The sequence below is a fragment of the Neofelis nebulosa genome, chromosome 12 (assembly GCF_028018385.1).
Source record: "Neofelis nebulosa isolate mNeoNeb1 chromosome 12, mNeoNeb1.pri, whole genome shotgun sequence".
NCBI classification, from domain to species: Eukaryota; Metazoa; Chordata; class Mammalia; order Carnivora; family Felidae; genus Neofelis; species Neofelis nebulosa.
Window position 1 is genome coordinate 75,596,597 of NC_080793.1, and position 72,089 is coordinate 75,668,685.

A 72,089-nucleotide genomic window follows, 5' to 3' on the forward strand; every position below is an offset into this window, starting at 1 on the left:
CATAATGCTCCTCAGAAGAGTGTGGCATCATCTCTGATCTCCATGCTTCTTCAAACTGATGGTTCCATAATGAACATCCATGTTCTAACATGCAACCCTCAGTATGTCATTTCCATTTTTCAACCCTTTTAAGTGTTTAAAAAACATTTTATTCATTTTTGAGACAGAGAGAGTAAATGGGAGAGGGGCACAGACAGAGGAGGACAGAGGATCTGAAGTGGGCTCTGTGCTGAAAGCAGTGAGCCTGACGTAGGGCTCGAATTCATGAACTGTGAGATCATGACTTGAGCCAAAGTCAGATGCGTAACTGACTGAGCCACCCAGGCATCCCCATTCTTCAACCCTTTTACTATCTCACTATTTCCTGAGAAAAAAGAACCAGCTCCAAGCAACACGGCTTGCAAGGCTGCAGGCGATGTCCTTGCTGCCACTGCCTGATGACATTCCACCAACTCTGACTAACTCTGAAATCTGTATCTGGCGTCCCCCTAACATACCACTGTCACGCTCCTGGTTCCGCACTTCTGCTTATGCTGTTCCCTCCACCTTGAGCATCCTTTCCCTTCCTCACCTTATTCACCACTTTCCAGCCAATCCTTCAAGACTTAGCTTAGTTATCACCTCTTTAGATGACCCTTCCAGTTCTCTTCTTCCCCAAACATGGGCTACGTTCCCGTCACAGGTCCTCTTCTTATGTGTCTACGACCACTTTCATTCTCCTGTTAGTTAAGCGCCAAGACCACAACTCTTTATTGTTTTCTTCCAATAGCACTCACTCCATGATTCATGAACTCAGTAGGACTGTAGTAGTCCTCTGGGTATCAATCAGGCAGGACCTTCTAGAAGACACCCGAAACCCCAGCTTTTCTCTGATCTTACCTCTCAAGTCACAGTCTGGTTGAACTCAAGACTTACCTATGCATGTTCTACCAGGGAGGCAGAATTTAGTCCAGAGGCGTGTGCTTATTTACCCTTACATACTCTGCCTTTATTTCTTTATTAAAAAAAAATTCTTTTTTTGTCTTATTTATTTTTGAAAGCAAGAGAGACAGAGCATGCGTGGGGGAAGGGCACAGAGAGAGGGAGACACAGAATCCCAAGCGGGCTCCAGGCTCTGAGCTGTCAGTGCAGAGCCCGACGCGGGGCTCGAACTCACAGACTGCGAGATCATGACCTGAGCCCAAGTGGTACGCTTAACCTACTGAGCCACCCGGGTGCCCCGCATATTCTGCCTTTAAAATCCCAACCCAGATGGTGGAGGGGCGGCTATACTTTCTGACAGTCCCACTCTGCACTTCCGGTGCTTGCTGGCTTTTCTCTCCATGGCCTCTTCAAGCCCTTCCTCCCTTAACAAGGTGACAGGACAACAAAGAGATTAAGAGCACAGGTTCTGCTTCAAATCCCAGCTCAACCACTTACTTAAAGCTCTGTAAGTTTGGGCAACTCACCTTAATCCGACTCCTCACCCATAAAATGGTGCCCTACCTTCTATTTATATGGTTGCTGTAATCTATAAATACGGCTAAGAACCTTGGTCAATATTTGCCATTTTGGTTATTATGATTTAGGACACACCACTGACTTCTGGCCAAGGGATTGCTGGTATTTCCGCATTTAACCAAATGTTAAAACCATCTCACTTATTACCTCATCCCTTTCTAGCGCTTTGCCCTGCTTCATTTATTTTCTCCTCCCTCCGCAGAATATTAGTTCCATGAAGGTACAGGTTTTGTTTTGTTCACTGCTGAAAGCAACAGCGCCCAGGATGGTATAGCACATGTTAGGCCCTCAGGACACACCTGGTGAGTGAATGGTCACTCATTAGAATGTCAAAAACATACACCGAAAGTTTCATTACAATAAAAAGACCAGATGAATCTTTCTCCAATGGCTTCCAGTACTGTATTTTAAGACACCATATGCCACAATGAAAATATAAGAAATTTATTAAAATTAGGACGCAAAACATAATTTCAAAAGATTTAGACCTATGTCAGGTGTGATACAGTATGGATGCTTTCTTGAATTTCAAAATCAGATCCAAGAGTATCACTTTCAGAGTGTTCTAACAGATTGAGTTTACTTTTAGCTCTCTTCGATGAAAGAGTCACGATTTTACTTTCTTTCTTGACAGAAATGGGGTTTTTCAAAGACTCACTTTTAATTGGTTCGTTAACCAAAGAACCATTCTGCCCAATTCTGTGACTTTTCTGATTTGCAGGTGAGTCAGAGCAGGAATGCAGGTCGTTTCTGGACTGTTTTTTAGCAGAGTGTTTTTTGGTATATTCACCTGTTTTGGTCAATTTCTCTGAAGAAGATCTGCTATTTCTACATAATTCGTCGTCTTTTCTTTGGCTTCCAGTGCCAGATATCGCATCTGCTGATGGAGAACATGTTCTAGCAATGAATTCTTTGAAAGACTCCTGCCACTGCTCACTGACTGGGGCTCCCAGGTTGTCTCTCGAAGTTTCTAAGGGCTCCTGCGTGGAGACAGGGACATGGAAGGAGTCGAGAGGCAAAGGAATTCTGGCATCACTTGTAATTTTCTGAAACTGGAGGGAAAACAAAAGAAGACAAAACAAAAATTCAGTGATGAAAAAGCCAACCATTAAAAAGTAGAGTCCATGACTTTAATGTTACTCTGTGATCTTATTATTAAGACAGTCAATTGATTAATTAGAAGATTTTAGATCCGTTTTTTTTCTAATTGTATCTTGCCAGGTGATTCCTAACTTAACTTAGCTATATCCAAGGCAACATCTACTACATTTTCAGACTTTGTGGTTTGGGGTAATTATTGCCCACTTCCCTTTCCCTCATTAAAAATAATAGGGGAGCCTGGGTGGCTCAGCTGGTTAAGTGTCCGACTTCAGCTCAGGTCATGATCTCACGGTTCGTGGGTTCAAGCCTGGCGTCGGGCTCTGTGCTGACAGCTGAGCCTGGAGTCTGCTTCGGATTCTGTATCTCCCTCTCTCTCTGCTCCTCCCCGGCTCGTACTGTCTGTCTGTCTCTCTCTGTCTCAAAAATAAACAAACATTAAAAAAAATAATAAAGCCTTACTCCCTAAGAAAATTAATTTCTTCTCTATCCTCCAGGAACATGTAAGCAGTATCCAATCTGTGAGAAGACTATGTTCTCAAGTTATCAGGTCCCAAGACTGTCTGAGGTTGGCCGATATGGAAGATAAAGGGAAGGGAAGGCCAGAGGGAAAGCAGACGGGTTCCCCTCTCTCGTTCCCATAACTGGGAGGTTAACTCTAATACCTAGTCTATTAGTTATGTCTGGATTACTTATTTAAGAAAATTATCTGTATCAGTACTTGTACCTTCATTAGAGTTCCTTCATTGTAAGCTGACTGCATACAAATAGAAACCTAGATGAAATATGAATAGAATAGACATTTACACAATTTACAATTTGGAATATTTTCTCTAATGTTTCATTTCCTTCTTCACTGAGAATAGTTTGCTTTACATCATAAATTTTCAAAAGGCCTCCCAATTTTCTCATTTACAACTATATGATATTATGAAATGGGCACAAACTTACTAATTTCAGATTGGGAAAGGACCCCAAAGAGGCTCCCAAGCGTGTGAATTATTACAGACAGATTGTCATCATTTTCTCTCTGACTCTGTAATTCCCTTCTGCTCATCACTCTTAGGATCATTAAATTCTGTTCCGTCCACTCACTTGGATGTTCTGCATCTGTCCTATGGAGTTCTGCTTTGATTCTGGTTTTTCATCTTCAAGTGCCTTCTTTTCTTCTCTAGGCAGGCTACTAATAGTAGAATTCATCTGGGGACGACCCAGCAAATGAAAATCTGACTGATCTATACCAGCCATTGTGGCAAGCTGACCAAGCCTGGACAAAAGGAGGAAAGGAGAAAAAAACAAAGATTGTTATAACTGTGTATGAGCAGCTTAGATTTCCCCATACCTAGAATCATGAAATATTTCTTAAAAATTTTTTTTCAGGGTGCCTGGGTGGCTCAGTCAGTAGAGCATCCAACTTCAGCTCAGGTCATGATCTCCCAGTTTGTGACTTCGAGCCCCATGTCAAGGTCTGTGCTGACAGCTCAGAGCCTGGAGCCTGCTTTGGATTCTGTGTCTTCCACTCTCTCTCTGCCCCTCCCCTGCTCATGCTGTGTATCTCTCTCCTTCAATTTATTTTTGAAAGAGAGAGAGGTGCAAGCTGGGGAGGAGCAGTGAGAGAGAAGAGAGGTAGAGGATCTCAAGCAGGCTCTGATGGGAGGCTCGAGCTCATGAACTGTGAGATCATGACCTGAGCCAAAGGCGGATGCTTAACCAACTGAGCCACCCAGGCGCCCCACTCATGAAATACTTCTAAAATCTTAAAAGCCAATATCCTACTCCATCTACAAGCCCCTATTCTCTCCCAAATTCTCAGCCCTTCCGGACTCATGCTCTGGGACCACAATAGATCATGCAATCCTTGAAGCACTCCTTCTTCCCCCAACGTCTGGCCCACCACCTGATTTACTGCTCCACTGCAACGCTTCAGCTTCTAGCATGCACCTAGTGCATCGCCCCTCACCTCTCCCCCACTTCTTTGCCACCTCTCCTCCAAACACGTGTTTTTTTCCTTCCTTCCCAACACCAACCCCTTCACCTACAAAACATCACTCCATCAATTTCAATCTCCAATTCTCTCTTTTAACAACTTCTTTTAGCAAAATTGTTCCTGGTTGAAAACGACTGATCTATATCTGTCCTGCGGATTAATGATAATTATTATATGTAGGACAAAAATTGCTTTAATTCAAACGTATTTTACAAGGAAAATGAATAACATGGAGGGAAATTTCAATGCATTCTGGAATATTTTCAAGTTAAATTACCTTCAATTTAGTCTCTACGCAAGACAATACTTACAAATTATTTATAGGTTACTCCTTCATACTGGGCTTTCTCCTCTACCGAAGCAACTTTACTATTTTGCATTTCTTTTAACATGTAATTCCTCATTAAAACAACAACAACAACAACAACAACCCTCTATATTATAGTTACACCCTAAGTAAAACTATAGAAGCAATGAAAATGGCTCATGTTCTTCAGCAAACCACTGTTACAGCTGCAAAGAGAATGATGCGAAAGAAATGAACTAACCCAGCATCTTTAAGGAGATCCAAGAAAGCATGGAACTTCTGAAAAGAATTCTCAATGCTGCGCAAAACACCTTCGTCATCCAGGATCATGTTTGTCAATGACTGTGCATGAAGGGCTTCAGACAAAGAGCAATTTATATTTCTTAACTGGGCATTTTCATGTTCCAGCTATAAAAGAAGAATGAAAATGTCTGACATGATTTTCTCTCACTGTCATCAAAAGAAAAGAGTTAAACATTTCAAACATAATTAATTTGTAATTAACCTAACTTTCCACCAGTAAAGATAGAGACCACATCAGATAATAAAGTCCAGAGACATCCAACGAAGTTTCCTATATAACACTTAGATGGTATATAAATAAACCAAAGTTCTGTTTTATTAATGATCTTTGAAAAGATCACTTTTATAACTGGTTACATTCATAACAGACCCTCATTTTACATTAGAAAATTAGCTGCTTAGTGGTTCCCTTTAAATTAGAAAGTGAAATATAGTCTGACTTGAGCAAAGCATATTCCAACTTTGCTGGACGTTAAGGATTAACTTTACTGGGAAAGGTATTAAATGCCTAGGTTTAAAAGTCCTAAATCATACCCAACTTATTAACTGTACAATGACCAATATTCTCCTTGGCTTCTTGACGATGTTTCCTCCTTTGGACATCCCCACCCCCTCAATATCTATTCATCTAAAACCATGTATGAGCCTAACTCTAGTATTTCTCAGAAAGGCCCCTTTGTTCATGATTCACCTTTTACCTTAACAGGTGCTCAACACTTACTGAATGAGTAAATGTCTTTCAATCCAATGTATGCACTTGCAAAAATTCCTCCCTAAACTCACCTTATGATAATAAAATATATTTACATTCAACTTTTTAGCTTATGCCCTGCTTCCATAAACATTAGGCTAATGTAATGTAATTCTCAGAATATATATTTTTATCTTTCATTGCATTCTTAGCAGTTTTCCAATATGTTATACTTATTTAAATTATTCACTTTTCTAATTCACTGATAGTAAAGTCTCATCATGCCTTCTATGTTACTGTAAATACAATATAAGCATAAGTGCTTTAATTGAAGCATCAGGAGCAGAAAATAAGCTAAGGTCACATAAAAGTACACACACACCAAAAAAAAAAAGAAAAACAAACAAACCCTAAGATTTTTCCATTTTAAAAACATGTTTTCTGGAATAGAGATCATATAACCACTAAATATAATACAAAGATTCATACGGTACAACAGTTTGCAACATATTACAGTTTTAAAGTTTAAAAACTGCATGTGCATGGCTTAAAATCAAATCAAAATAAAACAAAAACACTCTCAAAAGTATGAGAAAAAACTTGTTTACCTCACTAACTCGTTTATCGGCCTTCAGTCTTATTACTCTTTCCTCCTTTAACTGCTTTAGGCACCCCTCCAGTTTTTCCTAGTGAGAAGAAATAGAGTAAATATTATAAACGATTCAGAGTATGAGATCCAAAAGCCTTTCCAGTTATACATTTCAACAAGGATTTAGGCACAGGGCCAGAAGTGAACTCAAGACTTTAGGATTATAGTCTATTACTTATGATATCATCCCATGCTAGTGAAATTAATTACCAAAATATATCAAATTAGCTATTAAAAATTTACTTGAGGGGCACCTGGGTGGCTCAGTCGGTTAAGTGTCCAACTCTTGATTTCGGCTCAGGTCATGATCTCACGGTTCATGAGATGGAGCCCCATGCTGGGCTGTGCTGACAGTGTGGTGCCTGCTTGGGATTCTCTCTCCCTCTCTCTCTCTCTGCCTCTACTCGACTCGCTCTCTCTCTCTCAAAATAATAATCATTAAAAAAGACTTTGAGTCCCACGCTTTCCAAAATAAATTTGTGGCAGTTCACCATAAAAGGCATATGTGTATACTATAGTAAGTCATATATAAAAAACTAAGGTGAAGAAAGGAAAATTCTACTTTTATTTATGGGTTCCTTTATAAGAGAAAATCTCAGTAACATGGCTAACCCACCTGAATTACATAATGGCAGATTCAAATGCATTTTTAAAAAAGTAAACACTGTGGGGACACCTGGGTGGCTCAGTCAGTTGAGCGTCTGACTTTAGCACAGGTCATGATCTCACGGTTTGTGAGTTCGAACCCCACGTTGGGCTCTCTGCTGACAGCATGGAGCCTGAAGCCTGCTTCAGATTCCTGTCTCCCTCTCACTCTGCTCCTCCCCCACTCGTCCTCTGTCTCCCTCTCAAAAATAAATAAACATTTAAAAAATTAAAAAAAAAAAGTAAACACTTTGAAAACACTGAGACAGAGACAAGTAGAGTAGGACACCTAAGATCACGTCACTAATTATGCTATAGAGCCACGTTATGAATTGAGGAGGCTGGGTGCCATGCCTGTTCAGAGAGGTGGTGGTGATCTTCCCATTCGCTAGTGTCAATAAGATAGAATGCACTTGGTAAACTCCCTTTTGGTTTCCAGGAACAAAACAGTGAGGTCCTTGCGTTGAGGGACACTACTTGTGTTTGGCAGAATTCTATGCTCCTCAGATTCCTACCTGCTGAACTACACAATCCTCTGTTAGTCAATCAAATGCTAACCTAGGTGCTGCAGCAAAGTGATTTTGCAAATGTAATTAAGGCTCCTCAAATCGGCTGATTTTTAATTGATATTAAGAGATTACTTTTGGTGGACGTGACCTAATCAGGTGGCTAATTAAAAGTGACTGGGGTCTATCTGATGTATGACTGACATCTTGATTTCAGCTTTATTTATTTAAAAAAATTTTTTTCAACGTTTTTAATTTATTTTTGGGACAGAGAGAGACAGAGCATGAACGGGGGAGGCTCAGAGAGAGAGGGAGACACAGAATCGGAAACAGGCTCCAGGCTCCGAGCCATCAGCCCAGAGCCTGACGCGGGGCTCGAACTCACGGACCGCGAGATCGTGACCTGGCTGAAGTCGGACGCTTAACCGACTGCGCCACCCAGGCGCCCCAGCTTTATTTATTTTAAATGTTTATTTATTTTTTGGGGGAGAGGGGCAGAGAGCGAGGGAGACAGAGGATCTGAAGTGGGCTTTGTGCTAACAGCACACAGCCCAATGCGGGGCTCCAACCGACGGACCGTGAGATCATGACCTGAGCCAAAATCAAGAGTTGGATGCTCAACCGGCTGAGCCACCCAGGCACCCCTACTTTTGATACCTTTTTAAGACAAAAGGGTAGATTAGATGGGTGTACTTGCAGAGATGGCTTTTATTTTCTTCAAAAAATTTTTCATCATTTAAAAAAATTTGCTCAATGAACATATATTTTTATATTCAGAACATAGGTTTAAAAAATAAAAAATAGCCGAACTTCAAATTCTTTAATAGGGATGAAGGAAAAACATTGCAGAATTCCGCCACTTACTTATATAATGGTTTTAATATTTAAAACTTATTTCACAGAAATTCTACACAAATAAGCAAACAAGAAACTAGCGCCACAGTTAGAGAAAGTAGACTGAAATACTCCCTTCTCAGCTAGCTCTAAATATAGAGTATATCATGTAATTACATGAAATAGTTTCTCCCCCTAGTGGAGGGAATTAGGACATAATGTTAAATTTTCATGAAAAAGTGTACCTTCCTCTCACAAAGGAATTCATGCTCCTTAAAAAAAATATGGAACCAAAAAATTAGAAAGTAAAATTGCTTGACATTCTGTTACTTAAATAAGACTAATAATCAGGTTTTGGAGAAATTTTCCTTCATCTGCTCTCCTTCCCCTTCTATTCATTGGCTCGTCTGATTTTTTCTGGAACAAAGCTCCCATCATACTGTATTAATAATTTTATGTTCAACTTTTTTTTCCATTTAACATTGAATCAATCATTTTTATATAATCAGGGGATTCATAACCTTGATTTTTTTAATGGTCTACAAAATATTCCACTGAGCAGGTTTCTCGGTTCATGTAATCATTCCTTTACATTTAAATTCTTTCCAACTTTTCAATATTATAAAACAAAATACCTATTTTTAGGCATGAAGCCTTTTCCTCACATGTAAGAATAATTTTCTTGCAATAAATCAATAAGAATGAGTTTGAGATCAAAGCAAATGAACATTTTTAAGGTTCTGCTATACTGATTTCCAAACTGCTTTCCAAAAGATTCCTAACATTTTAGACTACTTTCAGCAATGTGTCACCTGGTATACTAACTTCTACTGTAACTGGTGGCTTGCTTCTTCACTTTAAAGTGCAAGAAATTTAGGGGCAGTGGTGTTTTATCCCAGCACACGTGTCTAGCACAAAGCACACAATTAGTAATTGCTGAATAAGGAAAACCCGTGTCACTCCAAGATATATGTGTGCGAAAGGCAGAAGGTTTTTCTCTAATTGGATAGGTGAAAACTTGCCATCTCCCTCAGTATGTACTGCTTTGCTTATAATTAGTAATCAAATTTCTCTTTTAGATTGCTAGGTGGCTCAGCTGGTTAGGCGTCTGACTCTCGATTTTGGCTCAGGTCATGATCACACGGTCATGAGATTGAGCCCCAAATTGGGCTTCAATCTGGCATGGAGCCTGCTTGGGATTCTCTTTCTCTCTCTCTGTCCCTCCCCTGCTCAAGTCCACATGTGCTCTCTCTAAAAACAAAAACAAACAAAAAACAACAACAACAAACGAACAAACAAAAAAACCCAAAACCATTCAGAATCTCTGTGGCTAAAACCTGACCCTACCTTTGACAAGCTCTATAACCTTTGACAAGCTAGTAACTCTAAGTCTCAATTTCCTTATCTATAAAATGAAGACAGGTTGCCATGCCACAGAGTTCTTAATGAGGATTACATGAGTTAACACACACATAATGCTAATGAATATATGTGAATACAAACAGCAGTGGACTTAAAATCAAACAGTCTCCTCTCACTCACACATCCTGCCCCCTAGAGGCAAGCTTGCTTGCTTGCTTGCTTGCTTTTTTTTAAAGTTTATTTATTTATTTTGAGAGAGATAAACCAAGGACAGGAATGGGAGAGGGGCAGAGAGAGGGAGAAAGAGAATGCCAAGCAGGCTCTGTGCTGTCAGCACAGAACCCGGTGTGGAGCTTGGATTCATAAACCTTGAGATCATGACCTGAGCCAAAATCAAGTGTTGGATGCTTAACTGACTGAGCCACCTAGGCGCCCCGAGGCAACCCTTCTTTAAGCAGGTTTTAATTTTTTTTTTTTTAAGTAATCTCTACACCCAATGTGGGGCTCGAATTCACAACCCTGAAGTGAAGGGTCACATGCTCCACCGACTGAGCCAGTCAGGCGCCCCTTTAAGCAGGTTTTAATTGTAAAATGTGATATCATACTAAAAAGTGCAAAGAATAAAACTGTCAGTGTCACAAATAAAGAGAACACTTACTTACATAACTAGCACTCAAGCCTGTATATACAGCTTGTCAGCATCTCAAAAATCCCCATATCCTTTTGCCATAACAAGCTCCTTCCCTCCTCCCAGAGTTAAAGACCACCCGCATCCCTTACATGCACGCATCACTAAAAATACGCTCTGGTGGTGCCACCTCCTGAATTCACAATATATACGGTCCTCCAGTCAACACTGTTCTTAAAAATGCATCCACACTGTTGCCAGGGGCTCTGGCTCGTTAAATTTTATTGCTTTATAAATACACAGAATTTATTTTTTTAATGTTTATTTATTTATTTTGAGAGAGTGTGAACTGGTGTGTGAGCACGCAAATACAGGAGGGGCTGAGAAGAGGGAGAGAGAGAATCCCAAGCAGGCTCCACGCTGCCAGCAGAGCCTGCTGTGGGGCTCAATTTCCTGAACTGTGGGATCTCGACCTGAGTCGAAATCAATAGTTGGACAATTAACCGACCGAGCCACCCAGGCGCCCCACACATAATTTAACTTTTAACTCTTAAGGGAGAAGAAGGCTCCCTGGAAGCTCATGATGGACAGGCTTCTCTTAGGTGTGAAGAGGCAAAACTACATACTAGGAGCCCCAGTTCTCCCAGTTCTTTTTAAAGTAAAATTGTCTCATTTTAGGAGAATGAAGGTGGGATCGAGAGTTCACGGTGCCAATTATGAACTTTCCACATGCTCTCCTCGTTTCAGTCACATTTCTAACTAACGTCACCCTCTCTCCCACATGCACACCTGGGGCTTGGAGCTATCTCTGCCTGGGGGACAGGTTCCCCCTCAGCTGCAGCACATCTCTGTGCATATTCTAGGTTGTGGTTTTTCTCTAGTTTCTGGCTTCACACTCTTCTACTTGTCTTCTGTCTTTGCAAAAAATGTTGAAATCTCTTAATTGTTGCAGATACGGTCTAAAAAATTTTAATACCATCATTTTTTCTAACTTTTTAGTGTTTATTTATTTTTGAGACAGAGAGAGAGCATGAACGGGGGAGGGTCAGAGAGAGAGGGAGACACGCAATCCGAAGCAGGCTCCAGGCTCTGAGCTGTCAGCACACAGCCCGATGCGGGGCTCGAACCCACAAGCTGTGAGATTATGACCTGAGCCGAAGTCGGATGCTTAACGGACTGAGCCACCCAGGTGCCCCCATCATTTTTGTGTCTTGTCAAAATGGAGAAGAGCCAAAAGGATCCTCAACACATCTTGAATCAGCTGTTCCCTAGTTATAGTTCCTAACTCTCTTGGTCTTCCCCAATGCCTAGAGTCCCTTTTGCAAGTACAATCTCCCTAGTCTCTCCATGCAGGAAAGGAACCCCTATCTAACATGACCATGAATGCAAATTAGATAGTCCAGGGCCTTGTTGCCACTCTGCAACTTAGTAACAAAGTACTTAATCGCTACAAATTGCTCATTTATAAGATGAAAGGGGTAATTGTTTTAAGTTTATTTAGAGAGAGAATGTGTGCACGCATGTACGAGTGTGCAAGTGAGTGGAGCAGGGATGGGAAGGGAGGATCTCAAGCAGGCTCCGCCCTGTCAGCACAGATCCTGATGGGGAACCTGATCTCACAAACCACAAGAACATGACCTGAGCCAAAATCAAGAGTTGGACAGACGCTTAACCGACTGAGCCACCCAGGCACCCTGAAGTGGATAATTCTACATCAACTACACATTCCTCCCACTCTAACACTTCATCATTTTCCAAGTACTTATCTTAATTTCTCTCCACTATTGTCATTAATTTTAATTAAGAAAATAAAAATCTGGCTTTCTTTTTTAAAAAAATCAAATAGTAATTTCCACAGTCCTACAATAATGAGATAACTAGTTTTTTTTTTTTTTAATTTTTTTTTTAACGTTTATTTATTTTTGAGACAGAGAGAGACAGAGCATGAACAGGGGAGGGGCAGAGAGAGAGGGAGACACAGAATCCGAAACAGGCTCCAGGCTCTGAGTTGTCAGCACAGAGCCCGATGCGGGGCTTGAACTCACGGACCGTGAGATCATGACCTGAGCCGAAGTCGGACGCTTAACCGACCGAGCCACCCAGGCACCCCTGAGATAACTAGTTTTAAATCTGTCAAGTTTGACAGTAAAAGAAAACCATCCTAAATCATTTTTAAAAATTAAATGTGGACTCGATAGCACAAAAAAAGACAAGGTCCCTCCCAAACGGTGTTTCCCTTATTTATTACCAATGTCAGCTCTGCATTAAAGTTGAAATAAAATAACTATGGTATTTTGTTATAAAATTTGTTATAAAAATCAATTTTTCTTTTCTGTCCAAACAGAAATATCAAATGACGTTAGAGGTCAGGTTTATTAGGCAGTACAATATAGCTTCTTGAGTATTTTTAATTTGGGAAGGGAGACTGTCAACATCCAAATCGTTTTTTCAACTTTTTTTTTTTTATTAAAAACGAGGTCATATTTTCCTCTTAGAAAAAGAAGAGTTCAGTGAGGACCTCCAATTTCCTGATCTGTAAAATAAGAATAGCAAATCAGCTGACTACATTCATTCAGAAGTCTGTTTCCTTGAGTTTATCTGACGATCATTAAGGTTCTCTCTACATCTAATAGTCTATGGTTCTAAGGAAAGGAAAATGTATATTACTGATGACATGTTTTGATTTTCATTTCTTAGAATTCAAACGTCTACCTTTCGCCCTGGTCTAAGCTAAGGAACCACTGAGGGAAGACAGAATCCATGTGTGAGCTTAGCCAGTGCTGTAATCAGGCTTCTGCCAGATAACCACCACAGTTTAAACAATAATCTGTGTATCTCTAAAGTGATAACATTGTACCTGTAATGCTTCTTGTTTTAAACTGGTTTTCTCAGGCTCTTCTTGAACACTTTCAGAAGAATCTTCGACCTCTTCAATTTCTGAGGAAGAAGGACTCTCTACTGTCACAGTCACAGGAAAATTCGATTGCTTAGAGAAAGGAGACAGGGTTGTAGAAGAGATAACAAAAGCCAGAGAGTGATATTACAGCACATTTAACAAAAGTGATGTGAGGTATCATTATTTATAAATGTCTTCCACTGCTCCTTAGTCAAAAACAAGCAATGACAAAATAACAGTAACTTATTTTTGCTGTTACTGTACAGAATTCTATTGTTAAGATTAATATTTGAAATCACCCATATTATTTTATAAAATTTCTTTCACATAAGCCAAGTGAGGAGCCAGGGCAAATATTTTTCTCAGATCAACTTTATACTGCAGACAAGAAATTTATTTTCCACCATTAGGCACAAAAGGTCTAAAACAAAATGTAGTTTTGGAGGAAAATCCATCAGTAGGGGGACTGATAAAGAATTAGAAGAATAATTTGAAAGTCAACATATCTCGTGAATGCTAAACATGAGAATTTTAAAAAATAAATCACTTACACATACACAACTAAAACTGACCCATCAAAAACTTCATTTTATCATCCTTAAGCCACCTCAAGCCAAAACTAGGGTAAGAGTAATGTAGTTTTCCTGTAAAATTTCACTGCCACTGGAATGCAGTTGAATATGATGTTTCCAAACATTAGAAAAATGACCTGGTCACACCCCATAAAAAGTCTACAGATTAAAAAGAGGTGCACTGGGATTCCGTAACTGCACAGAAGACACAACACTAGGGTCCCATTACGACCACAGGTAGCAAAGCCCACAGGGCAGGAAAATCCCAACAGTAGGAAGAGGTGTGTGCCCCTTCTTCTGGGCATGCGGGGGGGGCAGGGCTCACACCCAGGGCGCTCTTCTCTCAGTCACAACAGTGTTACCTTATTCAGAGCAACTATGCAGTCTCCCAGGACAAGGGGAAGGAGAACCTGACACTCTGAGGGGATCGGCTGGTTTTAAGACCAGGAGACAGTAGGATAGGGGATGTGTGTGGTGTGGGTGGGAGAGGGAGAAGTGCTCTGAGAGAGTGGAAGCTTTGGGACTGGCCTCTTTATTTTGCCTTCAGGATCTGGAACTTCTACATACAGCCCCCAAACAACATTTCTTGAAAACAGAAGGACATTCCTGAAAATGATAACTCCACATGCGGGGTCAGGAATGTCAAATCTGTTTCACTGGGTAACAGGTGACTCGTGAACTGGAGAATGGCTTCCCTGTTTACAGATGAAACCACAAGGGCCCCAGCATGTGCCACGTCCACACAACTACACAGTGTCACTGGGAGAGCACCCTAACAAGTTTCAAATGGATTTACTTCAGGGAGGGAGATGTTCCCTGTAAAGTTGTGTTCAGTTTATTTTTTTATTTTTTGAGAGAGAGAGAGAGAGAGAGAGAGAGAGAGAGAGAGACAGGGGAGAGAGGCCGAGGGAGGGAGGGCGGGAGGGAGAGGGAGAGAGAGAGAGAATCTCAAGTAGGCTCCACGCTCAGCTCGGATCCCACGACCCCTGGGATCGTGACCTGACCCGAAATCAAGAGCTGGACCCTCAACCGACTGAGTCACCCAGGCGTTCCTGTTTAGTTTGAAAAGCAAAGAGAACGTCCTCCCACCTTTCCCACTTCAACCTTCTACCTACTGTAAATATGAGAACTACATACCTGCAAATGATTATACACGTCACGAGTTTTGATTAACGGAAAACCCCTGAAGAGATACCAACAAGTTCAGTTATACTTTGATGTGAATACATCACCAGTTAACCTCAGTTAACAAAACTTGTATTATGTACAATAATACTATTAAGAATACATACGAATTGTGTATAAACATGAGTAAGTTCAAAATAAGGACCTGGGAGGCTCTGCTATGGAGAAAATTGAACAGAATTTAGCAGACTGCCTTGTGGTAACTCTCTGAACCACTGAGAGGTGTCTCCACTTCCTATGTTCAGGATGGTTGAGATTTCCAATCTAACTTCTTTAACTGATAATCATTCTCCAGTTGACAACTCCTTGTGATCAGAATGGACTCGAGATGACTAAGTGTCATGAGAAGAAGATATGAAACCACAAAGCTATAAAACTAAAGTGCAAGACTGGGGACTCAGAACTATAGTTTACACGACAATAATTCACATCACCATTTGTGAAAAGGTACAGCAGTCACTTGCCCAGCGGAGATTATATTCATCAACTTAACATGAGCTACTGCACGGTTAATTTACACAGCACCTTCTTCAAGCCTTATTGAAAATCAACTCTTCGTTTTCTTAAGCAATTGCTCATCCTCAATTTCTTGACTACTACCAGGTTAAGTTACTTGAAAATAATCTATAGCAAGGCCTATAGATTTACTATTTACTCTATTTACTCAGCAAGCCTAAAATTATAGTTTAATCGTGTAAAGAGACTGTATAAAAAAATTTTTTTTAATGTTTATTTATTTTTGACAGAGAGAGAGAGACAGAGCATGAGCGGGGGAGGGGCAGAGAGAGAGGGAGACACAGAATCTGAAACAGGCTCCGAGCTGTCAGCACAGAGCCCGACGTGGGGCTCAAAGTCACAGACGGCGAGATCATGACTTGAGCCGAAGTCGGACACTCAACTGACTGAGCCACCCAGGTGCCCCCGTGTAAAGAGACTTTTACACTTCTAGGACAAAAAATTATTCTGCACAGTTATCCCCAGGTAAGTAATCAGCTAAAACTAGTTATATCTAGTTTGTTTTGCTAAATCTGATTCACTGAAGTGAGTTAAGCCGGTTGACCGAGTTAGATTAAGTCTAATTCATACTCCCCATCCATTCTGCACTAAACTATTCTCCATGCCTAAAATGTCTTTTTTCCCTATTCCTATAAATCCAAGCTCCTACTCTTGCACTGTAGGGACTGGCTCAGTCACAACTGCCTTTAATGAAACCTTTATCATCTGCCCAAGTGAAGATAATTTTATCTCCACTGGATTCCCACAGGGTTACCTTTGTTGTGACACTTAAGAAATAACTTGAAACTCCCAATTATAATTTTTTTGTTTTTGTTTTTCTTCCTTAAAGGACTCATTAGGCAGAAGTGTGATTTATCGTTCTTCCTCTACAGAAACCACCAGAGACCTCCCACGTAATAGAAGCTCCAAAATGAAGAATGGTGAATGACTACAGACAGGGACTAAAGATGCCCTACCTGCTCCTTTTTGCACGTTCTGCTGTGCGCCACGGCAGGAAACCAGACACACCAGGAGGCAGAGGTTCAGGAGCATAATAGTCTTTACCAAGGGAGTGTTTTCTTCCGTTACTTACAGGTTTCTTTGTACCCAATCCTATGTTTGCAAAAGCATTAAAAGAAAAAATCAAGATGCACTGAAGGGCAACAGAGCAATCATCATATGTTCACACTTTTAAAAGAATAAAACAGGCAACTGACAATGATGCAAAAGCCATTAAGAACAAGATTTTGTAAAAAGACTGGTAACGTTTAAAAATACAAGTCCTCTCCAGTAACAAGTTACCATTTTAACTAAAATATAAGTATGTGAAATGTACAAAACATGCAAAAGTAAATAAAAAATATATCCCAAAGAATGAAACATGCATGATACATTTCTTGTATCATGCAGAAACATTCAGTTTGCTGAATCTCAGAATAGCTTTGGTATATCTGAGTCTCCAAGGTAGAGAAACACTGATAGATCCATGACTCCTGCCAAACAGGATCTGAATTAGAACAAAATTTCAATTTAAGATTCATTTTTCTATGTGAAAATGATAAAAGTAACAGGACTGAAGCTTGTAATAGGCAGATGAGTCAATGTTACCCTCTTTAAGTCTGCTGACCCTCATTACTCATTTATTTTCAAATAGAAAACAAAAGAAACCACTGGATAGAAGAGCAAGATATGGAGACTTAGCCTATATTTCAATACTGAAGAGTCAAGTATCCTTATGAAATATCTGGTAACAAAACTAGACCTACATGCTAATATACTTTATTTAGAATAAACCATATATTACAATTGACCTACATTTAAAGATTTGTTTTTTTCTATGTTACTGAAAACAAGTAATATAGGTTGGTTCTATTCGTTCTTCAAGTCTGTTTCACTATACTACTTTAGCAGCATCAGGAAAGTATGTGAAATAAAGTGTAAGGGGTAATACAGAGCAAATATTTCATAGAGTATAGCTTATTTCTCAAGCAAATAGTGTTCATCATGTATATGGTTTATATGTATACAACTTTCCCCTTACTTTCAGAAACTAATGCAAATGTCATTTTTAAGTAAAACCAAAAGAATCTACGCTTATCTTGTTAGGAGATTAAAAAAAAAATCCCATAAAAGTTCCTATCTTCTTTCTGCACACACAATTATAATATGAATATGACACAACTCACACAATTATTTAACCCCTATACTCACCTGGATCTAACTATATAGCCAGACGCTGATTTGGCTTACCTCTATGTCTCCATATAACTGAGGCAAATACAGAAAAAAGCCCAAGAAATAAAATTACTCTTGAAACAGCTCAGTGAGCTTGTAAACTTCAGTCACATTTCCACTTTGTTTAATCATGCTAAGAAAAATTTTTAAAATTTTTACTCTCATTCCACAAAGTCCTGTTATATACCTCCAGGTACTAAAATTACAGGAATCTGAATATAACATATAGATATATTTCTTTTTCCTATAGATAGCTCTACTTCTAATATTATATCAAAATACCGACTTAGACGCTTTTTTCTTTTGAGAGAGAGAGAGAGAGAGAGAGTGAGTGAGAGACAGCGTGCACCAGCAGAGAAGGGGCAGATGGAGAGAAAGAAAAAGAATCTTAAGCAGGCTCCATGCTCAGCAGAGTGAGACGCAGGGTTGGATCCCACAACCATGAGATCATGACCTGAGCCAAAACCAAGAGTCGGACACTTAACCAAGTGAGCCACCCAGGCATCCCCCAACTTAGACACTTTTATAAATGTTTTACACACGACGTAAACTTTTCATAATAATACATAGTGTGATACCACAAATCTCAACTTTTTTGTATATATTAACTACTAAAATATCACTGTTTTAAAATAAAAATTGGTAGATAACTGTAAGCTTTCTTTTGATTTAATAAACACTCTTAACTCCTATTTAATATTTTGTTGATCAAATAAGCTGATTAATGGAGAATCAAAAACATGTATCTTTTAGTGGTAAAAAAAGCAGTTACACTTATGAAAATGTTTACAATATTTTTCACTAATTTATTTATTTTTTAAGTAGGTTCCATACCCAATGTGAAGCTTGAATTCATGACCCTGATATCAAGAGTCGTATGCTCTACTGACTGAGCCAGCTACGCACCCCAAATTTTTCAGTAATTAAAAAAATGGACAAATCAACTCAGTGAAACCTTGTGAATACATTAAAAAGTATAACTATGAACCATACAGAATTTAAATTTAGTTTAAAATGAAGTGAAAGCGGGTGCATAGGTGGCTCAGTGGATTACGTGTTCGACTTCGGCTCAGGTCATGGTCTCAGGGTTCGTGAATTTGAGCCCAGTGGCTCTGTGCTGACAGTGCAGAACCTACTTCAGATCCTCTGTCCCCCTCTCTCTGCCCCTCCCCAGATCACATGCATGCGCTCTCAAAAATAAATGAACACTTAAAATAAAATTAAAATGAAGTGAAAATAGAAAAGTGGCAAATTATACTTAAGCCACATGGAATTATGTTAATAGACAACAGAAGGAGAAAACGAAAATCTTAACAAAGAAATATATTCAAAATAATGAATTTTCTATGAAACATAAAGTTGCTTAACTAAAAAAATGGAAATATTAGTATCTCTTTTTAAAAATTATTTCTACATTCTATAAATTCGCATAATCTGTATAGAACATTTACAGTCTTTCTAATCTGCACGTCGTCAATATTGGTTGTTACCACTGATGTCGTATAATGAGAAGAGATTTCAGTTTTAGCACCCTGGAACACATAAGGGGTGTAAGCTCTAGTAGGTGCTAAAAAGCCAGGCTAGAAAGAGTTACCGATTCTAATAGTAGCTTTCCCTTTTCGACCACTTCCCAGAACTATAGTTCTCTTTTTCTGTCTAGCAGTTTTGAATGGTTCCTTCACTGATGGAGAAGTGATCCACTGGTACTGGAAGAGAAATAATACATACGCATTTCAGTTACAGGTAATTTATGAGGTTTGATCTCAACTGGAAATTCAGATATTTTAAGTTAATAAAAGGTTTGCTATCTGCATTTCTGAGACCATATATTAAAGAATCACACAATTTTTTCAAAAACAGAAGGCCATTTGATTTGATTTATTTGGTTTAAGATGGCAGAAAAATGCCTTGATAGTTTTATTAGGAAAAAAAAAAAGAAAAACATGCAATTAACGAAAAGTTCTTCCTAGAGGATTACGTGTTACCTCTGACTTGGCACTCCTCCCATTCTGGAGAACTTTTTTAATAACTGCTTTCATCACAGAATGATCTAAAGTGAAATAAAATTGAAATTATAGTACTGCCTCCCAATGAGTGGTTATGCCCATTTAAAAACAAAAGCCAACTAATTACTGCTCTTCACATAAAATTAAGTATAAGACCCACATTATGCAGTTACTTACCTATCTCCCCCTTTGAGTATTCTAATTTCTTCCTCAAAAACCTAAGATGAAAGTATGCCTCCTCCCATATGGTCTCCGATTACTTCTATTTTGGCAGCAGCCGAGATAAAATCTAGACACTTTGTGTCTAAAGTGGCTTTGATAGCTTTGGCTATAAAGCAAAGAGTCTGGGGGCACTGTCCAGATGCTTAGATACCTAACAGGTGCCTAATCCATCAAACCAAAGTCCTGAGTCTCTCAAAGCTGCCCCTCTCCTCAGCCCCCCTTTTCTCAGTGAGTGGTACCAACCAGTTGCACACATAATCATCTAGGACTTGCTTATTACTATCTCTTTCATACCCCATATCTGATCTATCCATAAGTCTTATTAGCTACACCCTCAAAACACAACCTGAATTCAACCACTCACCAGCTCCAACCTTCCACCCTAAGCTAAGCCAGAAACAGCCCTGATTTGGACTCCTGACTGGAGTGACAGTCTCCTGACTGGTCTCCCCATTTCCCTTCTTTATCCCCCACGCCCATTCCCAAGTCTATTCTCTACACCAGGGTCATCTTACTGAAACGCTATTCAGATCAAGCCTTTCCCACCTCAAAACCCTCTGCTCGCACAGAGTAATTCATGTCCTTACTGTGGCTTTCCAGACCTTACAAGATCATGCCCCTGGCCACCAACATGACCTCACTGCATACCATGCTCTCCTTCACTCAGTGTTCTGGCTATGGCGGCCTCTGCACTTTTCCTTAGTACTTTACCCACCCTGCCACCTATGTACCCGCACACATAGCCTCCTGGTTCTGGAACGTGCTTTCTCCAGGTCTCCCATGGCTTACCACTTTTCACTTGGGTGTCCCCTCAAATGTCATTTCTCCAGTGAAGCTGTCCCCTGACAAATCTAATACAGCCCTACTGCCCCATTCAATGTCTTCACCTTAAGGTGTTTTTGTACTTCCTGCTATCTAAGAGTACACTACTTATCTGTTTACTCATTTCTACCTGAACCCTTCCACTGGAAGGAGGACAAGACTTTTGAATATCTGATTCACTGCCACATTCCTAGTGCCTAAAACCTGTGTCTGGAACACAGAAAGGATTCAAAAATTACTCGGTAACTTAGAAATGAATGAAATGCTCTTTCCAAGAATGCAAAGGTTCCACAAGAAGGAAATAGCTCTCTTGGTGGAAGCAGGTTCATTATCTAGATTCAAGTCTATACAGAGTGGCGGCCAAGAGCAATTTACAAGTATCAATTCACTTTAATTAGTAAATTATCTGCTAAAAACACAAGGGAAGTACAAGATTCAAAAAAGTATAAGATTAGGAAAGTAAACACATTAAATTTTAAAAACTGTCAATACATGAACAAATTCTTTGTTTTGCCATTCGTTAATCGATTAAAGAAGATGCGACATACCAACAAGCGGATTTTTTCTTATATCCAGAATGACCAGAGTTCTATTGGTTTCCAGGGCCTTTAGTAAAGCCTTTGCTCCTTCATTGGTGAGGCCACATTGCTGCAGGTCAAGTGCTTTTGATGAAAGACAAAAGGTCACTTGCCAACTCTACACAGATTTAACACACAGTCAACTGTCATGTATTCCTGCGTGTAAGATTTTGGTACAAGCCTAATCATGGCAGGGTTTTAATCTTGGATGTGGAAAAAAGAAAAACAGAAAAGTATACACACACATAATACAAAATCCAATAAAAAATTCTTGGATGTGCCTCAATTACTCTGCCCATAGTACCAACATATCACCCAACATATTTTACGATTACATAGTTGAAGAATGACTGGATACAGTCTATGAGTGAAAAACATCACAAAAGGAATCCCAGTTCATAATCAGCAAGAATGCTGGTGGCAGTGGGAACCTCATATACAAAAAGTCGGTGGAGCTCAGAAACTGCACTGCATTCTTTTGATATGATCTTGAGCTCCAAATCACTCTTGAAATGAGTTGAAAGAAAAAAGCCAAATAGAAGATTTGTAATAAGTGTTAGTTTTAGAACAAAAAAGACAAAGATGTCTCAAGAGGATGTGAACAATAACAAATCCAAACAATGTGTGAATAGGGAACATACGCTAAGAACTTATCAACAAAGAATGATAGTCAAGAACTCCCTCTTTAAAAGGTCAAAGAACAGAACAAGTGATCAGAAACACTAGTAGTTCATTTAAACCAAAGGGATCATCACAAAAGCACAGGCATACAAAACATTACATAGGAGGAAACTATCAGCCCTTTTCTAAAAGTGTTGTGTAAACCATTACATTAAAGTAACTGGAGGCTTTTAAAACCCCAGGGTACAAAGAAGTGAGCCAGATCTATGGAAATGATATGCAGCAACCCTTACAAACTCTTACTATAGAATGGACAGAGGATACAATTAATCAACTAGCTAAATTACTAACAATAGTTAATTGTCACTACTATATACACTGAATACAAATTAAAACAATATAATATGATTGTTCGACCAGATTAGGTCAAGACCATATAAACAAAACCTTTAGGATGTGCATGCCCTTTTGACCCAACAACTCCCTAAGAATTTAACCAATAATAGATGTAGGCAAGGGTATGTATCAGAGTACTGTTTTTACGTGAAAAACTGCAAAGAGCTCCTATATCTAGCAAGAATGAGTAAGCTGAGTGTACTATGGCATATTCATGCAATGGAACTCTGAACAGTCACTAAAAATGATGTGGTAGATAGAAATTTAGTGACTCATTAAGTAGCTCATACTATATGAAATGAGAAAAGTTATAAAATCTGGAGTAACCCTACTTGCATAAAAGAGGGCGGGCTACTAACTTTTGTTTGTCTTATAGTTTTTAAAAGTGACACAAGCCAGTGCTTGTGAGGGTAGAGGCCTCACGGACACTGTTAAGGTGGATTATAAATCGGCACGGAATTTCTGAATGGTGATTTGGCAACATGCAGTAAATGTCTTAAAAATGTCATCTTATGAGGTCATTCCACTTTTAGTAACTTAATCTACGTAAGTAATACCAGTGGATGCAGAAATGTATGAACAAAGTGTTCACCACACATTGTTTCCTACAGGGAAAAGCACAACTGTCTACATCTATTTGCAACACTATTGCATGTCAATATAAATGGAGTACCACAGGATACATCATTAATTAAAAGAGCATGAATTAGTAAGTGTGCTATGAGTCCACTTTTTTAGTCTCTGAAGTATACGAGGATATTTGTAGAAAAATAAAACACTGAAAGTATACCAAAAATGAACAGTGATTGCGTCTAGGTATTAAGATTATGGGTAATTGTGTTTTCTTGTTACTCTGTATTTTCTGTGAAGAATAAATATACGTAATTCTTAGGAAAGCTGTAAAGCACAGTAAAAGGTATTGGAAAAATAAGGCTTTGAAAAAAATCCTATGACAATATCATGCCAAAAGCTAAGCATATTTAGCATTTAAAAATTCACTATTTTCCATTTTAGAATTTACCTCTAAGCCATAAATCATCACTGAGAGATTCTGCAAAAGCACCTGCGCCAAGGTCACCAATGAGCGTGTTGCAATTCAAAGTGATACGCCTCAAACCAGCCATACAGTCCAGGTCAGGTCTCCTATAACGAAGACTCTCAGCCCAGGTTTCTTCGTGCCTTCTCATGGTCTGATACTTCAAAGATTTAAGAGGATGAAATGAAGACGTTTGAATAAGGAAACAGGGGAGGCCTACTGAAGATGGCTTAGCATGTCACGGTCAACCCAAGAGATTTAACAGTCGATTCGAGTTTAGGAGTCCAGTGACCCAGATTCTAGTTTGCCAGCGACTGGTTAGATTCTAGCCACTGGATGACCGCTGATCAGTTATAGAAACTCTGGCAATCAATTACATTCTACAAATTTTATTTTCCTTATCTCCAACCCAGGGAATTAGTTCTAAATTCTGTTATTGCTGAGGCTGTATCATTCTGTCCTCCGGTGGTCTCCAACACCTGACTGGGCATCCTGCAAGTGCACTTTCTGCAACACGTATCTTATTGATTGAAAAATTATACACAGGAAGTTCTGTACATATATTCCGTGTACATTATAAACTCTCAAGGTATTTTTTAAATGATACAAAAACAAATATAGGGGGTCTAATATTTTCTTTCCCTAACCCAGGGGATCTTGCTTACTACTTTAAGGTATGTACACTAACTTCAGTGGCCTGCAACATGCAAAGGCAGTTTGACATGCTGTAGGAAATTGATGGTTTAAGTTTTAACCAGAGATATAGTCAGAAAGATATATTTATTTCTCTACATTCATAAGATAAATTTTGGTTACAGGGAACACTGACTTTCAAAGAAAGCAATCTTACTACATGCTCGAACAACAAAAGACTCAAAGTTCCTGTGACACTCTAAAATGGAAAATCGTTGGTGTTTTTCTGTTAACAATAACCTATAAAAGCAACAAGTGGGAATCACAGCAAAACACTTACATGGTGCTTATTATGTGCCAGGCACTATTTTATACAAATTAGTTCGTTTAATACAAAGCACAGAGGCTAAGTAATACGTCCATGGTCATAAGCTATGAAATTGGAGAGTTGGAATTTGAACCTAGGCTATTTGGTTTCAGAATCCATGCTCTTCACTGTTTTCTGTATCCTGGGTCAATGGACTTGCTCTGTATAGGCCCAAAGGTAAAATTTTCAGCTTTGGGGGCCATACAGTTTCTGTTGCAACTACTCAGCTCCACTGGGATAGGATGAAAACAGCCACAGTCACTATATAAGCAAATGGGTGTGGCTATATTCTAAAAAAACTATTTATCACAGGTGATGGGCTATTTTCAGTAACTCAAAATACATGACAGTATTTATGATGTATTATACATGAAATTTCTTATTTCTAGGAATAAGTGAACTACTTTCACTAAATGGCAAATCCCAAACTGAAAACTGGTCATATTCTTTCAATAAAACTAAAACTGCAAGCACATGTATCAAAGGACAAAAACAAAACAAAACAAAAACCCCTGCCATCTTGAATCAAAATAATAATGTTTCAATCACATAATGTTTTCATGAAAGTTTAAACATAAAGTCACCTTTAAGATCTTGGCCATGTGATCTGCTCCCTGCCACGTCAGATTACAGCCCGTGAAGTTTACTGTCTTAAGAGTGATAGAGTTCTTTATACCTTGACAAATAACTAAAAGGGAAAACAAAAAAAACAAAAAAACACACATACAATAAGATGAAGAGCCTATACAGTCTGGTCAATCCTGACATCTTTGCTTTTCCTGAGCCTATTGGAGGTTTACAGCTGTATTCTTAAATTCACTATCTACAGTCTTCCCAGACAACTGATGGATTGGTGCATTCTAAAATATGTCAGCAATAGAGGCTCCTGGGTGGCTCAGTCAGTTAAGCATCCGACTTCAGCTCAGGTCGTGATCTCACGGTTTGTGGATTTGAGTCCCATGTGGGCTCTGGGCCTAGAGCCCGGAGCCTGCTTTGGATTCTGTGTCTCCCTCTCTCTCTGCCCCTCCCCTGTTCATGATCTGTCTCTATCTCTCAAAAATAAACAAATGTTAAAAAAAAAAAAATTTAAATATGTCAGCAACAAAGTGTTATTCCAGTTTACAGCAATAGTTTAATTCTATTTAGATGCTAAAAATGAATACTCCAAACACTGAAAACTTTATTCCCAACTAGTCAGTAAAGTACTATATACCTTTTGGGACATAAGAAAGAGAAACCTAAAAAGCCTGAGACCCTTCCTAGTTTCATTTTCAGTGATACAACCCAAACTCGGTTATCAATCAGTTTAAATGTCAACTATAAACCCAGAGTTTTATTAGGTGCTATGAAATATACTAGAGCAATAGAAGATGGAAGATGTCAAACTCTTAGTTCCTTCAAATTAAAATGCAGCCTTCCGTACCACCCCAGACTCTACTGGACACAGTGAACACACACTAATTCTTCAGGACCGCAATCAACAATCACCTTCTCCGTGATTATTTCCATGATACGCTCCTACCAACACCACTGAGTTTGCTGATCTTTGCATATGTTCCCTATTTTAGTACATAACATATGCATTACATAATTATGATTGCATATGAATAGTTTTAACTATTTAAAGATAATGATTTTTTTTGTCTTTACATCTTACTATTTCCTTTCCCATAACATTTCTTGAAAAGAAAAAGGTGAACAAACACAAAAAAACAGAATAGTATATATGTGTGTGGCTTGTGGCTTAACACAATCTTAAGTCGAACTGGTTCAGAGTATACAGCATGACAGACTTTTGGCGTACAAGTGAGATGAGGCCAAGGTTTTAACAGGCACAAGAGACAATCCAGGTAGAGCAGCACCAAGAAAAGGTACAGACAGCAGTTAACATGCGTGCAGGGAAACATGAGATCAGTCTGACGGGAGGAGACTTAAACAAGATTGAAACTTACTCTCTAAACCTCCATCTCCAATTGGACAATTTGCAAGAGACAGGTGCACCAAAGTAGCCGATTTATTCAATCCCTTTAAGGGGGAGAAAAAGTTAAAAATTTTACAGGCTCAGTTTACCCTCTAAAGCAAATATCCAGTGTTTGCAGGACACACTGGAGAAGGCTTACCTTTGTCAAAACTGTTAAATCTCTCTCTCTCAGAACTAGTCCATTTAACTCTAGGTTCTTCAGAGCGTTTGATATATTTAAACAGCATTTGAGAGCTTTACATAACTGGAAGGTCACATCTTTGCTTCTTATTGCAGGAACACGACTTCTGCAAACTTTATTTCTGTCAGAACCTAAAACAAAAATTATTGTAAAGTATGTATTGTCATCATTAGAAAATATCTACTCAGCGCTAAGGTACAAAAATGAATCGTGCTCTTAAAGTCCTCCTTGAGGGACACATGTAAACTCAAAAAGTCAATCACATGACTTACAGAAACATAAATTACATGCAAAGAGGTTCCTGTGAAAACAAAAAGTTTTATCTAAGTGATGGCTTCAAGGCAACGCTGAAGGTGAATCTAGAAAGAGAATGACCACATAAAGTCTGCCTGGGAAGTGCAAAGACGTCCGAGACTGGCACCTGCCGGCCACAGAAAATATTGCAGGTGGGGACAACTAAAGGCCAGGGTGCAAGGGGGAGGAGAAAGAAATTAAAATGGAGAGGTTGGCCCAAATCAGCCTGGGATAAAAAGCCGATGGCTTTTATCTCATAGGTAAAGAGGACCAGGGCTACCAGGGGCACAGTAAGGGTGCCTCTACAGGTTAGAAAACCGTATCTAAATCAGATAGATTAGAAAAAGCATCCCTTCCCCAGGGTCAACCAGCCCCTTGGGCTTTAGCAGAGCACGGCTCAGATTCCATGCTTCTGTGTAGGACACAAGCTGTGCAGCCAACGCACGCTGATCCTGTGCCGGTGAGCCATTATGAGCATTATTTTAAGGACACGTTTTCATTTTAGAAGATCACGGAAGCCCAGTAGGCAGATGAATGGAGAGAGAAACTGAGCTCAGTGGCAGCAACAACTGGTTACAAGCTGGTGAGAATAAAGAAACAGACCCAGGAGGACAAAACGTATAGTCTGGACCCACGGGATGCAAGAGAAAACAAAGGTTCAGTGAAGGAATTCTGAAGAGAATGGTCTGTGTGATACATTTTTCATACACTCACTGTGAAGTATGAGGCAAGATTAAGTACAATGGCCTTGACTTTGAGATCCCTTCCAACTGTAATTTCTTCTGATTTCTAAGTTATTACTTTGGTTAAGTCAAGTCGCTCCAGAGGAACAGAACAGTTCCTAAACCTGAATGAGATGTAGACAATAATCTCACTTCTCTTCACCAGAGGACAAATTGAGATGTCCCTGCAGAAGAGATAACAGATGACATGAAACCCAGAAGCTAGAAAAGGACCAGGCACATGACGAGTGTTCAGATTTAAAAAAAAAAAAAAAAAAAAAATTAATGTGTATTTATTTTGAGAGCGAGCAAGCGAGCTTGAGAGGGGAAGGGCCAGAGAGAGAGGGAGACACGGAATCTGAAGCAGGATCCAGGCCCCGAGCTGTCAGCACAGAGCCCGATGCGGGGCTCGAACTCACGAACTGTGAGGTCATGTCCTGAGTCGAAGTCGGAAGCTTAACCGACTGAGCCACCCAGGCGCCCCAGAGTGTCCAGATTTTTTAAAAAAAATAAACCAGTAGTTTATTTACTCTCCTGTATCTTCACACCTTCCCTGTGTGCTGGCTACTTTGCGTCAGCTTATAAACATACTCAAAGGTGTCCGTTTAAAAAACATCTTTTAGGGGTAGGATTTTCTAGATCTTCTTTGTGGGTTACCTTAGTTTCTCCCATGCCTTCAAACACTCCCCCATGGAGCCCAGATCTGCACCTGGAGCCCAGAGTTATCTAGACACACGTTTGGATGCCCCACAGGGCCCTCTTAAAGCATTAAGGATGAAGCGAGATCTTCTCCCTGACACCAGACCCCAATCCGCTCCTGCTGTGTTGTGTCTCACAGAAGGGTGCTCCTATAAATTGTCACCCAAGCTTGCTGTCCCCCCATCCTTCTAACTGGTCCCCAGGCCCCATCCATTTGTCTCTCTGATATCTCAGATTACAATTCGCCCTCCTCCCAATCAACTTGCCCTCCAGATGGAAGTCAGAGCAAGCTTCTAAATCAAAAGTCCACCTCAGCATCCTTGAGTGCCTCTCACAGCCGTTAGGATAAACGTCCAACCACTGGATAGGACAAACAAGGCCCCTCCCTGTGTGGCCCCCACCAGGTTTCCTGTCTCAGCCCTCCCTTCTTTAAACCCTAAATTGCAGTCCTCTACCTTAGTTTTGCCATATTTTCTTACATTTCTCAAACCTGGGCACAAGCAGCTCCCTCCTGCCATTTGAGCAGCTCCCACACAACCTTACAAAGGAGGCAGCTCCTCCAAGAAACCCTCCCTAACTTTCCCTTCTAACATTCTCAGCTTTACAGCACCAGAGCTCACTTCTTTTCATTTATTTATTTATTTATTTTTTCAATATATGAAATTTATTGTCAAATTGGTTTCCATACAACACCCAGTGCTCATCCCAAAAGGTGCCCTCCTCAATACCCATCACCCACCCTCCCCTCCCTCCCACCCGCCATCAACCCTCAGTTTGTTCTCAGTTTTTAAGAGTCTCTTATGCTTTGGCTCTCTTCTTCCAGAGCCCTAACTTCGGTGCTAGTGTTTACTTGCTGCCTCTCCCAGCAGAAGAGGAGATCCTCCAGGGCAGGAACCTTGTCTCCTGCAGTGCTGGGTGCTGGCTGAACTCATTCCAGTGCCAGGACACTTGTATACCAACAACCTGCTTAATTTTTAGGAGTAAAAAGTATTTATTGATTTATTAAAGTTCCAGTATAGTTAACATACAGTGTTATATTAGTTTCAGGTGTACATTATAGTCATTTGAGAATTCTATACATTACTCGGTGCTCACCACAGTTAAGTGTACTCTTAACTCTAACAACCCATGGAAATGTTAATTTACAAGTGTGGGGATTGTAGTTTAAAAGTAACTTGCTCCCACCACACAGAGTGTAAACCCTGGAATTCAAACCCTAGGCTGCCTTCCCATCTGTGCTCTTTCCACTATGTGTGATTAAACAAACAAACAAACAAACAAACAAAACAAAAACGTTTTTTTGATTAACAGCCATGTCTTATTCAAAAGGAAATGGTGCAAAAGACTGGGATGTATCAGTTTTCCTAATGCTTTGTTCTGTATCAGACTAAATCATAGGGTTTAGTCTGGATTAAGGGTGAAGTGGGGTATCCAATCGTGCGTGCTAGACAGCTCTGGGCCCTAGGTGCAGATCTGGGCTCTGTGGGCGAGTGTATGAAGGCATGGGAAAAACCAAGGTAACCCAATAGGTAACATACGTCGAATGCTTAATTATGTCCCAAACTGCCTTACGTGCTCTACAAGCATTAACTTGGTGCATCTTTGTAATCGCCAGGCACAGCACGTCCTGTTAGTCTATACTACGAAAGAGACCGCTGAGACCCGCAGGCCTTAAGTGACTCACCCCGGGCCCCCCTGAGCTGGTAAGAGTCCTAGGCCGCACGCCCCGTGTGCTGCACACATAACCAGGCAGGGCACACCCGTGCCTGCGCCCAGCCTCCACCTGGCGCCGTCTAAAATCTCGCGCCGCGGCACCGACACGAGGACCACTGTTGGCGGGAACTACAAACCTGTTTCGCCAAGCCACGGCTGGAAGAAGCTCTTGATGGAGATTAGGGGCAGATCTTTGTTAATCTTGAGGGTGCTCAGGAGCGGCGCCCAGTCCACGACGCGCAGGCGGTCGGCATTGAAGTCCAGCACGCCCTCCCGCAGGCAGGCGCGCACCGAGGGCAGCGGCACTGAGTCCTGCAGCGCGCATAGGTACTCGTAGTGCGAGAAGAAGTCGGCCGCGCTGTCGCGGCGCAGCTTCACCGAGTCGATCATGGCCCGGGGACGGCCTCGGGGGACGCCGGCGGCGGAGACAATGCCCGCTGGCGCCCCAGAACGCCGGGTCGTCGAAGGCCCGACTGCTGCGATCCCACGGCTGCGCAGGAGGGGCGGCTCGGCCAGAAGACTCACAGCCCCCGGCCCCAGCTAGGCCCACCGACGCCGCGCTCGCGCGCCGCCCCCCGCCCCGCGGCGCCGGCCGTTGGCTCCCGCCTCACCGCCCTCCGCGGCGCGGGGCTGCAGTTCAAGCCGACGGGCGGGGCCTGTGGGGGGCGGGGCGCGGGGACGTCAGCGCGCTCGCTGTGCGTCCGCACGCAGGCCCCGCCTCTCCTGGGGACGGGGCCTGAGGACGAGAGGCGGGACGTTCGAGGCGGGAGGTTCGAGGCGAGGAAGGTGCGAAAGGTAGGCTGTTTTCGGAATTTGGGGTTTGCAGAAAAGGATTTAACTGGTTGATCGAATTAAAGGGAGAGACGGACGTAGCATCACATTTACAAAGTAGTCTAAACTTCCGACAAGTGTCTATGCTTGCACCGCCCAGGAGAGAGGGACCCCTGGTGAGGGATGTGCAAACGACCGAGTGAATATCCGCTGCCGTGCATGTGCATTAAATCTTTGCTGTCTGTATCAATTTCTACAAGTAACTCTTCACTTGTGTTGTTTCTACTTACCTCACGCGGTTGTAGGCATGTTGTAAGGACTTCCATGAATTCAGGACATTGTTGTGATTACTAATAGTCACTTTGTTTTGTATTGACAGCGACGGTTAACTCTCTCATAATTAGTGCTTTCTGTCTCCTAGGCATCATTTTAAGCATTGTTTAAGTATGAAATAATTTAATTTTCTTAACAACTCGCCAAGGAACGTAACGGTTGTATATCTACTTTACAAAAGGGGAAACCAAGGCAGAGGAAGTTAGGTACCTTACAGCTAAGTAAGTAGAACTCAGATAATTGGCCTCAGAACCTGTGTTTGTATCCGTTTTCTAGAACAGTGATAGTCCTTTGGTCAGGCCTTAGGCATTATGTTTACAGCATTCCTCTTCCACTGTAGAACCAAGCTAAAGTGGAAATCATTTTTGTTAGGGACGGAATGGAGATATTCAATTGCCACACATACGGGAAACTTAATCTAAGTTACAGGAATGTGTAGCTCTTCTCAGAGATCAGCAGAGGACGCCAGCCAATCCCCAAATGCCAAGTCTGATCATCCCTTCTCAGGACTTCCTTGTTCCCTTGACTCAGCTACCCTGATCCAAATAGAATAGAAGACCAGTAGGCAACCAATCCGCTGAAAAATCCAAATAACTTATGCATCACCCTATAAAAATCCCTTAACCTGTGAGCGACTCAGAATTGATTGCTCTCCTCGCTTTGAGTTTCCCAGGTTGGAGGTTGAAAGCCTTGCAACAAACTCATCTTTCTGTTTCCTTTTATTCAGTGGGCGGAGTTTGGTTTTTGACAGCATCCGCTGGTCGAGTGGGATTGTTTTACCTCTTATTCACTTTTTTTTTCTTTTCTTTCTTTTTTTCCACTTCCATAAGTTGTTCGCAATGGCTCTTCCAAATCTCCTCCACTCTTCTCGTGTCACCACTAGACTCTGTGTCCCTGCTCTCTGACCTGAAGAGGTATGAGGAGGTATGATACCTCTTATCTCAGTGGGAAAATAGGTTTTCAGACACAGACTTCCTCATCTTTTTAAGTTTGTTTGTTTGTTTGTTTGTTTGTTTATTTAGAGAGAACGAGCAGGAGAGGGAGAGAAAGAATCAAAGCCGGCTCCCCGCTGTCAGAACAGGGCCTGACTCAGAGGTCAAACTCACCACCGAGGAGATCATGACCTGAGCTGACATCAAAAGTCAGCGGCTTAAACGCCTGAGCCACCCAGGCGCCCCTCTTCATCTTCTCTCCACGAACTCTGGGTGCCTTCCAGTCCATGCTCTGTAGTGCAGCCACCCCACTTCCTGTTCAAATCCTTCCATGACCTCCCATTGCCCTTAGCATAAAGGCAGCCCTCCTCACAATGGTCTAAAATATTGCTCCTCAGTGTGAAGTCACAGACTAGCTGCTGGGTGAGAACTGCTACTGTTTTATAAGATAAAGAGCTTGCTTCAGAATGTAAATCAAGCCTGCACCAAACATACTCGTTCGTTCAGCAGGCAAGACTTTCTTGATGAAAGTGGCAGTGTGCGAGTTACATTCGAGAACAGGCTCCTTATCTCATTGCACACTGGCACTTTGAGTGCCCTGGTCTACAGGGCACTGCATCCCCTGAGCATGATGGGGGCATGATCCCTGCAGTCTCATCCTGCACCCTTTTTTTTTTTTTTTAATTTTTTTTTAACATTTATTTATTTTTGAGACAGAGAGAGACAGAGCATGAACGGGGGAGGGTCAGAGAGAGGGAGACACAGAATCTGAAACAGTCTCCAGGCTCTGAGCTGTCAGCACAGAGCCCGACGCGGGGCTCGAACTCACGGACCGCGAGATCATGACCTGAGCCGAAGTCGGCCGCTCAACCGACTGAGCCACCCAGGCGCCCCTCATCTTGCACCCTTTTGTATTCAAGAATCTGGCCCACAGTGGACTCCTTTCAGGCCTACATGCTTCATGGCTCATTGTCCATGCTCTTCCCTCTACATGAAATATCCTTCCCTCTGGTCTGTATGTGCTTAATGTCTCTTCATCCTTCTCGGCTCATGTATCACATTGCCGAGGAAGCATTCCCTTACCTACTCAACTCATCAGGCCCCCTGGCCTGAGCTCTCCAAACACCATGTACCTCTTCTCCATTCAGGCCTTCATCACATTTCACAGTCGTTTTAAGATAGATATTGACGGGGCGCCTGGGTGGCTCAGTCGGTTAAGCGTCCGACTTCGGCTCAGGTCATGATCTCACGGTTCGTGGGTTCGAGCCCCGCGTCGGGCTCTGTGCTGACAGCTCAGAGCCTGGAGCCTGTTTCAGATTCTGTGTCTCCTTCTCTCTGTGACCCTCCCCCGTTCATGCTCTGTCTCTCTCTGTCTCAAAAATAAATAAACATTAAAAAAAAAAATTAAAAAAAAAAAAGATAGATATTGACTATACGGTCCATGAGGAAGAGATCACATTGTTTTACTTCCTCTTGCATCTCCGGGGACTAGCACAGTTACTACATGCTACGTGTAACTGCAGCACTAGTTATAACACTTGTTGAATGAACAAGTGAGTGGACCTAATCAATGAGCAAGCCCTGGCACTTTTTCCCTTACAGCATGCCTGATACTCCTTCCTTCTATCTGCCTTGCCATTACTCCAATTCCACTATTCATTATTTTACCTGTGGATTATCATGCTTGCTTCAGAGAATACCACATTCAGGCTCAACTAAACATCATTTATTACACCTCCCAAGGTTCATAGATCATGCTGTTGCCCTGTTCCAAACCTTCCATTGACACATCTTGCCAACACAGTAAAGCCCAAATGTTTAAGAATGACATTTAAAACTTTCCATAACCTGGCTTGAGTTTCACTTTCTGGACTTTTAAAAAAGTTTTTATTTATTTATTGAGAGAAAGAGAGAAGGAGGGAGAGGCAAAGAGAGAGGGACAGAGAATCCCAAGCAGTTTTTGCACTGTCTGCACAGAGCCTGGTGCGGGGCTCTGTTCACAAACTGTGAGATCATGACCTGAGCTGAAATCAAGAGTCAGATCCTTAACCAACTGAGCCACTCAGGCGCCCCTCCAGACTTGTTTTTAATCGATGAGTCTAATTATCTCTACATCTTTGCTCCCTTCCAGCTCGTGTGTTATAATATTAAAAACTCTTGGGGCGCCTGGGTGGCGCAGTCGGTTAAGCGTCCGACTTCAGCCAGGTCACGATCTCGCGGTCTGTGAGTTCGAGCCCCGCATCAGGCTCTGGGCTGATGGCTCGGAGCCTGGAGCCTGTTTCCGATTCTGTGTCTCCCTCTCTCTCTGCCCCTCCCCCGTTCATGCTCTGTCTCTCTCTGTCCCAAAAATAAATTAAAAACGTTGAAAAAAAAAATTAAAAAAAAAAAAATTCTTATAGTCAACACTCTTATGTCTCCTTCTCTGGGAAAACCTCACTGAGAATCCAAGCAAGATATGGATCCCTTCTCTTCTCCGAACTTGCGAACAGTTTAGTAGGATACATCTGGAGCTGCCGTAAGGCATCTACATTTTATCTTCACCGCTGGTATCTAAGCTCTCATAGAGTGCAGATACAACTCTGTGCTCTGTGCACTTCTTACCATGGTGCTATACACATGGTCAACCTGGTCAGTAAATATTTGGTGAATGAATGGATGAATGAAATGAGTTCCCTAGCCCTTTCTCTCCTTGTCTACTTTTCAAGGTTCTGTAGTTACACTTGGACAATAGGCTGCTTCATAGCAACATAATAACTAAGCTCACAGAGCGTTGCAAATAGTTGCTAAGAGCATCCCTCCACCACTTAAGAACAATTTGTTCTCCCTCTCTAATGGAGAGAGTAGGTTTCCATACTTATTAAGTGCCTTTGTTTACTTGGCATTGAGAGACACTGGGGGCATCAGTGCTCTACATTCAGCGAAATGCCCATTTTGATTGTAATTTTCCCCTGTGAATAACAGATAGCCAAAAAAGATGTTCCTGTACAATTTTTCATCCTTTTATATTCATAAAAAGCATCTTAACCACATACAAGCAGAAAATAAATAGAACTCTACTTTATATTTAATAAAAGTTTAGGGAGATGTCTTTATGGCACATTACCAGACTTGTTTGGGGGAAACTTTAACCATGTGAAATATTCTGGAGAGGCACCAAGAGTTCAAGAATTCTCAAAATTTCTGAGTACGCAGTTGCCTCATATATAGGCACAGTGGTAGCCATCTAGGTAACAGTAATTTGGAAGATATTCTGTTAGTCCACTCATACTGTAATAATGTGGAAGAAAATCATCCTAAAGCTCAGTGACATCAACAAGAATTTGGGATTTTTTGATTTGAGGATTAGCTGTAGTGACTCTGTTTTAGACCTCCAGATGTCTGGTTTTGCTCCATGGTTGGGTCCATTTGAGGTCTGTCCCACATATCTGACTCGAGGGCCCAACCGTGGGGCAGCAGCTCCTACAGCACACTCTTCTCACCTTGGCCACTGAAACACAAGAGGAGAGCCCACTTAAGCCCACTTAAGACCTCTGCTGGCATCATATCCCCTCACGCTCCACTTGCCAAAATGGCAGGAGACAATCAATATAAGTACTGCTATTGAGCATTAAGCATAACTGCTGCTTCTAGAATGAGAAGTAAATGAGGGTTACACAGGAAAGAGTATCACTTCTAATGGCTGTGTGCTCTGACAATGCAGGTATCAGTCCTATAAATGACAGAAGGACTGAACAAACACCAAATGAAGTTAAAAGTGTTTTCAAGCATTGTTTATTAAACATAACATTGAAATTGCAATTCTGAGTCTGTCCTATGAGTCATATGGAATAGGACGAATGAGAAATTGATTATTATAGTTATAACATCTACTATGAGCTAGGGCAATAGGGTTCTCAGGATGTAAGAAAAAGAATACAGAGATAATACAGAGGAGGTTTACTTAAAACGAATGCTGAATTAGAATTATCTGTAATTCATAAAGTATTTTAACCATATTTATATAGAAATTTAGGTCAATTTCTGTATAACTATAAATTTATATAAAACTATATACTATCTATGTATATGATTAAATATAACAAATATATGTCATATATATTTGTCTCACACACACACACACACACACACACACACACACACACACCCTATCTCTGTCTGTGAATAGGCCTAGAACCAGTGACCAACCCAATAGCAAAAGACATCCATAGGGCCCAGATTATGGTCTCGGTATGGCTTATTTCAGGTCTGTGGTGCATCTGTGTGAGATGAACTTGGCAAATTTTGTGATACCAAATGACAAGTTATCAAAGAGTACTAAGGTCATTTCAAAAGGATTCAGGAGCTAAATGTGCAGAGGCTCTCTGTGGACAATAGAACATTTTGAACTTCAGTAGGATAAAATTACAATGAATTGAAACCCATCAACTATGTTTAAATCCACAGGTTTCTATGGATACCAAAAAAAAAAAAAAGTCAACGTATGAGGGTAATTGGGAAACATTCATTATAATGAAAATGGATTTTTTAAATAGTAGGGGTGGGATTGGGTGGGGTGGGAGAATAACCAAGTTTTTATCCTGCCTTTCCATTGTGAACTATATCATTGTGTAACCAAATTGTAGATGAGGGGATGGATCTCTTCATAAAAGTATTTCTGCCAATAAATGGAAAAGAAGCGATCAAGTTGGAATATCACAATTTTGCAGTCTCTGATAAGTTCATGTTGGGATCTGGCAGAATTCAGAAATGCAAGATTAACTAGAAGAAATGGGGGTTCTGGTGATTGAATGAAAAAGTTGTGTATTCAGTGAGTATCAGCGGCTGCCAATATCACATAAAGAGAGATAACCAGATATTATCTGATGAAATAATACGCCACAGTCTATAGTCTTCCCAAAAGGACTGATCAGTTTCTTATTTTGTAGGAAATATAGAGGACAGAGGAACATGTGTAGCTGCACCATGAACATGTACTCAGCAAGATCCATATTGTGGGGAACTCTACAGGTCAAGTGGCCTGCATTCTTCAACAGATAGATTGAAGGGCAGTAAAAGGATGGAAAGGTGACTTACAGATTACAAGAGAAAAAGTCATTATTTAAAACAAGAAAACTAAACCATGCTGTCTAGGGAGGCAAACTTGGATGATACATTTATAAAGAAATTGAAGGATGAGTCAATTATAAAAGTCAGGAAAATGATTACTTTTTGGAAGAAAGAAATTATAATTATATCAGGACACAAGGAGGGGCTTCAGGCAAAGTGCTATTTCTTGCATTGGGTGTGATTACAAGGGTACTTGTCTTATAAGATCATTAAGCTATCTATTTACCTTTTGTGGTTGCCTGAGTCTGTAACTTATAACAAAAATGTTTAAAAAAATCAAGCACCTAGGAATAAATATAACAAAAAGTTTATGAAAACTCTACACAGAAAACTGAAAAACTTTACTGAGATAAATCAGACATAAATAAATGGACTGGTATATCATGGGTCATTGATTGCATGATTCAACATTGTAAATCGGTAATCTTCAAACTTTCTACAGATTCAGTGCAGTAGGAATCAGAATTCCTTCTGTATGTGCATGTGTAAATTGACAAGCTGAATCTAAAATTTACATGGAGACTCTTTTTAATTATTTTTTAAATTTTTAAATACTTAAAAAATTTTTTAATTTTATTTAAATCCAAGTTAGTTAACATATAGTGTAATAATGGTTTCAGGAGTAGAATTTAGTGATTTATCACTCACATATAATACCTAGTGCTCATCCCAATAAGTGCCCTCCTTAATGCTAATCACCCATTTATCTCACCGCCCCCCCCACCAACCTCCCCTCCAGCAACCTTCAGTTTATTTTCTGTATTTAAGAGTTTCCATCCATGTTGTCACAAATGGCAAGATTTCATTCTTTTTTTTCTTTGAAGTTTATTTATTTTTGAGAGAGAGAGACAGAGTGTGAGCGGGGGAGGAGCAGAAAGAGAGGGAGACACAGAATCCAAAGCAGGCTCCAGGCCCTGAGCTGTGAGCACAGAGCCCGATGTGGGGCTCAAACTCATGACCCTGAGATCATAACCTGAGCTGAAGTTGGTCGCTCAACTGACTGAGCCACCCAGGTGCTCCAAAATCTCATTCTTTTTGATTGCTGAGTAATATTGCATTTTATACATACCCCATCTTTATCCATTCATCAGTTGATGGACATTTGAGCTTTTACCATAATTTGACTATTGTTGATAATGCTGCTATAAACATTGGGGTGCATGTGCCCCTTCGAATCAGCATTTCTATAGCTTTTGGTTAAATATCTAGTAGTGCAATTGCTGGCTCATAGGGTAGTTCTATTTGTAATTTTTTGAGCAAACTCCATACTGTTTTCTAGAGCAGCTGTATCGGTTTGCATTCCCACCAGCAGTGCAAAAAGGATTCCGCTTTCTCTGCATCCTTGCCAATATCTGTTGTTTCCTGAATTGTTAATTTTAGCTGTTCCTCTCAGAACAGAGGATTTTAAAATTATTTTGAGAAAGAGAGAGAGAGAATGAATGAATGGATGAATGGGGGAAAGGAGAAGAGGGGGAGAGAGAGAGAGAGAGGCAGGGGGAGAGAGAGAAAATCTTAAACAGGCTTCATGCTGAACATGGTCGCGGGGCTCGATTCCATGATTCTGTGATCATGACCTGAGCCAAAATCAAGTTTCAGATGTTCAACTGACTGAGCCACCCAGGCACCCCTATTTGCAGATTCTTAAGGTCAGTCATAGTAAGGCATGAAAAAGAAGAACAAAGTTGGAGTACTTAAACTACCAGACAACATGACTCATTAAAGGTATGATAATTAAAACAATGTGGTATGATACAAGAATAGAAATAGAGCAATGGAAGAAAACAGAAGGTTTGGTCCCTACCCAGAGAGATAAGGTCACTTCATTTATGACAAAGATGACAATATAATGGATAAAGGATTTTTTTTTTTCAATAAATGCTTATGTGTCATTTGTGGAAAAAAATATTGATCCTTCTCTCACTCCATATACAAAAGCCCATTCCAGGGGCACCTGGGTGGCTCAGTTGGTTAAGCATCCAACTCTTGGTTTCAGCTCAGGTCATGATCTCATGGTTCATGAGATGGAACCCCATGTTGGGCTCTGCACTGACAACCTGGAGCCTGCTTGGGATTCTCTCTCTCCCTCTCTCTCTGTCTCTCCTGCTGCTCATACACTCTCTCTCTCAAAATAAATATTAAAAACAAAAAAACCCCAAAGTCAATTCTAGATGGATTGTTGAACTAAATGGTCAACAAAATGATCACTAAAGAGTGGAAAGGCAAATCAAAGAATGAGAGAAGATTCTTTCGATATCGACTTCTGGCAAGAACTTGGTTCCAGAAACAGTGATTGATTCCAGAAAAAGACAACCCAACAAAAAAATAGGCAAAGCTTGAATAAGCACTTCACAGAATAGAATATGCAAAATCACCAAAATAAAACAAAACAAAATAAAACACCATGACAAAGTGCCCATCCTAATGAGGGGAGTGAAAATTAAGTAATTTAATTAAACATTTAAAACACGAATTAATAAGGGATATTAAAACCATAACGGGATGCCACTATATGTGCACCATAATGGTCACGTTGAAAATGGAGCTGATGAAGATGGGGAGCGTCTGGAAGTCCCGTGTGCTGCCGGTGACCTGGCCATTGCAGGTCATTGACCAGGCCATTGCACTCCTAGTATACACTCAGGACATGTGTGTGTGTGTATGTCCCAAGAGACATGCGGAAGAGTGTTCAAAGAAGCACTATTTAAATAGCCCCAAACTAGAAATAGCTCAGGTATCTATCAAGAGCAGAATAAATAAATTGTAACTGTATGCACTAGAAGACAATGAAAGTGAATTAACTCTTGCTGCATGCAAAAACACGGCTGAATCACAAATTTAATGCTGAGTGAAAGGAGCCTGATGCAAATGCGTGCATACCACATATTATCTGTTGCTCCATCACAGATTACCACAACATTTAGCAGCTTAAAACATGCATTTATTTATCTCAGATTCTGTGGCTCAGGAGCCCAGGTGTGGCTTAGGCGGGTGCCTCTGCCTCAGTGCTGCCATTCAGAGTGTCAGCTGGGGCTGTCATCTTGTTTGAAAACTGAACGAGGGAGGATCTGCTTCCAGGTGTGCTTGTTTTGTCCTGGACAGGATTCCTTCTTCGCAGGCGACTAGGCTGAGAGCCTCAGTCGTTCCCTGGCTGGGTCTGTGACCTTCTTGCCGCAGAGTCTCTGATAGCACAGCTCATGACATGGCAGCTGTCTTCTATCAGAGGGAGTAAGAGGGAGGACAAGGTAGGATCTTTGTAACCTAGCCTTGAAAGTGCCGTCCCATCACTTTGGGCGCGTTCTATTGTTATAAGTCACTAGTTCCAGGCCATACTCAAGGGGAGGGAATTACACAAGGACACCAATACCAGGAAGTAGAGGTCAATGGAACTCATTTAGAAGCTGCCTACCACCCGATGTGATTCCATGTTTAAAGTTCTGAATCAGGTGAAATAAATCCATGATGATAGGCTCAGGATTGTGGTGGATCTTGATGGAGCTTTGGGTTGCTAGTAATAGTGCAAAGATCTGGTTACACAGGTGTTCTTTATAAAAACTCATTGATACTTCTTTTTTTATGTTTATTTATTTTTGAGAGAGAGAGAGTAGGGGAGGGGCAGAGAAAGAGGGAGAGGGAGAGGGAGAGGAGAGAGAGAGAGAGAGAGAGAGAGAGAGAGAGAGAGAGAGAGAGAGAATCCCAAGCAGGATCAGTGCTCTTCGTGCAGGGCCTGATACAGGGCTTGAACTCACTAATCGTGAGATCGTGACCTGAGCTGAAATGACGAGTCGGACACTTAACCGAGTGAGCTACTCAGGCGCCCCAAAACTCACTGATATTTCTAATTTGTGCACCTGTTCCCAAATGCATGTTACATTTCTATTTTAAAATGTACTGAAAAATACAGAATTAACTTTCTCCCCTACAGACTCATCCTGTTGATAAACAGTTTTCATTTTCCATAATCATGGTCTCTCCCCCTCTCCTGGGCCAGGCAGTAAAACGCAAACCAATTTATACTCTGCCACTTAAAAGCTGACAATTTAGCAAAAGTGCAGGCAGCATTGTGTTTGGAAAAGCTAAAGAATGAGGAGTCAGACTAAAGTTCAAATCCAGGTTTCTGGGTATGCACCCTTGGTCTTTATTTTCCTCATCTGTATTATTATTATGCATCAGAGGATTGCATGGCAAACTAATAACTGGAAATCATACAATATACACCTTTAAGTTCCTCTAAACGTATATGACTTAAACTTCCTCCAAAGATTCATAATAGTTTCTAATTGCAACACCTGTTCAATTTAATCACATTACTATGGCCTTTGTGCTCAGTTTGGCCTGACTCCAGATCTCTGCTCATCCTCACCCAGACAGAATAATCTTAGGTGTAACTTTAGGTAGATTGCTCTACCTTTCCCTACATGTCTTCATCCTAAAACGGTGATCCTCTGTTGGTCAGCCTCAGAGAATATACTCACACACAGATCTGAAGAAGATACTTGCTTTATTTTCTTCTCAGGTATTTTCTTTTAGGAATCACTGATTAATCAAAAGGCACGTGGTTAAATGAATTACCCCATATCACTTTATGGAATGTTATGTGGCCAATAAAATATGCAGCAAATCTGCATATGTTGATGTAGCAAGCTATCCAAAATATATTTGAAAGTGAAACAGGTGAGATGTAAAATGGTCAGAAAACACTATGCCCACAGAAATGTAAGATGTGTGAGAGCAGGGGTTCCGGGTGGCTCAGTTGGGTAAGCAACAGACTCTTGATCTCAGCTCAGGTCATGCTTTTACCGGTTCATGAGTTCAAGCCCCGAGCTGGGCTCCCATGCTGACAGTGCAGAACCTGCTTGGGATTCTCTCTCCACCTCTCTCTCTGCCCCTTCCCCACTTGTGCACGTGTGCTCTCTCTAAATAAACATTAAAAAAAAAAGATGTGTGAGAGCAGAGACCAAGTCCATCTGACATATCTTCAGCCTCTAGTGGACACACAGTGGGCACTCGTAAATATTTGTGGACTGTGAGAGCACAGAAAATGACCTGGAAGAACACACATCAAATCGAATTGGTATCAGGGTTACCCTTCTCTGGAGGAACACTTTTTGTTTGCTACATTTCTGATGCTTCAGGTAGTTTTATTAGAATGTGTTTATGTTTTATGCTTTCTGGCACCTAGGGTGCTTGGCCCTGCAGCGGTCAGCACCTGTGTCTCTTTGTTACTAGGGTGACTTCAGGCTACCAGAGACAGCTTTGCTTGTGGCCTGGGGAGCCAGACGTGACTGGTGGTTCCTGTTCCTGTCCCCACCCAGCTTTTAAGTAACTGACAGATGGAGTGTACAGAACTCCCACAGTCTAGCCTTGCTTGAGCAACGCAAAGGCATGCATTTTGATTCTATACAGCTCCCCTGTGATTCACCCTTAAGTGACTTCATTGACTTCAGGGGACTTTCCTTGAAATTGCACTTTCCTTCTGGCCTCCTTCCAGTTCCAGCTCCCCCAGATTGTCTTAAAACAGCTTCCCTCTCAGAGTCTGCTTCTGGGGACCCAGTCTAAGTCACTTGTTAATTAAAAACAATAAAAACATTGGTGCCTATTAGAGGATGAGGCAGATGACCTTCTCACCTCAAACTTTTCACACAGCATAGCTTTAAGTTAATCAGGAAAAATGTCCAGGCACAGCTTCATAACTTACAGGGCCCAGGGCAAAGTGAGAATGGGGAGTCCTTTGTTTTGTTTTTTTGTTTTTTTTTTAATTTTTTTTTCAACGTTTTTTATTTATTTTTGGGACAGAGAGAGACAGAGCATGAACGGGGGAGGGGCAGAGAGAGAGGGAGACACAGAATCGGAAACAGGCTCCAGGCTCCGAGCCATCAGCCCAGAGCCTGACGCGGGGCTCGAACTCACGGACTGCGAGATCGTGACCTGGCTGAAGTCGGACGCTTAACCGACTGCGCCACCCAGGCGCCCCAAAGGAGGGGAGTCCTTTGTTTGAAAAGCAAGAGAAAAGTGGTGTTAACAGTACTCAAATATAAAACCTTTTCCTTTTTTTTTTTCCTCAAAGTCTCTGTCTTTCAACTTGTCAGGGTATTTTTTAATTTGCTTTTGACCGTTGTTCTAAGTAAAGAAAAATTAAAATTTTGCACGATTATCATGAATTTTATTGTTCACTTTTATATTGTACAAGGTGAGTTTTAATTGCAAATGTAAGAGCTTTTCACTGAAATGCAAAATTACCAAATTACACAATTTAGCCTTCATAGACGATATGTGCATATGTAGTTCTTTCTTACCTATGCTGTGGAAATGCTGCACAAACCTAACTGAGCAGTTGCTTTAAGTTTATTTATTTATTTATTTTGAGAGAGAGAGAGAGAGATCGTGTGAGAGAGAGAGAGACTCCCAAGCAGGCTCCATGCTATCAGTGCAGAGCCCAACTCAGGGCTCGATCTGAATCCAATGAACCGTGATGTCATGACCTGAGCCAAAATCAAGAGTCGGACACTTAACCAACTGAGCCACCCAGGGGCCCCACTAAGTCAACAGTTTTAATTTCACTTTTTGACATGTACATTTTCTCCCCTGATTCCTACCTTCAGCTCATCGTTGTATGAAAAGAGCCGAAAGGAGAAAGAACTGCCCTATCTTTCCTTCTGTGTTATCATTGCCACTAAGCAACTGACTAATACAGGGAAGTAATTGAATAAGGAAGGCTAGGATAGATAGGTTCCTTGGTCGTTCATGTTTCTTAGAACCCCATTGCCTTCCCTGTGTCCGAAGGACTTTGGTGAGCGTGTAAAGCACAGCCTTTGGGGGCCGTCAGCACTTCTGCGTACTCGGATGTTCAGGTACTGGGTACCGGCTCTTGCTCAGCTGCCACCACTGCAGGCCCACCTGAGTGCTGTGCACATGGGGCATTGTGACTGCTGTGCATGAATGGGGCAGCAAGAACAATGGGCATGCGATTGCACGGGCTACTCTTACATGCCTGTTCCACTGTCCCATAAACTTTACTTAGAAAACACAAGCTGAGAAATAAAATTAAGAATTTCAAGAAAGATGACAATAGAATATTAAACCAAAGTAGGGCGTTCTGAGTGTGGGACTCTGGCTGACTGCTCATGAAGGTAGCCCTGGCTCTCCAAGGCCCAGGCCCTGCTCAGTCCTGTGGACGGTTAACCCACGCATCTCTTGGTTTCTGGTTTTGGCGTACTTTAGGGCAGCTAGGGCTCCTGTGTTGGCACACCACTCTTGTTTCAGCACTTAATAAATTTATTTGAGACCATGTTTATTTTCTTTTGAGCTGAGTAGGACATATAAAAGTAGATTTGCTCTGGTTTACCCAGGATTTGGTATTTTGGTATTTTGTGATGGGAGAAACCTTGTTAAATTCATGGAAATGGAAATCAGAGTACATTTTTTTTTCTTTTTGTCTACTTATTTCACAACAATCCAAGTCTTCTTCAGGTTTCACAAACCTCTGAAGAATGCTTGTTTTTGTCTTGGATGTTTCTTAAATGAATTTTAATTATCAGAGTAATTCATGCACTTTGAAATGTCAGATTTTGCTAGAAATCTTATAACCAAAAATATAAGTCCCTTCTCCCCCACCTCCATCTATCTCAAGTCCTCCTTTGCAAAGGTAGTGGCTTTAAATTCCTGCAGTCATTTCTTGCAGTGTTAATCTCCATATTTTTAAATAGTATGCTTTTAATCATTATTTTATTGAATCATCAGTTTTAGACCTTACAACATCGTCCTCTTACAAGGGAAACTGAGAATACTGCTTTCACCACCAGCCCTGTTTTCCCATATCCTCATAATACAGTTACTTTATAATATATGGTTAAATCAGTATTCAGTTTTTTTTTTCTTTTCAACTTTTTTTTTTTTTTGACAGAGAGAGACAGAGCATGAACGGGGGAGGGGCAGAGAGAGAGGGAGACACAGAATCGGAAACAGGCTCCAGGCTCCGAGCCATCAGCCCAGAGCCTGACGCGGGGCTCAAACTCACGGACCGCGAGATCGTGACCTGGCTGAAGTCGGACGCCCAACCGACTGCGCCACCCAGGCGCCCCAGTATTCAGTTTTTACATTATTATTATACATTATGACACATGGCACATCATTGTACATTGCAAACATAATATTCAGTAAATTGTATTCTTTACACGATTACATGTGACCAGATAAATATTGTTAGCTGCTGTATCCAGTAGGATACTATAATTGTGTTAAATTTCCAGGAAAATGTTTTGTTCTTTATGCAGGAAATATATTTTAAATTTACACATATTATTTTTAATTGATCAGATTTCCTTTGTATCCTAAATTTCATGCCCATTTGCTATGTGCTCAAGACCATCAAGCAATCATTGCCTTTATTCCCCTGAAGACAGCCCTCCATCCTCTTATTCAATATGGACTACTTGTTTTCTGAATCTGCTGCAAAGTTGCCCCCCAGGGGCTCCCATTCCATGCACTCATATTCCAGGACCCCATTTCCTATATGCTAAGTTATCCTTTTTCTTGTTTTTCTCTCTCACTTTAGTGGTGACACATCCTCCAGGAGTTTCCTAACACTAAGGGCAAGGGAGGTCAATTTTTGGAGACCTCAAATGTCTGAAAATGTTTTTTTTTTAATATTTATTTATTTTTCAGAGAGAACACAAGCGCGGGAGGGCAGAGAGGGAGATACAGAATCTGAAGCAGGCTCCAGGCTCTGAGCTGTCAATACAGAGCCTGACGTGGGGCTCAGACAACCATGAGAGCATGACCTGAGCCAAAGTCGGACACTTAACAGACTGAGCACCCCCTGAAAATGTTTTCATTCTCTTTTTCTCATGATCGTTTGTCAAAGTAGAGAATACGAGTTTGGAAAGAATTTTCTGTTAGGATTTTGACAGCATTCTTCATGACTTGGCTTTCATAGCTGCTACTGAGAAATCCCATGCAATTCTGGTTTCCCTATGTGGCTTTTCTTCCGATACTGTAAGTAATTCTCTTTTTATTCCAGCTGGGTTCTTTGAAATTTCCTGTGGAACTGCCTGATTGTGGATCTTTCATTTTTGTTCATAGTACTCAGTGGCCTTTTTATGTTGATAAGCTCATATGGTTTCTGACCACACCATATGATATGTTTATAAAATACTTCTTTTTTTGGGTTCCTGGGAGGCTCAGTCAGTTAAGCATCCTGCTTTTGATATTGGCTGGGGTCATGATCTCCCAGTTGTGGGACTGAGCCCTGTATCAGGCTCTGTGCCGAGCATGGAGCCTGCTTGGGATTCTCCCTCTTCTTTCTCACTGCCCCTCCCTGCTCTCGCGATCTCTCTCTCTCTCTCTCTCTCTCTCAAAATAAATAAATAGACTTAAAAAAAATAATTTTTCTCCCTTTTGTCTTCTGGAGGACTTATTCAGTTGGATTCTTATCTTTTTGGTCTAAGCCTCTAGCTTCTAATCTTTTTTCTTTCTGTCTTTTAGTTCACTTCTTTGGGGCATTTCTTTAAACATTGTCTTCTGTCCTACCTATGAACAATTTTCCAATTTTCAAGTCTGTGTCTTCCATGTTTTAGGCTTTTCTCAAGTGTACAGTGAACTTTGGATTTCTTCCCATCCTTAGAATAAGACCTTAGGTATATGGAGACTCTGTGCACCAATGTGTAATTTACTCCAGAGGAGTTGGGTAGAAAGCTTCTTTTTGGGACTAGACGCTCAGATACCTGTATCTGGAGGGCTTTTCTCTGGAATTTAAAATTTTCATGGGTAAGGCCCACTGATCTCCTGTCTTGGTTTCTGTAACTGTCTTGGTTGCTGGAGTTTTTAAAGCAATATTGGGTGCTTGAGGTATGTGCTAAGAGGGGAACTCCCATTCTGAAGGCACTTTCAGGTAATCCCTGCACCTCACCGCATACTCTGCTTTACTTGGATCCCTGAGCTCAAAGCCTGTTGAGTTCCACTCTTCCAGTGATAAATTATCAACCATCCACTCTGCTTGAGGCAGGGTGCAAGGATGGGGAGGAGGTAGAAGGAAACCAATTTTGCTGTTCAGTGATGGGTAGAAGCCCTTCAGTTAAGGAAGTGGGGGAGGGTGCATCTAATTACCCAGATCTGTAACTAGTCCCTTATTTATAGCCTCCTTCATTCCCACTTATTTCTTATTTGGCATCTCTAAGGCCTGAGTCATCTGGTGCTTTGTGGGCAGTATTTTAAAACATTTTATTTGGAGGGGCACCTGGGTCGCTCAGTAGGTTAAGCATCCAGCTTCAGCTCAGGTCATGATCTCGTGGTTCGTGAGTTCGAGCCCCGCGTCGGGCTCTGTGCTGACAGCTCAGAGCCTGGAGCCTGCTTCAGATTGTGTGTCTCCCTCTCTCTCTGCCTCTCTTTCTCTCTCTCTCTCTGTCTCTCTCTCTCTCTCTCAAAAACAAATAAACGTTAAAAGAAATAAAACAAAAAAGTTGCATGAATTTCTGTATTTTAAAAAATGTTATCCCATTACTCTGTCCCTATATTAATCTCTTTCCTGAATATTTGACAATAAGTTGCATATGTCATGGTCCCTTTCCCTGAGTCTTTCAGAATGTGTTTCCAAGATAGACTTCTCCCTCCTTCTCTTCCTTCCCTCCTTCCTTCTTTCCTTCCTTCCTTTCTGTTTAATTTTTTTTTCCTCCCCAAGATGGGGAGGGGCAGAGAGAGAGGGAGAGAAAGAGAATCTGATTCGGGCTTCACACTCAGTGCTGAGCCCAATTTGGGGCTCAATCCCATGACCCCAAGATCGTGACCTGAGCAGAAATCAAGAATTGGACGCTTGGGGCTCCTCGGTGGCTCAGTCGGTTGAGTGGCTGACTTATCAGCTTATCAACTTTAGGAAATCTAACATTAATACAAATTTTATTTAATCTACTATGTATATTTCAATTCTTTCTACTAATGTTGTTTCTTTCAATTCATTCTAGTAATGTCCTTTATAGCATTGTTTTTCCTCAGGTTCTGGATCCAGCAAAGATTACACAGTTATTTAAATATAATGTCTCTGTGGTTTCTCCAGGTTTAAAAATCCCCAGCCTTTTTCTGTGTTTCAGGATATTGACATATTTGAGACATACAGGTGATGGACCATTCCTATAGTCCTTTATTCTCAAGTGAAAATGTTCTTTCTAAAGCTTAGCTGTGTTTAACCTGTGAAGAACATGTGATATATGGGGTCCTGGAGCCTTTGGATTTTTTAGGGCCACAATGAGGCCATAAATGCCAAAGCCAGAGATATTGGCATGTGTGGGGGAATTTGCTAAGAATCATTTTATACTGAAGAGAGAGGAGAGAAGGTGTGTTTGGAAGGGTGAGTTCTTTGGAGGATGGCTGATTTTGTGGGAGAAGACAGGCATGCAAAAGAGGTTTCAACTTACGTGGAAAGGAAAGGTTTGGGTGTCCTAATTGTGGATGATCTGTTAAAACTAGCAAGAGGATTGAGGAAATCAAAGCCAAGGAACAGTATGGTGCTAGATTTCCGCAGTGTAATATCTGAAGGAAGCTGTAGGCCTCACAGCCCCTGTAGGTCAGGCTGTCAATGAGACATCACTGAGCCTCGTTTACCTCCTGCCCAACCCCTGCCCCCCTGAAAAGGGTTTGTCAGTGACCTGCTTGTGAGTCTCCAGCATCTAGTGATGACATAGGTAGGTGAAATATGTGTAGTTACCTCAGTCGTCTGTAGTTGGGAACTGTAGCCCAGGTGAGATGAGGGGTAGTCTCCTGTCTCCTCTCTTGCCTTCCTCAACAGGAGGATGCCGGAGGATGAGGGCAGAGGAAAGTCTTGGCAGAGCAGGGAGAGGAAGGGGACATTCCAGGGTTGGGCAAGAAATATTTGTGTCTACAACTAACACTCAGGTCACTTTCCTGTTCCAGACAAAAACCAGATTCAAAGCCATGAACATGATGAATACTGCCTCCCGGCCGGGTCCAGCTCACCTGACTGCCCGCCCTTGATAACCATGCAAGAACAGCACTGAAGGGGCTCAGGTACAAGGACATTTTGTTGAAAACTTGTCCCTGTTTCTGTGTTCTAGCAAATGTAGCCACTGTCCAGTGAACAGAGTGGGCCTTGGGTGAGGGTGTGTGTTGTAGTGTGAATGTTGCTCTGACTGTGGCTGGGAAAGCTGGGGCAAGGCCTAGAATGAGGTTCTGTTGTGTCTAGAGTGTTGAGCTGTCTGGAAACCCATCTGAACTCAACCTAGGTCCCCTGCTGTCTGGGTATCTTCTCAAAGATGAGGACTTCCTCACACAATCTCTCCGTCATGCCTGGCTTGGTGACTTCATGCAGGACAAAGGCATCGCCTGTTCATTTGTGATGGGAGTGTTCATGGTACAGCCACCCATGAAGGAACTTGGGGGAAAATGAGACAGAGGGTGAGGGTAAGCTTGATGGATGTTTGAGTCATAAAGAATGAAAAGGTGAAAGTATGAAGAAGCGGGTGGGATGGAATTGGAATTCCTCCTTCCTACTTATCCCTGGCTCTCATCTGCCTTCTCCTGCCCTCTTCTCCACCCACCCCCCAGCCTGATCCAGGCCACAAGACTTTGTGCCTGATCAGGTGAGTGTGCAGCACTTGGGTGCCATCCCAGCAGGGATTTGAATGGCTTTATATGTGAGCACAAGAAAATGTCTTCAAGCATGGATGTTGTCATGGCAGGCATTGCCCTTTCTTGGGAATGTTATTTTTTTTTTCCAGCCATGCAGGATGACAGTTCACCAGATCTTGTCCTTGATGTGAACGGTTAGCTCATCAGGGTTGGTTTCCACCTTGTGAGTCTTTATGAACTTGAAGTTGCCAAAATAGGTGTTCTCCAGGGTCCCTTTGCTGATGTGGTCCTTGTTTCTTGTGCTCAGTGTCCAGTGGTGCTGGGATAACCCTGGATCCCTATTCGGCCTTAAGTCAGAGTGTCTGAAGGCACTGTTTCCTCATCTATGTCATATGGGACACAGCCTTATTCAAGGACTGAGTGGAACAACTGCTCTCAAAGACTCCAAAGAGGGCAAGACCACAAAGAAAAAGGCAAAGGAGGTATGGGGGTTCTTCATGAATATGTGATGAAAGAAGCCGCCAGAGCCACCCTTTGTACCAGTATTGTCTTTTACTCCCAGAAGAGTTGAAAATTTAGGGGCGGTAGGGCTCACCTGGCTCCTCCAAGCTCTCCACCTGCCCTAGCAACCTTTAACTCCTATCAAGTGGGGCAGTCTTAGAGAGCATGTACAGCCTAGAATTTGAGAAATTAATTCATTATTTTAATAATTTTTTGAACAATACTGCATACCTTTCATTGTGTTTGAGTTTTCCAACTTGAAGTTCTAAGATTTTCAGCGACCCATTAGGTGGAAAAGGCAGAACTAAAAGACTCAGGACATGAGTCTCCCATGCCAGTGATCTCTTTCATGTATTTGGGACTCAAGAACTTCTCATCAAAGGAGAGTTCATAGTTTTAAAGTTTTCAGAGACTGGCCTTTTGTTACATAGAAAGTAATCCCTGGATCCTGTTTCTTTGAGTATCTCTGTACATGCTTTTTATCTCTGATAAAAACAATCAGACAAGATTTCTATACCAGAAGGCTAGTATCAGAGAGTCCCAAATGGACAGCGGGAAATGTTTGTGGGGAAATGTCTCAGTCTTGCTCTGCTTCGGCAATTCTGTTTCCCTCCCTCCCCTTCCCCCACTCTTGCCCGTGTGGAAAAACATAAAAGTATTAAAGCTCATCGATAGGGAGATGAGGACACTCGCACTAGGAAACATTTTCAACTTCTTTGTGCCCTCTTCCAGGGCTCATAGCTGGTATAACCTAAAGGCCATCATTCAGTTTGTTCAGAGTTGGACTGAGAGCACAAAGAGTTCCTTAGCAGTTTTCAGTTCAGAGTTGGACTGAAAGCACAAAGAGTTGTTCCTTAGCAGTTGTCACTGACATTAGACACAAAGGGAATGGGCTCCCTGGGGTTATATATCACCATATCTCACACCCCACATCTTATGTCAGGGCAGCCAAAATGCATGAATTGGCTGCCCCTTCGGAGTGAAGAGCACACAACATTCTAAGAGCCCAGCTTCTTGGACCACAAAGTTCTTTAAATTAGCATGGGCATGTGGATGAATGCCCTAGATTGTCACTCGTTTTATTTCAAACCATGTAGTGAAGTCCATTCACAGCTCTCTTTATCAACAATAGCCAAATTATGGAAAGAGTCCAAATGTCCATCAACTGATGAATGGATAAAAAAGATGTGGTTTATATATACAATGGAATACCACTTAGCACTGAGAAAGAATGAAATCATGTCATTTGCAGCAACATGGATAGAACTGGAGGGTAATATGCTAAATGAAATAAGTCAGTCAGAGAAAGACAGATATCATATGTTTTTGCTCATATGTGGAATTTGAGAAACTTAGCAGAAGACCATGGGGGAAAGGAGGGGGAAAAATAATTTCAAACAGAGAGGGAAGGCAAATAATAAGAGACTCTTAAATACAGAGAACAAACTGAGGGTTGATGGGGGTAAGGCAGGGGAGAGGGGAAAGCAGGTGATGGGCATTGAGGAGGGCACTTGTTGGGATGAGCACTGGGGGTTGTAACTAAGTGATGAATCATGGGAATCTACTCCCAAAGCCAAGAGCACACTGTATACACTGTATTTAGCTAACTTGACAATAAATTATATTAAAAAACAATAATAATAAATAAATGTTGTGGGAATAAATGAAAATGGAAAATGTTTTCTGCTCTTGTTGCCTTTAAGAATATACATATATTTATATTCAGGTGTGTGTGAGTGTATGTGTGTGTGTGTGTGTGTACACATACACACATGCACATATACATACATGTACATATATACACAAATATATGTGCATATGTATATAATATAACATACATATATATACATAACATATACACATATGCTAGCCTCTACCGAAAGTTGGAGTCTCTTCACCTTTCCCTTAAAGCTGGGTGGGCCTTCCTAGCTGTCTCAGTGAGTAGAATGCAGCAGACACCAGTGAATCCCTTTCTTAGGGCTGCCACAGCAAAGTATCTGGGTGAATTAAACAACAGAAATGTATCCTCTTACAGTTCTCAAGCATAGAATTCTGAAATCAAGACATCATTGAGATTCATTCCTTTTGGAGAGCTCTGAGGGAAAGTCTGTTCCAAGTCCCTTTCCTAGCTTCTGGTAATTGCCAGAAAACCTTGGCATTCTTGATTTGCGGATGCATCATTCCAATCTCTGCTTCCATTGTCACATGGCATTCTTCCTTGTGTGTGTCCATGTCCAAATTTTCTTCTTTTTCTAAGACACCAGTCATTGGATGAGGGCTTACCCTAATCCAATATGGCCCCATCTTAATTTGAGTAAGACCCAATTTTTAAAGAAAATGGTACACATTCATAGGTACTGGGGGGTTAGAACTTAAACATGTCTTTTGAGGGGACACAGTTCAACCCACAAGAGTGAGGTTAAGTCATTTCCAAGTTTAAGTTATGAGAGGCAATCCAACCTCTGTCTGGATTTTTCTCTCTAAGGATACTCACCTTTGTAACTACTCACCAACTACCATTTTGTGAGGGAAGCCCCAGACACAAGAAGAGGCCACATTTGGGTGTTCTGGCCAACAGCCCTGGCTACGATTCCAATTATAGAATCACCAGTCATGTAAACTGAAAAGGCCTTCAGATGACTCTAATTCCAGGCTTTGAGCTGTGCTAGCTCTTACTGAGATGAACTGTCTGTGCTGATCCCTGTCCAAACTGCAGATTCATGAGCAAAATAGATGTTGTTGGTCTTTTAATACGTTAAGTTTTTGTTGTTGTTGTTGTTAATCCATTAAGTTTTAGGTGGATTACTGGAACATCATCCAATGTCCACGGCCCTACCTGAAGCATCTGAGTCTTCTGTGCTAAGATGAAACTCTGTAATGAGAATGTGGCCTTGGGATCTGGCTGTGGGTTTATTTTGGGTTTAACAACCTTCTCTCAGGACACAGGTGAAGCAGGTTGACTAGGTACATAGACATTATCTGTTTCAGCCTGGCTTAAATAAAATGCAGCCATGTGTTTAAAGTTTTCATTACTGACTTTGCTAGTGAGGCATCTGCCCCACTCTCTGGAGTTATAATCCGTGGCATAGAAGCGTAGCTCTGACACTTAACTGGTTGTGTGATTTGAGCCAAATTACTTTAAACTCTTCAAGCTTTAGTGTCCTCATCTGTAAAATGGGCATAATGATATCCACCTCTTTTATATAAGCTTGTAGCTCAATATCTGGCCCATTGTAAGTATTCAATAAGAAAAAAGTGATTATTTTGATTGAAAGATGAAATGTTTAAAGTTTTTTTCTATGCAAAATAATCTTGTTGGATGTTGTACAAATTTGTAGGACATATCCATAGTCAGTAACCAACTGTAAGACTATACTACTTTGAAATCACAATTGTTTAGGATCAAATAAGGGACAGTAAATATTTATTACAGCAATATAGTTTTTGTTGCTACAACTCACAAGGATATATTTATTAAGATTGGTGGCACTAAGCCATGAGTAACTATTAAATTGACAAGTTGAAAAGAGTTTTCTTTTTTTCACTAGCTTCAGTCCCCTTGTAAAAAAGAGGTGGGGGTGGGGTGGGGGGAAGGCCTACATCAAATGCTTGGGAAATTCTAACACTCTGTGCTCCTTTTTAGTCAATCTCTGTTTTCTGATGGAAAGACTTATCCTTTCTATTTGAAACACACGTGACATGAGACTTTGTGAATTTTGCTGTGAATTTTGAGTTTGAAAGCTATAGGATTAGCTAGGTTTTGGGGGAGCACTTAATTGGTCCTGGAATCTCAAGTGGGAGCCAAAGCTTAATGCTTCCAAGCCATGCTGTTTTTATATGTGAGATTCTAGTTTGGTAATTTTTATTCATCCTTTTGTATATGCCAGGGACTTGGACATTTTATGAATTGCAAAATAAATATGAATTTCATCTACATAGCTCCTGGCAGAAAAGTTTCTTTCAACAAAGTCTATTTAGTTTTGTTTGTTTTATTCTCATACTTACCAGTGCATACTAAAGGGAATAATCCATTCTTATTTATATTACTCTCCTTTTTTAGAGATCCTTTCTACTTTTCACAAACTTGGGCTTTACTGGTAAATGACTTTTTGTCCCTGCATTCCATGGAAGGCTTACAGACCCTGAATGATAAGTGGAAAGTAATCAAAACCTGAACTTGCAAATCTGTGCACTTGAAAATGTGTAGCCAGAGTCAGTTCTTTGTCTGGAGTCTTGATTCTGTTGCTAGGTGGCAATGTTCCCTTAACAAAACGGCGGTTAATGAGTCTGCAGTCAGATCCCTTTCTGAAACAGAAAGGAAAACACGGTCTTATTCCTTTTTCATTAGCAATTTTTCAACCAGGTTTCCTGGTTTTAGCCCACAAAGAGGCACCGGGGCTGTAAGAAATTGCCAGGCTGGAATGATCAAAACAAAATTTCTTCCTGCTACCCACTGTACCTTGCAAAACTGGGCAGCCTATGGTATAAAGCACATGGTTGTTTCCAGTAACTGTAAAAATCCACTGTAGGCAGGGATCAGAGCTGTCCCAGGCCCTAGTGAACAAGTGATATAATCTCACTTGTCCAATGACTGGTAGTAGGTATAGTATTAAGTTTACAAAAGAGCTCTAGCATTGGTTATGAAACATCTGTGGATGGTGTGCCTAAGAATCACTGAAGGTTCATTTTAAAAAAAGGAGTCAATTTCACAATACAAGATAGGGTTGCCAGATCTAGAAAATAAAAATACAGGAAGACCAGTTATATGTGAAATTCAGATGAACAATGAATTTTTTTAAAAGTCAGGTTTATTGAAGTGTAATTTACATATAATAAAATTCACCCATTTTAGGTATACAGTTCTATAAATTTTTACACATATACATCGTGTAACTACTACCACACTCAAGGTACAGAATAGTTTCATCACCCCCCAAAGTTCCACTGTGCTCCCTTTTAGTCAATCCCTCACTTACCCTCCACCCCTGACAACCACTGATCAGATTTCAGTCTTTGTAAGCTTACCTCTAGAAACAACACAGTGTAAGTGGAATCATACAATATGGAGCTTTTTGTGTCTGGCTTCTTTCATGTAGCCCAATGCTTTTCAGATTCATCCATCTGGTTGTAGGTAACACTGATGGAATTATTTTATTTTATTTTATTTTATTTTAGTATGACCCATGGAATAATTGGGTCTCACTTATAATAAAAGAGTACCTGTTTTTTATTTGAAAATTTCTCAATCATTGGGCCGGGAGTGGAACTTGGAACCTGCATCTTAACAAAAATCCCTACTGTTTCCCATGCAGGTGATACTCACACTTTCAAACAGTGAGGATCTGAGGCAGTCGGGTCATGAATCTCCTTGAGATTATGCTTAATTCAGTCAAGTCTTTTACCAGAAAAATATTCATGGAAACTCAGTACTTCTCACACAATTCAGGAGGTTGCAGGATTGACCAAAGCTCATCAACTTCATGAACTCCAGAGTGAGAACTGGAGAGTTATCATGTCATGTACTTTACTGGAAAGCTCAAGTCTTCCCCAGAAGTGAGAGGAACACAAGCTTGTTTTCGTTTCTCCTGCTGTTTCTACTCATCATCTGTCCCAGTGCTTCTCAGAGCAAGGGGATTTTTCTTTTTTGTCTTTCCATAAGCTATACGGCCTTTCCATTACTATTTAAATGTTGGTTTTATTAAAGCAAAAGTGGATTACCTATCCACATTTACCTATCACAAAAGCCATACATAGTGAAACAAAAAGCTAAAATTGCAAAGAAAATTAGAAAATGCAAAATAGTAATGCATGGTCTTCCCGCCCAAAGAGGTAGCAAGGTAATAATTTTATTGAATTGTCTACATTTTTTTTCATAGCTGTGATAATAATGTAATGATGCCTGGGTCCTACTCCAAATATTCTGATTTACTTGGTGTGGGGTGTGTTCTGTACTCCGCGTTTTTCAAAGGCTTCTTCATTGATTGGAACATGCAGCTGAGTTTGAGAGCCACGGCTCCAGGCATTTGTCATGGATTTGCTCTCCAGATTCTTTCTATGTTCTCGGTTGGTTGGCCTTGCAGAATGGGTCGTAGAACCCACTGGGAATCAGTTATTATCACAACTGTGCATCCACACAAAAGGGAGAAATCTAATTACTAGTTCATGCTGGAGGGATGTCTACAACTGGCCATTCATGATGAAGAATAAGGGAGCCCAGCTTGAAGAAATAAGATTAGACCTGAATGGGAGAAAATTATATGCTGGAATTATTAGATTTCACCAGAAACCCCTGGAGTGGACTGAATTCCTGTGATTAGTGAGAGGTAATCAGGGCTGAAGAAGAAAAGCAGACAATGACTGCAACGCTCCAAGAGGAAGATGTAATAATACAGTTAAGACTCCAGGCACAAGACAGACCCAAGTCCCTGGAAGTGGTATAGGCACGCCCCAGTGACTTGCAATCCTATCTCCAACAAGCAAATATGTCAGATAGGGGTATCCTTACAAGGAGAGCCTCACCGCTCCCCTAGTCCCACACTTTCCCAAGGCTGGCATAGGAGACTCCAGTTTGCTTTCCAGGTGTTAAGAGTTATTGCAAGTGAAACCGCTGTGTAAGTCCAAACACCACTCCCCTAGTGTTCTCTAATCCAAGTTGCAAGGGTGTTTAAATTCAGTAGCAACCTTTAGGTTGGCCCTGAACAATGGGAAGGGAATTGAAAGAGTCTTGAGGTTTATTTTATGAGAGGTCTCAAGATTGTAACCCTCGAGAGCTCCATAATCACAAGGACTTGTCCCCATCCTTAGACACCCTGGAGGGAAACACTGGAAAGATCAGGGGCCTTCTCAATGCTTCTCATGCATCAAAACAAACATGCTAGTTCTTATACTGATGGTGGAAGAAATGGGTCAGGGGGCTCAGGATAAAGATTTTTTAAATTATTGAAGTGTAGTGGACGTACAATATTGTATTAGATTCAAGTGTACAACACATAAATTCAAGATTTATGTAGACTGTGATGCAATCACCATGGTAAACTATCCTCTCTATTCAAAGTTGTTACAATATTATTAACTATATTTTCTGTGCTGTACATTGTACCCCTGTGTCTTGTTTATTTTATTTTAAATATTTTTTAATTTTTTTAATTTTTAAAATGTTTATTTATTTTTACTAGTCTCTACACCCAACGTGGAGCTCAAACCCACAACCCCGAGTTCAAGAGTCACATGCTCTTCCAACTGAGCCAGCCAGGAGCCCCTTATTTATTTTATAACTGGAAGTTTAAAAAAAAAAATTTATTTATTTATTTATTTATTTATTTATTTATTTATTTATTTTAAGAGAGAGAGAGAGAGAGGAGCAAGTGGAGGAGGGGCAGAAAGTGAGAGAATCCCAAGCAGGCTCTGTGCTGTGCTATCAGCAAGGAGCCCGACACAGGGCTTGAACTCGCAAACTGTGAGATCATGACCTGACCTGAAATCAAGAGTTGTATGCTTAACTAAGTGACCCAGGTGCCCTTATAATTGGAAGTTTGTACTTTTTAATCCCCTTCCCCTATTTCACCCATCTTCCTCCCCTCCTCCCCTCTGGCAACCACCAGACTTTTCTCTATATATGAGTGTCTTTCTGTTTTGTTTTACTTATTTGTTTGTCTTGTTTTTTTTTTTTTTGAATTCCACATATAAGTGAAATCATATGGTATATGTCTTTCTCTGCCTGAATTATTTCACTTAGCATAATACCCTCTAGGCCCATCCATGTTGTTGCAAATGGCAAGATCTTATTCTGTTTATGGCTGACATAAAGCATTCCATTATATATATATATATATATATATATATATATATATATATATATATATATACATACCATATCTTCTTTTTCCATTCATCTATCAATGGACACTTAGAATGTTTCCCTATCTTGGCTATTGTAAATAATGCTGCAATTAATATGGGGCTGCATATATCCTTTTCAAATTAGTGTTTTTTTTTTCCTTTGGATAGATATCCAGAAGTGTCATTGCTAAATTTTATGGTAGTTCTATTTTTAATTTTTTGAGGAACCTCTGTACTGTTTTCCATAGCATCTGCACCATTTTGCATTCCTACCAACAGTAAACGAGGGTTCCCTTTTCTCCACATTCTTGCCCACACTTTTTATTTGTTGTCTTTTTTGATAATAGCCATTCTAAAAGGTGATATCTCATTGTGGTTTTGATGGGATGGTGAACCATCCATGCACATCCCATCGCAGTTGTTGCAGACATCATGTAATACAGTTTACTATAAAATTATGGTAGTTAGCAGACCAGCTGCCGGATATTGTTATTTATTAATAAAGCAGCACATTAATTACCAAAACATATTATTTTGTATTTTGACAACTGTATTTCAATGTTATTGGAATTCTTTGTAATACGATGTATTTTATGTATTTGCAAACATGAACAGGGCTTCATTTTGTATTATTTTGACTTGTGATTCTTGTCACTTCTGTTCTTTACTTCAGAGGTAAAGTGAAAGGTGAAAACTAGGGAAATAGAGAAATGTACCTTGCTATAGCTTACATTCTTTTATTCTACACTTTATTTCCTTTGTTCCCAGGGTATTTTTTTTTTTATTGGATAGTATGATTTACATATGCTAATTTGCTTTCTATAAGAGCTACATTTGAATTACCTTTCCCAATGAATAATGATTTGCTTCCCAATGGGAGGCTAGGATGACTCCTGCTGGTTCTATTGCCGAATCAATGATAAGGTACATTAATGAGTCTCAGAATCACTCCCACGAGACTGTTTTCCTCTCTGTGCTCTATCCCGTTGATGTGGCCTCTCCTTTTCACAGTATTGGAAATTCACGCATGATACTTATTAGCTTATTCTGTATGTCTTCAGATCACAGGTGGAGATGGGACTTTCCAAACCATCTCATATTCAAAGTTCCAAAATCAATAGCATAAGCCCAGAGATGGTTTATGTACCAGCACTGCCCCCCCCCCCACCTCCTCGCCACTGATATTTTAGGAATAAATGTCAAGAGTAGAAATGGAAATTATCTATTCCAGGAGGCCTAATCGTAAACATTCTCAGGGCTATTTTTATGGGAGAATGTGCTGTAACACTGTTCCTGAACTCTTTTCTCAGAAGGACACAAGCCAGATTGGCACCTCAGAGCCTTTGTTTTATCAGACATAACAGTAAAGGAAACTTACATTAAATACTAGTGAAAGTTAACGTTCAAAACAAATAATGAAATGTATTTGTTTATGTGCATGTTAACATCTCCCAATATAATGAAGAAAATTGTATTTTTATCGTATGCTTTTGTGTGTCTTATGTAATTCTCTACTATTTATCCTGGTATGATACAAGGTTAGCCCTTTTCATATTTAACACCTTGATGAAATATCTTAGAGACAAAAGAAAGGGTGCAGGGGTGGATTAGTATGAAATGCTGTGTAGGTAGTTATTTACCTCTCTATTCCCTTCATCTTTTCTTGGGTTAGGGACCTTAGAGGAAGCTCCAGCTGTATCCTTTCAGCTGTTGGCATTAGCTATAAGAGAGGAGGATGATAGCAAGGCCAGGGTAGGAGATTTCTTGTAGAGAACACTTTCCTGCTTATTTTTTAAAAAATGATAAGTCTTCTGTATATATTTTGCACCTACTTTTATAGATGTGATGCTATTTATTTTTGTTGTAATGATGCATTAGGTTTATGTATGCATACATATTAAAATCCTTCTAATGGAGAAGGATCATGGTGAGGGAGTATTTTCCATAATCTGTCTCTTTCTCTCTTTTTTTTAACAAAAAGGGCACAAAACAGTTTTGTTCTCAAACATTTATTAAAACAACTTTTTGCACAGGGTTCTGTTTGAGCAAATCAACTCATCTTACACTCTAACAGATAATAATATTGTGGAGAAGCATAAACACAATTGAATATGTCAGTGCATATCTCTATGAAAGGCAGTGTGCTGTGTACTGCAGGGTTTTCAAGGACAGTCTCTGCCTACATAACCTTCGAATCTTATAATGGGGAGGAGATAAGTGCATACACAAAGCACAAAGCAGAGAGGCAAAATGCTAGAGGAGATATAGCTAAAGAACTTTTGGAGTTCTAAGGGAGATGAATATCAGGTTCCAGGCCTCACCCACAGAAACTTAGAACATTTGCCATATGGCCCCCGAATCTGTGATAGGCATTTCAGAGCATCTGATGCAGGTGGTCCCCAGACTGCATTTTGAGAAAGACCAATCTAGTGGTCTTTCAAACAATACATCTTTCCCTTTTCTTTTGCATAGCTTCTTCTTGTTCAGTTTAAGTATTCTACTGCGTTAGCACATTGCAATATTATCCAGAATATAGCGCTTACTCACTGTGAGAGCAAAAGCTCTGTGCCACACCTTCTGCTAAATGGCTACGAGGTCCACAGTCTCTTATCTGCAAGTGTATTGGATAAATGCGTTCCAGACTTCAGAATTTTTCATATAAAGGTTCTAAACAATCCATTTCTAAAAAAACTGTTAGCTTACATTCAGCATCAAAACTCTACAGGAACCATGACCTCTCCCTCCTCCTCCCATTGGGACTCTACCCTCAGCACTCAAAATCTCCCCACACTGCTTCTGAGAAGTTCCATGTTTTTCTGAAATAATCTACCAATTTATTTTAGATCAAGTTTTATCAAATTATCAAATTCTATCAAATGTTATTATCATACTTCTATTGTTACATTATGTTTCTATTCTCATTGATGTCAAAACATTGGTATTAGGCCACTCAAACTTAGTATCAACAATTTTTTAGTATCATTTTTATTCACTATTGCTTTTTTTATTTGATATATTCCTCTTCCTTGGGTTATACCTTATTATTTCTGGAATACATTCTTGCTCAATTCTGAATAAAGGACTTTATGGGTGATAAGTTTTAAAAAAAAATTTTTTTAACGTTTTTTTTTTGTTTTTGAGACAGGGAGAGACAGAGCATGAACTGGGGAGGGTCAGAGAGAGGGAGACACAGAATCTGAAGCAGGCTCCAGGCTCTGAGCTGTCAGCACAGAGCCCGACACGGGGCTAGAACTCACGGACCGCGAGATCATGACCTGAGCTAAAGTCGGCCGCTTAACCGACTGAGCCACCCAGGCGCCCCATGGGTGATAAGTTTTATAGAAAATATTTCTTCTGCCCTCAGCCTTAAATACTGGTTTTGAGTGATACGGAACTTTAGGGCAAAATTTCCTGCAGAAATGGAAAGACATTATTGCTTCACCCTCTCGTGTTCTGCATTTCAAATGAGAATTTTGAAGTCAATCTGATTCTTGACCTATTGTAATTTTTTAGTGTCTGGATAATTTAGTATTTTCATCTAATACTTGAAATTTTACTAGGACTATGGTAGGTATTTTAATAATTGTTTTTCTTGATCGCCATTTGGTAAGGCAGATTCTAATCAAATGGATGCTCAATGTTTTGTTTTGTTTTTTTTTAACACAGGGAGATATTACCGTTTTTCGATTTTCTTCATTCCATTGTCCTGAATCTGAGACCTTAGAGCCCCCATGTCTCTTATCTTTTCTTCTTTTTTCTCTTTTATGTATTCTCTGCAAGAATAAGGTGATTAATATTCCAGCTCACTAATTCTGTCTTTTTAAAAAAATTTTTTTAAATGTTCTATTTATTCTTGAGAGAGAGAGAGAGAGAGAGAGAGAGAGCATGAGCGAGGGAGGAGCAGAGAGAGAGAGGGACACACAATCTGAAGCAGACTCCAGGCTCTGAGCTGTCCACACAGAGCCCGATGTGGGGCTCGAACTCATGAACAGGGAGATCATGACCTGAGCTGAAGTTGGATGCTCAACCGACTGAGCCTCCCAGGCACCCCACTAATTCTGTCTTCAGTAGGGTCCATCCTACTATTTAGCCTTCCATTGAGCTTAGTTTTGTGTTTCTGGAATTATGTTTTTAATTTCCCAAATTCCTGAATGCTTGTTTTTCACAGCAGCCTTTTCCCCCCTTAATAAAATATCCTGTCAAATTTCTCTCAGGTTACCAAGTATATTCTTCTTCTGTTCTTTGTATTAACTCTGTTTCTATGAGGACTAGTTCTGTTTGCTGAGTTTAATTAATTTTTCCGTGAGCAAGTATTTCTTTTAATTCAAACAGTTTCTGAGCTGGGCATATTTCAGGGTTCTCCTGTAATATTCCCTTTTTTCTTATATGAAGTTGAGAGTTCAGCTCTGTTGGGTTTTGCCATTAGTTTAGTTCCTCTGTTTTGTATTTTCTAGAAATACCAAAGGATATTGAACTATGATGGCATACCTTCAGGCTTGCCATACACAGGTGTGTTTATGGTTGTGTATGGTTTTTGCCATTAATATAGAGATATTTTGTTTCCCATTTGGTTATTTCTTCTTGTACATATTTGGTCTGAAATCTCACAAGGAGGAGCGGTGAGTGGTAAATAATTAGGGCAGGATTGTTATTATCATAATAGCATATGACCTTTTTCACCAAACAGGTACATGTTGACATCCAGTGTGGGCTCATGTGGATATCTACATAAGAACTGGTAATTGGACCAAGTACTATTTAGGGAGACTGAGTCTCCTGGTGTACCTATGAGAACTGACACTGTCACTTGAGTTAATGTCAGATTATTAGGAATAGAGGTGCTTTGTGGGGTCAGAAGATGGTCATCTCAAGATAGGGAGTGCTTCAGTATACTGTTTTAGGTGTTTTAGGGGTTTTAGGTACTGGTAGGTACAGTAATTTTTTTTTTTCCACAAGAGCTGTTTTTTCCCTTTGTTGTGTTATTCAGCCGTTACTGTAGCCAGTATTTTAAACTGTAAAAGCTATTTAATTCCTGAAGATTTGGGAACACTAATGTGTGAAACATTTGGGATTTGAATTCTTAGTGCTTGGCATGGGTAGGTGGCACTAGGATGGTAATTCCAAATCTCATTTCTCTTCATTTCAAAGAGGATGCAAGGAAAAGAAAATCACTGTGGAATTCAGCTTTGGATTCATGTGGGTCATTCTCAGGTCCTGGAATTCACTACCTGAGCCCCTCACCATCGGGGTCTCTACCAGCCCATTCCCTCATGCTGGTTCCAACTTGTTCATTTCATAAGCTCACATCATAGATATGAGTCAAGCTTGTGAGTTCAGCTGTGGTGGGGTCAGGGTAAGGGTTGGCATGGAGGGGTTTTTTTTGTTTTAAGCAGATGTTTAAATGGAAACCGTTACTAGTCAGGTTGATGTTGAGAAAAAAATTCAATGATATTGTTAAAATTCTAAGGACTAGAAAGGAAATTTAAAAGCTTGTGCCCAAACACTGTGCCTTTAAGACTCAGGTTTGCTTCAAAACTTAAAAAGGAATGTGATAATCTCATAAATTAGGTGTTGGTCTTAGAAGAGGAAGAATATAAAACACATCTTTGATTTTCTTTCTGCCATTTTCTTTGCCTACCCACCTTTTCCAAGCAAACATTAAGTCTCTGCTATGTTCTTTGACTGCCAACACAACTGTGGTCTGGATTATACCATATGCTGGGATCTAGAGAAATAACTTTGCTTGGATAGAAACTACTGTCACGACTTGGTATTCGTTTGTATTCTTGGGTGTAGCACCCATTGATGTTTTTATGTGTTCTGCTGATCAATATGAACTTGAGAAAACCAGAGCAGTGAGATAAGTCCGTTTGCATTAACCTAATTTTAGAGGGTTTGAGAGAGCTTCACCCATCTAAATGGAAGATGTCCTAGGCCATAGCTGCAAACAAAGGAATTAGGACTCCATGTGAGTGAAGCAACTCTAACTGGGAGTGAACAAAATAAGAAATTAGGATGGTGAGAAAAATGAACTGTAAATTCTTTCAGATTTTAATTTCACTAGAGGGAGAGGGATTTTGTTTTAGGACTTCCATTTCACTCTAATGAATTAAATGGGAGAATGAAAAATATGAATTTGTTTACATTTAGGGCCAATTTTTTATAGTCATTCAGTCATTTATTTATTCTGTAATCATTTATTGAGCACATATTTGTTTCCATAGTCAAAGATTCCTGTAACTCACGGGGCTTACAGCCTACAGCAGATCAGGTAGTTTTTCTCTACATCCTTGTCAACACTTGTTATTTTCTGTCTTTTTGATTCTAGCCATTCTGACAGGTGTTAGGTGATGTCTCATTGTGGTTTTGGTTTGTATTTCCCTAATGATTAGTGATGTTGAGCCTCTTTTCATGTGTCTGTTGGCTATCTATACTTGTCTTCTTTGGAAAAAAGTCTGTTTAGTTCCTCTGCCCATTTTTTAAATTGAATTATTTGTTTCTGATTATTGATTTGTATAAGTTCTTTATATATTTTAGATATTAATCCCTTATTAGATATAACATTTGCAAATATTTTTTACCATTCAATAGGTTGCCTTTTTATTTTGTTCATGGTTTTCTTTGCTGTGTAAAAGATTTTGGTGTAGTCCCAATAATTTAATTTCGTTTTTGTTTCCCTTCCCTGCAGGGATATATCTAGAAAAATGTTGCTAAGGCTGACGTCAAAGAGATTGCTCTCTATGTTTTCCTCTAGGAATTTTATGGTTTCAGGTCTCATATATAGGTATTTTTTTAATGTTTATTTATTTATTTTTGAGAGAGAGAGAGAGAGAGCAAGCGAGAGTGCAAGCAGGGGGTGGTGGGGGCAGAGAGAGAGAGAGGGAGACACAGAATTCTAAGCAGTCTCCAGGCTCCAAGCTATCATCACAGAGTCCTACATGGGGCTCGAAGCCAGGAACCACGAGATCGTGACCTAAGCTGAAGCTAGATGCCACCCAGACACCCCTCACATTTAGGTCTTTAATCTATTTTGAGTTTGTTTTGTGTATGGTGTGAGAAAGTGGTCCAGTTCCATTCTTTTGCATGTATCTTTCTAGTTTTCCCAGCACCATTTATTGAAGAGACTGTGTTCTCCCCCAATGTATATTCTTGCCTCCTTTGTTGTAGATCAATTGACCATATAAGTGTGGGCTTATTTCTGGGCTCTCTATTCTGTTCTATTGATCTATGTGTCAGTTTTTGTGCTGGTACCATACTGCTTTTATTATTACAACTTTGTAGTATATATTGAAATCTGGGACTGGAATACTTCCAGCTTTGTTCTTTCTTAAGAATACTCTGGCTATTCAGGGTCTTTTGTGGTACCATGCAAATTTTAATATTATTTGTTCTAGTTCTGTGAACAAATACTATTGGTATTTTTATATGAGTGAGTAATATTGAATCTGCAGATTGCTTTGAGTAGTATGGGCATTTTAACAATATGAATTCTTCCAATTCATGAGCGTGGAATATGTTTCCATTTGTTTGTGTTGCCTTCAATTTCTTTCTTCAGTGTTTTATAGTTTTTAGAGTACAGATCTTTCACCTCTTCAGTTAAGTTTATTTTTAGGGCATTTTATTCTTTTTGGTGCAATTATAAATGGAATTTTTTCTTAATTTCTCTTTCTGCTACTTCAGAAATGCAACTGATTTCTGTATATTCATTTTGTATCCTGCAACTTTACTGAATTCATTTATTCTAATTGATTTTGATGGAATATTTAGCATTTTCTATGTATAGAAATACATTGTGCAAATACTGACAGTTTTATGTCTTCCATTCCAATTTGGGTGTCTTTTATTTCCATTTCGTTGTCTGATTGCTGTGGCTAGGAATTTCAGTACTATGTTGAATAAATGTGGTGAGAATGAGCATCCTTGTCTTGTTGCTGATCTTACAGGAAAAGCTCTGTTTTTCACTATTGTGTATGGGTTTGGCTGTGGGGTTTTCATATGGTCTTTATTACATTGAGGTATGTTCCCTCTAAACTTACTTTGTTGATAGCATTTATCATGAACAGATGTTGAATCTTGTCAAATGCTTTTTCTGCATCTATTGAGATGATCATATTTTTATGCTTCATTTTGTCATTGTTGTTAATCTTTTGTTAACGCATCTTTCATGATGTCAGTGTATCATATTGATTTGCAAGTATTGAACCATCCTTGCGTCCTTGGAATGTATCCAATTTAATCATGCTGAATGATCCTTTTACTGTATTTTTGAATTTGGTTTGCCAGCATTTTGTTAAGGACTTTTTTTTTTTTTTTTTTTTAATTTTTTTTTTTTTCAACGTTTTTTATTTATTTTTGGGACAGAGAGAGACAGAGCATGAACGGGGGAGGGGCAGAGAGAGAGGGAGACACAGAATCGGAAACAGGCTCCAGGCTCCGAGCCATCAGCCCAGAGCCTGACGCGGGGCTCGAACTCACGGGCCGCGAGATCGTGACCTGGCTGAAGTCGGACGCTTAACCGACTGCGCCACCCAGGCGCCCCTGTTAAGGACTTTTGCATTTATGTTTATCAGGGATATTAACCTGTAGGGTTTTGTTTTGTTTTGTTTTTAATGTCTTTGTTTGCTTTTGGTATCAGAGTAATGCTGAGCTCAAAGAATATATTTGGAAGCTTTCCTTTCTTTTCTATTTTTTGGAATAGTGTGAGGAGAATAGGTATTAACTCTTCTTTATTTATTTTTAATTTTTTTCTCTTCAAATTTTTATTTAAGTTCTAGTTAGTTAATAAATCTTCTTTAAGTGTTTGCTAGAATTCATCTGTGACTCCATCTGGTCCTGGACTTTTGTTTTGGGGAATTTTTTGATTATTGATTCAATTTTGTTGCTAGTAATTGGTCTGTTCAGATTTTCTGTTTCTTCCTGATTCAGTTTTGGACGATTGTATGTTTCTAGGAATTCATCTATTTCTTCTAGGTTGTCCAGTTTGGTGGCATATAATCTGTGTAGTAGTCTCTGATAATCCTTTGTATTTCTTTGGGATTGGTTTTTGCTTCCTTTGTTTTATTTCTGATTTTATTTATTTGGGTCCTCTCTTTTCCTTGATGAGTCTGACTGAAGATTTATCAATCTTGTTTATCTTTTCAAAGAACCAGCTCTTGGTTTCACTGATCTTTTCTATTGTGTGGGAGGTTTTGTTTTGTTTTGTTTTGGGTTTTTTTGGTCTGTATTTTATTTATTTTTTCTCTGATCGTTATTATTTCCTTCCTTCTACTAACCTTAGCCTTTGTTCATCTTTCTCTAGTTCCTGTAGGCTTAAGTTTAGGTTGTTTATTTGAGATTTTTCTTGCTTTTGAGGTGGTCCTATATCATTATAAATTGCTCTCTGACAATTACTTTTACTGTGTTCCAAAGATTTTTGACTTTTCTGCTTTTCTTTCCCTTTGTTTCCATGTATCTTTTTGTTTGTTTCCATGTATTTTTTTAATTTCCTCTCTGATTTCTTTGTTTACCCATTGGATGTTTAGTAGTGTGTTGTTTAGCCTCCATATGTTTGTGGCATTTTTTTCAGTGTTTTTCTTGTCATTGATTTCTAGTTTCATAGTGTTGCAGCTGGAAAAGATGCATGATATTATTTTAATCTTCTTAAATTTATTGAGACTTGTTTCATGGCCTCAGATGTGATCTATCCTGGAGAATATTCCATGTGCACTTGAAAAAAATGTGTATTCTGTTGTTTTTGGGTGGAATGTTCTATATTTATATGTTAAGTCCATCTGGTCTAATGTATCATTCAAAGACACTGTTTCCTTATTGATTTTCTGCCTGGATGATCCTATCCATTGATGTAAGTTGGTGTTGAAGTCCCCTACTATTATTGTATTATTTTCAATTTCTCCCTCTTTGTCTGTTGATCTTTGGTTTATGAATTTTGGTGCTTTAATGTTGAATGCTTAGATATTTACAATGGTTATGTCCTCTTGTTCGATTTTTGGAAGGTTTTTAATGCAGCGATAGATTCCCAGGACACTTACTCTGCATTGAAAGAATTTTTTTTAAATTTTTTTTTATCAGCCTTTAACAGGTAAAACCTAAGACCTGAGGTTTAGAGAAAGTGTGCGTGCCTTGCCCAGGGTTTTACAATTGGTATATTACAGAGTAGGATTTTGAACCCAAACCTGCCGGATTCCAAAGCCCAGGCTTTTTTAAATATACCTTAGTTGCCTCTCTGAGCCAAAAGTTGAACTGAAATGAAATGCAAGAAAAGGAGGCAGTAATAGTAAAGTCAAGATCATAGGAGCATAGGAGATTGCTAAACTGAGGCTGCCTAGGGCTGCTTTTTGGGGAAATGTTTCAAGATTACCATTGTCCCCACCACCACCCTCAGTCCTGGCCCTGCCCATGTTAACTGTCCCTATGACTACCACTACCACTACTACCGCTACTGCTGCTGCTCCTGCTGCTGCTGCTGCAGTCCTCACACTTACCACATGCTCTACTTGTCTGCCTCTTGAACTCGGGTGAGCCCCCCCTAGATTGCTTTCACATATGTACTCTTAAGCCTGGCTTAGTGCTTGCCTCATAACAGAAACTCAGTAAATGTTCTTTGGATGGATGGATGAATTCTGGCATGTATTGTGGACGCACAAAGAACCTTACCACTTAGGCTAGAGATACAACTATTAGACACATGCTGTCTCTGAACTGGGAAACAGGGCAAACGTTATAAATGAAGAGGTAATGAGCTCTCCCACTCCATTTATCTCCACCCACACCTGACTCCCCAAGGTGATCCATCTTAATAATCCCATTGCGCATCCTCAGTCTTTTCTTCATGTCCATACAAATTGAAACAGACACATAAATGCATTATGTCCTTTTTTTGGCTTGTTAGCTTTTACTCAGATGTTGTCTTACATTCCATCTCTGGGCAATTTGTAAACTAGTGTATGGATAAAGAAAACACAGGTTCTAGAGTCAAACTGATTAGGCTTGCGTCACGACTCCTTGTTAATTAGCTCTGGTATCTTTGGTAACCATCTTTGTGCTCGGTTTCCTTGTCCATAAAATAATGTGGGGGAAATAATTGTTCTCATTTTTTAAAATTATAAAATATATAGCACAGAACTGTTGCATAGTAAGCTTTCCATAAATGTCATCTACTCTATCCACCATCAATAAATAGGGGTCTAACTCATTTTTATTTTTTTTTTAAACATTTTTATTTATTTTTGAGACAGAGAGAGACAGAGCATGAACGGGGGGAGGGCCAGAGAGAGAGGGAGACACAGAATCGGAAGCAGGCTCCAGGCTCTGAGCTGTCAGCACAGAGCCTGATGCGGGGCTCGAACTCATGGACCGTGAGATCGTGACCCGAGCGAAGTCGGACGCTCAACCGACTGAGCCACCCAGACGCCCCACTGACTCATTTTTAAATAGCTATATTCCATAGAATGGAAATACCAAAATTCATCTGACCATTCCTAATGATGGCCATTGGTTGTACCCAGTCTTGCTACCACTAAAACATTGCTACAGTAAGCATTTTGGGGAATGAATCTTAGTACTTTTATTTTCATGGAAGAGATTACTCAAAAATGGATTGCTGTGTGAGGGCATCTGGGTGGCTTAGTTGAAGCATCCGACTTGGCTCAGGTCATGATGTCACAGTTTGTGAGTTCAAGCCCCGTGTCAGCTCTGTGCTGACAGTTCAGAGCCTGGAGCCTGCTTCATATTCTGTGTCTCCCTCTCTCAATTAAATAGATCTATACCTGGCGTAGGAGGACATACATCCTTCTCCATGCATCTAGGTCTCAGAGATTAACTACTGCAATCCCAGGCTGTTTAGAAATTAACCACTACAGTCCCACTGTCCCAGAGACTGTGTAGCTATTGTCTATAGCTGGAAATCACATGAACTGCCGAGAGTCATATGTCTGTACCTTTGGTTTGAGGTCCAGATGTCTTGTTTTGATCTGAGATTCTAGCTCCTAGTGCTGAGAACTCTGTCTTTTCTAGGCAAGTTTGTTTTAATAGCCATGGAGGTAAGAATGTTGAAGAAATGCTTAGTTAATGAAGTCATACTAGAGCTATTGATTTCTTCTCCTTAGAAGAGCAGCTATATAAAATTAAAAACGCAATAAGAAATAATAGGCCAATCTATCCTCTACAAACTGGGCACACCATATTTTTTCATATCTAATGTGACTCAACTCAACTGATCTTCCGCTTGGGAATCTATTGGTAATTCAAATAGCCCTGCATGAAAATGTCTGTGGCTTAGTACAGGGACTGTGTCCAGTGTTTCTTCCGGTGGAATAGGCTATTTCTTTTCTAAGTTGAGTTCTTCTTGTTTCCTATTTTTCATTTCCTCTTTCCTTTGTACTTAGACCTCAGACCCTTGGATAGGCTTACAATACTACCCCTGAGATTTAGAAATAGATTACCTTCAAATTGCCATTTCCTTACAACAAAAGCAGCTTTTCTGATTTCTCAGGCACTGCGCACTTCAAAAGTTCCTAAAACAGAATATGCAATATTCCTTGACATGTTCCTGCTTATCACTCATCTTCCTTCCTAACAATTTTTTACAGAATATTTATTACTCCCCTTTTGTGGGAATAAAATGATCTAGCTTCCTTCTGCTATGTTCTAGTGGAAATGAATACCAATAAGCTTCCCAAAATAAACAGGCCTTAGGCACCCATGAACATAAGAAAGCACTCACCCATACAGAGGTATTTGAATCTGTACTCAGCAGCCATTTTTTTTTTTTTTTTTTTTTTTTTTTTTTTTTTTGGTCAGTGTAAAAGCAAAACAAAACAAAACAGGCCAAGCCCATAGGCTTTGTGAGTACTCCCAGCAGCCTTTTGTCAATCTGAAACTGGAGAACTTGACAGTGTAAAGGAAAGTAAGCATTTCTAACAAACTTGTTAACTTCAGTGTTTTCTATGAGAGCCTCCAACAGCAGACTTCTGACCACATTCTACATCCACATATTTTTTTAACCCACTGATTTTCACTTCTAGTTTCTGGCCTTGGAAACAGAAGGGAGAGAATTTTTATAGCTGTTCAGACTGCTTACCTCAGCCACAAGAGCACACCTCCTAAGGACTGCTCTCTGAAAACTCTTAGATTAGGTCTCATTTCAGGATGTCTTTGTCTCCAGCTAGTTGTCCAAACTGCACATTTTCTTAGCACCTTTTGAAACACAAACAAATGAGCCACTGAAAATGTTTCTAATGTCTTGTGAGAAGACAAACTCCTACTTATGCAAATTATTCCTATCTTATCTTTTCCTAATTTTCTAGTTTTTCCTGGCCTAGTTGTACAGATCTAAACAGGATGTAGCATTTCACCCACAGGAGGAGTAAAATATCCATATTAAAAGACACCGCCTTGGGGCACCTGGGTGGCTCAGTTGGTGGAGCATCTGACTTCAGCTTGGGTCATGATCTCACGCTTTGTGGGTTCGAGCCCCTCATTGGACTCTATGCCGGCAGCTCAGAGCCTGGAGCCTGCTGTCTCCTTCTCTCTCTGACCCTGCCCTGCTCACATTCTGTCTCTCTCTCTCTCTTTCTCTCTCTCTCTCAAAAATAAATAAAAATTAAAAAAAATTTTTTTAAAGACACTGCCTTTCAAGAAAGATTAAAAATACCCCTTGAAAATGAAACAAAACAGAAGGGTTAAAATAAAAGGAGGGACAAAGTTATGTTAGGTGAGGGCTCACAAAAATAAAGCATATGACAATATTTAGAGTTAAGGATACCAGAAGTAAAAAGTAAAGAATTAAACTGAGAAAGGTTTTTGAGAAAAGGTAGAATCCTCCAAGGAGATAAGAGAGTTATAAATCTTTATGCCCCAAGTAACATATGAC

At 40.2% G+C, this 72,089-nt stretch overlaps 1 protein-coding gene across 4 annotated transcripts; it reads right to left on the reverse strand.

Annotated features, from left to right (window-relative positions):
• Positions 1-1,928: 1,928 nt before the first annotated feature.
• Positions 1,929-30,752, reverse strand: CEP78 (centrosomal protein 78). 4 transcript variants are annotated; one of them, XM_058695643.1, is made up of 17 exons: positions 30,302-30,752; positions 26,695-26,867; positions 26,527-26,599; positions 25,159-25,262; positions 23,560-23,734; positions 21,492-21,605; positions 19,879-19,943; positions 19,488-19,599; positions 17,909-17,926; positions 16,636-16,771; positions 15,116-15,161; positions 13,368-13,496; positions 6,495-6,572; positions 5,134-5,300; positions 3,694-3,865; positions 3,326-3,373; positions 1,929-2,552 (listed from the first exon to the last, which is right to left on the reverse strand). In XM_058695643.1, exons 1-17 carry the CDS (start codon positions 30,552-30,554, stop codon positions 1,989-1,991), a joined length of 2,427 nt encoding a protein of 808 aa, XP_058551626.1. In that variant the 5' UTR covers positions 30,555-30,752; the 3' UTR covers positions 1,929-1,988. The 4 variants fall into 4 exon arrangements, with proteins under 4 accessions (XP_058551626.1, XP_058551628.1, XP_058551627.1 ...); XM_058695645.1 differs by lacking the exon at positions 3,326-3,373 and having other exon boundaries at positions 30,302-30,729; XM_058695644.1 differs by lacking the exon at positions 17,909-17,926 and having other exon boundaries at positions 30,302-30,728.
• Between the last annotated feature and the right edge of the window lie 41,337 nt (positions 30,753-72,089).

What these genes read in the sequence shown, in the direction of transcription:
- CEP78 (XM_058695643.1), bottom strand. Translation starts at nt 30,554, where the DNA reads ATGATCGACTCGGTGAAGCTGCGCCGCGACAGCGCGGCCGACTTCTTC. An exon ending in ACATGGCCAAGATCTTAAAG is followed by an intron (nt 23,735 to 25,158) that starts GTGACTTTATGT and finishes AAATCTTTGAAG; the next exon opens with TATCAGACCATGAGAAGGCA. An exon ending in ATGAAGGAACTCTAATGAAG is followed by an intron (nt 2,553 to 3,325) that starts GTACAAGTACTG and finishes TTTTCCCTCCAG; the next exon opens with TTTCAGAAAATTACAAGTGA.